This window comes from Schistosoma mansoni, chromosome 6 (assembly GCF_000237925.1).
Source record: "Schistosoma mansoni strain Puerto Rico chromosome 6, complete genome".
NCBI classification, from domain to species: domain Eukaryota; kingdom Metazoa; phylum Platyhelminthes; class Trematoda; order Strigeidida; family Schistosomatidae; genus Schistosoma; species Schistosoma mansoni.
Genome location: NC_031500.1, coordinates 980,569 through 1,052,657, shown reverse-complemented (window position 1 = coordinate 1,052,657; position 72,089 = coordinate 980,569). Strand labels below are relative to the sequence as shown.

The 72,089-nt window shown below is 37.5% G+C and overlaps 2 protein-coding genes and 3 non-coding genes across 5 annotated transcripts in view; 4 read left to right on the top strand and 1 right to left on the bottom strand.

Moving 5' to 3' along the window:
• Smp_074400 (ubiquitin-specific peptidase 22 (C19 family)) overlaps window positions 1-4,425 on the bottom strand; it is a 19,580-nt gene extending 15,155 nt beyond the window's left edge. Inside the window, exons 1-4 of the mRNA XM_018797882.1 lie at window positions 4,178-4,425; window positions 2,547-2,709; window positions 1,823-1,921; window positions 1-7 (exon numbers count right to left, since the gene is read on the bottom strand). The exon at window positions 1-7 is cut by the window's left edge and continues 92 nt beyond it. Coding sequence (XP_018652880.1) covers window positions 1-7; window positions 1,823-1,921; window positions 2,547-2,709; window positions 4,178-4,300 — 392 coding nt within the window. The 5' untranslated portion in view covers window positions 4,301-4,425. The remainder of the gene's footprint in view (window positions 8-1,822; window positions 1,922-2,546; window positions 2,710-4,177) is intronic.
• Window positions 4,426-21,746: 17,321 nt separating this feature from the next.
• Window positions 21,747-25,930, top strand: Smp_074390 (putative eukaryotic translation initiation factor 4e-binding protein). The gene is made up of 3 exons (XM_018797881.1): window positions 21,747-21,871; window positions 23,532-23,785; window positions 25,748-25,930. Exons 1-3 carry the CDS (start codon window positions 21,792-21,794, stop codon window positions 25,777-25,779), a joined length of 366 nt encoding a protein of 121 aa, XP_018652879.1. The 5' UTR covers window positions 21,747-21,791; the 3' UTR covers window positions 25,780-25,930.
• Window positions 25,931-40,614: 14,684 nt separating this feature from the next.
• Window positions 40,615-40,684, top strand: Smp_tRNA_02063_Pseudo_GTC.1.1. Its single transcript has one exon. It is a non-coding gene (tRNA).
• An 8,450-nt stretch (window positions 40,685-49,134) lies between these two features.
• Window positions 49,135-49,201, top strand: Smp_tRNA_02204_Gln_TTG.1.1. The gene has a single exon. It is a non-coding gene (tRNA).
• A 1,591-nt stretch (window positions 49,202-50,792) lies between these two features.
• On the top strand, window positions 50,793-50,863 carry Smp_tRNA_02322_Pseudo_TTG.1.1. The gene has a single exon. It is a non-coding gene (tRNA).
• The last annotated feature ends 21,226 nt before the right edge of the window (window positions 50,864-72,089 follow it).

Sequence of the window (72,089 nt, the reverse complement as noted above, 5' to 3'; positions counted from 1 at the left end):
GATAAACCTGAAAAATTAATCATAGAAGTAATGAGAATATTAAACACTACAGAGATTATTGATAAGAATATTAACTTAACTGTAACGAAACCTCTGAAGCAAGTTTGTAAAAGCTGACACAATGCAATGTTTTTGACTCCGGCACAATTCAAAACTTTCTAGTTGAGAACGAATATAATAATGTCATAAGACTATGTATATTTGATTTACATTTAATGAACAAGTGGAGCGATATAAATTTTACTCAAATAACACTAAAACTTTTCATACCAGCTGTACAAACGATAGCGTTTTTTTAGCGAGTTGATTTTCTACGGGATGGGGTCGCTAACCCCATGCCCAACCCTCCTCCTTTACCCGGGCTTGGGACCGGCAGTAGCCCCTGGAGGAGCTACAGGCGGAGATATTACCGAACTGTTTATAATTTTTGACGACTCTGTTTCTGTTTCTGATGGATCACTTACAATCAACCAGTCAGCTACAACGTAGGACCAGGCACATATGTGCATCAGTCCAAGGCCACAGGTAACGAACTGAGCCTCCTTAAGAAAATACTTATGGAAAACGGGTATACATCAATATTTTTTGACAAGAATATGGAGTTCAAACCACCTAAAGCATAAATAGCCTCTGAAGAAAAGAAAAAACTTTGTATGAACATCGATTTCGAGGGTGATATAGTTATAGACATCCTGAAGAGGAAAATTTCCGACTCTCAACAGAGAGTTCTTCGGAGCAACTTCGCGATTAGTGTTCTCCAGCCGACTAATGTTCGCCAATAATCTACAGGATAAATTATCTCATTCGACCAATTTCATGTGCGCTTATTAATCTACCTGTTTGGATGCAGTCAGGTATATAGGTCGTTCAATGCGTATTTTTTTCAAGAAAATGTGAGAACATTACCCGGCTTGTCTGAAAACAGGTGGAAATGATTCAATAAGCAAACACCCTGTGAACACGGGTCATTCAATCAAAACGGAATCGGAGTTTAAAGTCATTTACAAGGTAATTAGAAAGCTGTCAAAGACAGTTATCTTCCATCCCCTTAGCACTGCCGAAGCACCTGCTACACATCTAAAAAAACCAGAATAATGTGTACAAAAGAAACGTGTACAACTTCCTATTCTACGATGGTCTTAGTCATTCGGAGCTTTCTTTCCTATCACAAACATCTTCAATTCTATCTTCTTCTTTATAGACCTTTTACCTCCAACTGATTTGTTTCTGTTTCTATGATCCTCCTGATTACACATTATCTCAATTTCAACATTTTATCTGATCACACGGATCCTTCCCTCTCGAATCATAACTTCTTTATCTTCAATATTCAAGATCTCAACAACATTATTATCACTTCCCTTAATGATAATAGCATTTTCACTTCTTTATTTGCTTATATATTTTACCTCATTGTTACCATGTTTAGCAAAATTTTATTATCACTATTACAGTCATCGTTATCATCTGGAAAAAAATAAGTGTATATTTGTGATTGTACAGCTTTAGAAATGAACCCGCCGAAGAAAGGACTCAGCCGAACCAATCTTCCTTATTTGATTTTGTTTATGTAGGTCGAAATTGTCCATGAATACTGTTACTGTTAGGTAGAATGACTCTGGATATAATCTAGTTCTAGAAGAAAGCAAAAAGTGAATGCACCTGTTCCATTGCGAACGATTTTGAGTCATGTCGCCTAGTCATCAATCATTGGTTACGATAATCACACGGACCTTAACCAGAGTAAACATACGATCTTTATTTGTTGATTTAACAGATAATCAAAATATCACAGGAATATTTAGTAAGGAATGAGACTCACCAAATTGAGCTAAATAAGTGCGACATGCAGACTGATGAAAAGTTTCAGCCACAGAATGGTAAACAAAATCACCACAACCAGTACAAAATAATTCACCACGTTCTGTACAAACAGCTATATGAATATAACAAAAAAGGAATCTGAGTGAATAGTTTTCCATGAACAATAGACAAACATACAGAGAGAGTGTGAGTGATTAAAACCAAGTGTAGTTCTGTAATTAGCTTGCCAAGCAGAAAGTAGTTCATTTTAATTCGATTAATAATCATTCCTCACTAAAAATAATCAACTATAAGTTTGAAAAAAAAGAGATAAAAGGAAATGAAGAACATTTAGAGTAAAACTTTAAATCAGTCGAAACATTCATCATTTAGTCGATTCATAGCCGAAGAGTGACTCTGCTTATACTCTTACTACTTCCACCACTATGGGATTTGAATCGACAACTCCATCTCTGTGCTAATGTGGTATGGCAACTCGAACTGACGTACGTACGTACGAAGTCCTACGTTGTGACTGACTGGCTGACTGATTATACAATATCATAAAGTCTGTATTTTGGAGAAATCTCATGTAATGTAATAAAAAGCTTCGAATTACATTGAAATGAACAGTTTTCAACAAATAATGCAGTCTGAAATTTCTATAATTATTCATGAAAACTAAAAAAAGATTTACAGTTAACAACAATTATATAAAAACACAACAGACTTACAAAGATAATGATCAGGATGGTCTTCTCCGTGTAAATATATATGACGATAATCCCAACAAGCGAAATGAATACAATGAGCACATGCGAGTAAACATCCAGGTCTTATCAAATCTTTATTGCAAACGTCGAAATCTTCACCTCGTGTTTTGCATAAAGTACAACATAATGTAGCCTGATCAATAAAAAATGATGATAATTTCTGTAGTTTGAAGTGTAGTAATAACTGTTTTAAAAGTTGTTTGACGGCTACTTAATATATAATTTAAGTAATTGGAACTGAAGTGTTTAGATCTTTGTCCAACTATTTAGGAATCTCAAACTGTGTATACCGTTTGAGAATTACAGAAGACCGAATATGTTCAGGTTTGTAATGTTTAAATAAGTCTTTGGAAGGAAATACTACACGTAAATATATACTTGTTTGAAAATCAGATTGGAAAATATATGTTTCCTTTAGAAAAACTAGAAATCTTTAAATATAGTGTACAACTAAGATATTGCGTAAAAGTTTGAACTCGAAAGATGAATTTCAGCATGAGAGTCAATAGCTTAACGTCAACCATAAATCGAGTCTTCTCTGAAATTATATTTTAGTACATTTCAATTAATTAGCTAACCAATTCATTGTCACGGTATTTGTAACTTAGATTTACTTCGCATCATTAACAACTGATGAGCGTGAACTCACGGATATACACCTTGCATTAGTTTCACATCCATGTATTAAACCAGAGAGATTAAATAGTACTGCTCGAGATAGACTGGCTCAATAGTTGCATGCCAGTTTATCGGTTTATTCTTAGAGAAAGCTATGAATCAAGATCCGTTTATATATATCAAAGACCCAAAGATCATTCAAACTAGTGGCTTGAGACGTGACTAAGAATATAATTCAGCGGTGGCTGTGTTTTAGTTTTTTCTTATATGCATGATAAAAGTATGGCAAACCATAGTTAAAAGAAATTTATGTTGTATGTAATTTGACTCGATTGTATGTTTAGTGGCCTACTGAACCTAATCCCCTAGCAATCAAAATGGTAAAATAAAAATGGGTAGGATAGTAGTGAAAACAAAAGAGTTGAAAGTTCAGTCCCCATCTAAACAACTAATAGTTATACCTATAAACTTTTGTTTGCATAAAGCTATGAACACTTCTGAAAACCGAATAAACTTATATGTAGCAACTGAGATCTGGCTATTATTTTTCTGCTTATCCTAACAAAGAACATGTTAGGCAGACCAAGTTATGTGACAAGGTGTTTGTACCAACACATATTTAACACATCTCAAAACCAAGATACTACTGTTACAGAAAACAAGTTTGTTCCTAAATAGCCTCAATCACTACCAATCTTTTCAATCCAGTAACGAAAGTCCACGTCAAACGATTGGGATTTTATGTTATTTAGAAGCTTCAACTGAAAAATATTCTAACATGAAGGGATGACAGCGCATAAATAATGAATTCCCTACGGTAAGGCTAGGATTTAAGTTCATAGTGTGATGACTAACTGAGAGTATTTCGAACAAATAATAAGTCATTCGTAGTGTATGTAACGACGGAAAAACAGTATCCTAGATGAATGATCTGTAAAATCTCTAAATTTCTCAAAAGAGAATCCACCTTTTAGTGGACATACCTTATGAGTGAATCCACGCTGGGACTTTGGAAAAGCAATATGGTTAATGATATTTTTATATGCAATCTCATTTGTCTTCTGTGTGAAGAATTGATTCGCATGTTTGCAAGACATTTCAGGCATATTTGACCCCAAATGTCTATATTCTACCCTGATTACTAACTAGAACATAACTATGTTTTTTTGATCGATTTCATATCATTGATAAAAGCCTAAGAGACGGAAAACCTGAAATGTTTATAATTCGCGCCTGCGAGCGTGTGCTCTAAAACCGGTTCCATTGATCGGTTCCTTAAGGACCGAAATCTCTAGTGCTGAATGTCCCATTGACTAGCTAGCATCTCTCAGTCTTTTTCCTTATGGTCCAGTCTTCATGTTAAGGAACAACTTCCGATATTTTACAGAGATCAGTGGGATTAATCTAGCTACACGACACCAACAATTTCAGTAAACTCAATAATTAGTGGGCCATTACAATATCCAATCTCTTTGTGACGAGTGTAGTGATAAATAAATCCCCAAAATCAATAGCTTTGTAAGTTTTCGACATTGGATGCTGACCACATTAGTTTTAATGGACTCACCCATGGCTGGAGGCCCTCGGTCATGCATCCGCACCAGACCACGGGTGGGAACGCCATGCTCAACTTCTCCTGTGATCGCTGGCCAGTTTAGATCAGTCCCTTCTCGATATACTGATAATCTATCAAATATATCTCCCAACCTCCTCGCTTCTGACATCTTACTTCACCTGGTGGGTTGGATTCAGTTATAGAATGTGTTGCTGGTTAAAGTGTTGCCAAACTAGAATACCTGTGGCATCTACACGAGTTTGTATAAACTGATTGATTTCCTTGATCTCACTCATGACTGGTTCGGTACGGTTATATGTCTTTGGTGGTGTCCAGTGAGAAGTAGTCTAGTCATTTGACCGTACTAATGCTAGTCCTTGTGGTAGTTACATATGTGTTTGTGGATCTTGTTATCTGATTGAATGAATTTATCTCAGGGGAACAGGGATTGTCGAGGCAGCAGCTGCCGCATTACCACGTAGGAGGTGGGGCGGTTGAAATGTAAAAAATAATACGGAAACTTTCCAATGCAGAAGAGATGAAAGAAGATAGTTGTATGTAGAAGTAAATAAATAGATGAGTTAATTAGTTAGTAACACAGATAGTGTGGGTCGGCAAAAGTGTGAGGATAAGAGGAAAATATAGATTACAAGAAGCTAGACAAAAAAAATCAATGATTATCACAGCCACCACTGTGCCGTGTGCATCAGCTTGGCAGAAATACCACACTCCATCTCGGCTGGATCTCCGGGGCTTACTGGTTGTTATCTAGCGATCTGTGTTACAGACCACATTTTATCATGTTTAACTCTGATTCCAGAGGACCGTTTGAATGTCGGTCTCTGAGATATCATGAGAGTTTTCTGTGACATAGTTGTGTAGACCAGAATCACTCTTTGTAGAAAGTGTTTGCTTTTAATCCTGGTTCAGTTTCTTCATAAGCGTCACGGTTTCAGTTGAATATTAACCATGTAGAGCGCCGAATAGCATTGTCCCAATGTTATTTGTCAAAGGCTTCACTGTTTTCCTGTAGGATACCTTCTGACACTGAAAGCTAAAAGAGAATAGGGGAGTTTTGAATGTCAGTCAGTCAGTCAGTCACAACGTAGAACTTCGCACGTACGTACGTCAGTTCCAGTTTCCATACCACATTAGCACAGAGATGCAGTTGTCGATTTAAATCCCATAGTGGTAGAAGTAGTAAGAGTATAAGCATTATGTGAAAGATTAGGGTTTGAAGATGTTATCCAAGGAGTATAATCCAGTGAAATAAATTTGGAAAGAGAGAAAGGGTAGGGACATGAGGAATTCAGAAGATTAGAATTTGGGAGAACACAAAGAGGGGATGCATCTTCGTCATTGCAAACGATTTCGAGCCATGTCATTCGAGGTCTCTAACCATCGACTGCTATCATCTCGCGAATCCCAACCAGATAGTCTACACCTACCAACATGGTTCAGTCCACTTGTCAGTGGCTTCATGGATTTATGCCACGTTTTGGTCTGAACGCCTCTAGCTTTCTTCCAACCTACTCCTACACCATAAAACACTGCACATCGGGGCAGTCGGTGGTTGGACATACGTAACACGTGTCCCAGCTATCTCAACTGATGAAGTTTCACTACTTCATCAACCGATTTGCCATCCCTACCTAGTACCTGTTTCCTAACAACTGCATTACTTACCCGGTGGTCCCAGGATATACGAGCAATGCGTTGAAGACACCTATGATCAAATACTAGTAGCCTACGAATATCCTCTACTCTTATCGGCCACGTTTCACTGCCACAAAGTAGGACGGAACAAACTGCTGAACAGTAAACCCGTCCTTTGTTGCTAGATGGATATCTCGCCTACGCCATAAATGACGCAAGTTGGCGAAAGCTAGACGAGCCTTCTGTATCCGTGCTGAGATTTCGTCACACACCAGACCACAAGGGCTGATGAGACTCCCGAGATAAGTGAAGCAGTCAACACGCTCAACTACTTCACTCCCTATCATTAGTTCAGGTGTTTATGCAACCCAATCCTGAAGTAACATTTTGCACTTCGAGGGAGAGAATCGCATCCCGAACATGCCTGCATTGTTGCTTATAGTGGTCAGAAGACTCTGCATGTTGCCAGCGTCGTCACCAAGTAAAACTATGTCGTCGGCGTATTCTAAGTCAACAAGTGAGCCTCCTGGTAAAAGTTCAACTCCTGGAGGTTTAGCTGATGAAAGTGTTATCTCTAAAAGTATGTCAATGACAAAGTTAAACAAGAATGGGGAGAGTGGACAGCCCTGAGGAATACAACTTGAGGTAATCAATTCTGACGACAGTTCACCATAGGCTCTAACTCGACCAGTTGTGTTCGAGTAGAGAGCCTTTATGAGGTTAGTGTACTTCTTTGGCACTCCTTTCAGTGACAAACACTGCCATAGAACCCCACGATCAACGGAGTCAAATGCCGCCTTAATGCCAAGAAATACTACTGCTGTCACACCTCTGTACAGTCAGCAGTACGACTTCGCCTTCGCACCTTGGGATTGCTGCTTTTAGTCTCACCGCTCTTCAACCGACCTGTCTGGCATAGTAGAACCTTGAGGAACGATTGTTCCAGCCAGCATAGTTCGATTGGATCATCACAATAGGCAAGCCCGACCACCACGTCAAAGTAGCAGCAACGGTCGGGAGTTTTGAATGGGATCCATTTCACAAGTTTTGATGTGATGGGAACTACGTCGCTATCATCTCTTCTTCTAGCAGTCACCTACTGTTAACTCCTACTATCATTAAGTGAGGTGCATAATGCGGTGGATGACTTCTCGAGTGAACTTGCAATGCGTACTGTGGTTTGTCTGTCATCTCTCTAATGATCACTTCTTTTGCTATACCTGTCCTGGCAGTACTGGTGGAAGGCGTAAGGTTGTTTTCAATTTAAATGGAACTTTCCTGGGTGAGGTTGTCGTATTTTTTCCAGGTACACGCACAATAACCACGGAAGCGGATGGCGTAAGATGAACACATGGTACTACCTGGGTACTTCCTGTCATAGCCACAAAAGACCAGGCTACCAAACAATTTCATTCGAATTCTGCGTTTTCTATTCTAACGAGTAACGGACATATGACATGGTTGTCGCTTTAATATCCTCCTCCAGAATACAGCGGTTCCGAACATCTGGTTTGGGGGCGGTTTTGGCTTCCGTTTTTCCCACTTTTATAGGTATTATCAGAAATTGGAATCTCTATCAGAGTTTAATCTTTGGTGCCTGAACAGACTATCTGTACGCTTGTGTCGTGTGGACGGTACTTTATACGTCGCTCTGAGATGGTTAACTTCGTTTTATCTTAAGGCTTTTTTATGCATGTAGCTAAACAAAGAGTTTTACTTACTATCATCTCCTGCATTAAGATTTCCACTTGCCATCCTTCTAGTTATGGTGTATGTAGTGGTGGGAACTTTATTATTGTGAGCGCTACTCGATGAACGAAAGAAATAAATATGAGATGGTTTAAAAAGAATGAGTATAAATGAAGCCGTCGTGAGAATCCCAATGGTTAGTTTGATTGCATTGATAAATTTACCAAATAGTTGCGCACATTTAAAAAAAGCAGGGGTTTCGTACATGTGGTCAGTTAGCTTTGCATTTATGCATTTATCACATCAAAAGCATACTCGTCCTACTTTAACTTGAATCATTGCAGTTAAGGTTTGAATTTTTCTCCAAATCTTTTTTCGATACTCCTTTTCAGTCGGATCTCGCACGAGTGATCGTGTTTTGTACTTTTATCGATCTTCCCTTCATAAATCCGTTTAAAATGGTAGGCTGTATTTATAAATATGGACAGTTCAGTTGTTTTCCCTCTGGAGGAAAGAATGCAATATGATGAGTATGAAATGTGGTTCTAGAAAATGTGTAACCATTTAAAAATCACCGCACACAAAGGATCCTAAAAGCCCAACCCCGGTTAGCTCTGCATGTTTTGCTGTTTCAATTGTGGCATTCATCCATCCATTTTTCGTTGTCCATGTTCATTTAGCTTAACTTGCAGTCATCTTTAGTTTTGACGGATGGTGATATGGGTTGAGAAAGATAACTAGAAGTAATGTGGTTGCTATTTGTTAAAATTAACTGTAGATATTTCTATACACTTCATGCTAATCATACGTTATTACTCAATTATCATGGCTTTCAGCAGTTGTAATATATTCCGTACTGTGCAATTCATTTGTTTTCATATCAGAAGTTTTAAGGATCATATTACGTGCCACATTCACTGGCCATCTCTAATTCTCCTATTACGACAAGCAAGTACACAAGGTTAATATTTTCGAGGAGGTGAGTTGATAAAGACTCTGTAACAACACAGCCTCAAAGACACTTCAATTTGCAACTCCACATTTAACCCTACCAGCAAGTGCCTTTGCATTGTACTGGAATCTCTCCCACAAGTCTTGCGCTAGCCAGTGACTGACTATGCAAACATCACGGTTGAAACAACTAGGGAGAGAGCAGTTGACCAAACATCTACACCCGTAGAACAATTGTTTGGCTTTGGTTTGTTGCTGATAGTAAGCTGTGTTATTGGAGTTGTCTACTGGCAAATGGAGATGTAATTGCTCGGAAACCTGAAAAGTTACGTCACATTTGAGCATTAGGGCTGCAGAATTTGTCAAAATACAATTCAGTTGCTTACAACAAATAGTTATCAAGTCACATGGAAGTCGTTCTGGTTAGTCATGCTTCATCCAGAAGTGTAAGAGTTTAAATGAAAGTAGATTTTTTTCTCACAGGTGTAAGAAAACACAATAGTTGGTTAGAAAAATACAAGAATAGATATGAACAATAGAGGTGCTGCATGACATAAAGTAGACGAAAATTCGTTAGTCCAATGCTAGTCCACATCAATCTTTTTTCGAGTGCTCGATCTGAAACGATGTTATCTGTGCGTATTAACGTAAATGCTTAATATTCTGCGGAGAAAATCTACTAGTGAAGCTATAATTACATAGACTGATACAGCATTCCAGGAACTATAACTTCATGGTTCAAAAAATGAAGCTACACAAGAGAGTTCTCCTTCAGATTAACACTACTATAATTGTTGCTCGTGAACAGGCATGGTAACCCCAGGTAGAACTAGTTTGTTTCAGGGTCTTTTAGCATGCATTTTTGAGCATATGCATATGAAAGTGAAAAAATCCTTCCCAGATGCATACTATATGACATCTAGTTTTTGTTAATTACTAGTTTTCACGTTTCACTTATCTGCTTTTGTATGTTGTATTTAATCCTTGAATCAGGAAGAAATTGGTGCTGATACTGACTTAAAATCGTTTCTTTCTTACTTCTATTTATTATACCTCCTGGTTGGTAGTGATTCTGTTCCACTTATTGTTTGAGTGGGGTGGCCATCATGTTGATTCTCTGCCTCTGATTGAACTTGCTTGACCTAATTAGTTTGAATTACTCCTTTTTTGTTGAAGCATATTTACGATCTGATAAAAATACCCAGTGCTCTTGGTAAGTATCTGGCCTTTACGATTCTTAACGTTTTGTTCATCCGTTGCCTAACAGTTTTAGACACTGAGTAGGTTAAACTGAACTACCCATTAAGGTAAAGACATACCTTTTACCTGGCAAGACAGTGGTTATTATTCGCTCTGTCTGACTTCTTCCTACATAAATTTTGTTCCTTACCATCCAAAGTCCGTAAATAAAGACGCAATATCTGGCATTACACTTGCCTTTTCAGTTTCCCTTTATCTTAACCATGTATATATGACCCATATAAGTTGGTAATTGACGATTATGCTTTAGAACTAACTAGGGCTTTCATCGCATCATTCCACACTTTTACTACACAAAATGTTATTCTACCGCCATATCCAATTACATTGGTAATTAGCTTTTGAGTGCGTTTTGTAATACATAGGTTACCGTTTGCTCTTAATCTGTTTCGGAAACATAGTTATTAAATTCTTCATATGTTGCGCTTGTCTTCCCTTCATTTTTTCTATGAAATCAGCTCAGTATTTTTTTAGTGTTACAGAAGACATTTGTATATGGCAAATATTATGTAAGCAAAGACCGTTCAACTCTGTTCTGGACAATCCTTTCCAGTTCTTTCCGGTTTTCGTTCACCCCACTCATGTCCACTTTCATTTCTCGACATAGTGTATTCTTTGGTTTTCTTCTTTTCCGCTTCACTTCACAATTCCAAGTTGGGGCTTTCTTCTTGATGCAGCTTGGTAATTTCCGTGATGTATGTCTTATCCACTTCCAACATCCCTTCCTAATTTCCTACTCAGCTGGAAGTTGGTTTGCCCTCTCCCATAGTAGGCTGTTGCTGACTGTATCCGGCCAGTGAATGCTGAGTATTTTGCGTAGACAACTGTTTATAAATACTTGTACCACCTTAACGATGGTTGTAGTAATTCTTCACGTTTCAGCTCCATACAGTAGATTTAACTGTCTTGACATTCGTATTGAAGATTGTGACTTTGATATCGGTTGACAGTTGTTTTGAGTCTCACATGCTCTTCAATTGTAGAAATGCGGTCCTTGCTTCGCTAATCCTCGCCTTTACATCTGCATCAGATCCTCCTTTTTCATCAATGATACTTCCCAGGGACGTGAATATTTCCAATTATTCCAGTGCTTCTCCATCAAGTGAGATTGAGTTGGAGTTTTCAGGCCCACTAATGTAGAGTCTACTGCTACTCTTGTTGCCTTCATCTGCATTTGTTGGTATGTACGAGATAGAAGGACTAGGTCATCTATGAAGTCCATATCTTCTAATCGATTCTGAAATGTCCATTGTATTCCATGTTTCCCCTCAGATATGGAGCTCTTCATAATCCAATCGACCACCAGTAGAAAGAGGAAGGGGAGAGTAGACAATCCTGTCTGACTCCGGTCCCTACTTAGAAAACATCTGTCACTTGTCCTCTATAAACAACTGTGCAGTGTTGTCTTTCGTATGAATTCCAGATGACGAGTTTCTCAGGTGTCGAAGGATCTTTCTTAGGATTATCCTATCCACACTGTCAAACGCCTTCTCATAGTCAGTGAAGTCGATATATAGTGACGAGTTTCACTCAAATGATTGTTCAACGGTGGTCCGTAATGTCGTGATTTGGTCTGTAAACTACGGATCCTTACGGAGTCCAGCCTGTGGATTTCGAAGCTGGGCATCTGATATAAACATAGTACCATGAGACTTCACCGAACCACTACGTTTTGTCCAACTTGCCGAGTGTGTGTCAACGACTAGACAACTGAATAGTGTGGTTGCAGAAGGACTTTTTATCCAGATCTTGTAACAGCCGTTTCACTGCTGAGGAGTCCCACAATTGGACGAAACGACCGTCCAGTCCTTCCAGGTTTTTCATGGTGGTCCATCTTTAGTTGTTTCATGATCTCAACTATAAAAAACAGGTGTTTGCCAAAGTTATATTCCGTACGATGTACCATTTTTAAACAAATTATAAAAACTATGAACTCGTGCTACTGTACAGAACACAAAACTGTTTATTAACGTGCTGAATTATCCACATGAATATTCCATCAAAAAATTTCACTCTTCTTATCTACTTTATAACCTTACTTAAACAATATCTTATCTGTAAACCCGTGTTGTAAATTACTTGCGCTTGCTATATATTATGATTGATCATAACACTCATATTTTTGTGTATACAAACTTAACCCCTGTTTCTATGTCATATTTTGTATCAGCTTGAGTGGCTTACTACAGGAAAGCCTGTAATGTTTGTGACGTTTTGATTATGCCCGTAAAATGGGATGCCTCCTGTTACATATTGTCATATGGAAATAAATTACCCGAATTTTGTGCTGATGATGTCGTTCAAAAGGACGATGAATGCTCCACGACCAAACCATCCAGCTCAGAGAACAAACCTGCGTTCCGACGCAAAATGCTGAACAGGCGTTTCGGACGTTGGATTGAATTGGATGGTGTCTTAAAGGAGTTCCAAAAAGTACGGAAGAATAATTCTATCCCTTCTCAGACTACCCATACTCACTACATTCACGGCGAAGGTAAACTGCTAAAGGACATGAGATCCAAATACATGTTTGTGGTGTTTCATTGCACATTCGGTCATAGGCGTAAACCACTAGGTCTAACAGTGAATAAGAAATCCTAAGAACTTTAACTAACATGTGACGTTTAAGGTCTAAGTTTGTAAACTGCCAACAAAGGTTCCGTGCAAACTCGGATGGTGAGGAATTTGTCATAAAATCATACAACATGCCTCACAATCATCCTTGTAGTAGTTCATGGTTGGTTTGTAATCCATAGACCAGAAGATTGTCCTCAGAAGAAAAATAAAATCTGAAGCCAGTATTATCGTCAATTTGTAAATTGTTTCTCCACATAATCTTCCATATTCAGAAATTCGCCAAGTTGTTCACCTGCATAGACTTGAATATTAGAAAAGTTTGAGCCTTTTAATTAGTTGACAGAAGTCATAAGTTGTATTACAGGAAACGTATGGATAGCTTCCTAGCTTACTCAATGCAATTCTTAAAACAAAAAATCAATCGTGAAACAAACGATTAAACCTCGTTATCAGTATCAAATTCAATAAGTAAATGAAGTAGCAACTGATAGGATGTACCTATAAGTGTCTTACTTGCTGTAAACACTGCTCTTCATTTCCTAACCTTCCTAGAATTTCATCTAGTTACTTGGTATTAAAAACCAAACTTCAGGCACCAAATGAACGAACTCAAAATCTTTAATTAGTGATATGAAATCTGAGAAAAATCCAATTAGAACGTTAATAATACTGTTAGCAGTTCACTGTTTACATACAATAATGAAATAACTGGTAAGCACTATTTAGAGATTACCCGCCAACATGCGTTAAAACTTTGTTTATGATTTGGTCAGTGATTTCGGATTCTGTTGACAGAAGATTATTTTTAAGTCTTTACGAGAGTATTATCTACGACATGTTCTAGTTATCACGCTCATAATAAACACGCATCGCTTTACTTAAGAAGAGTATTCGGCTAACTTATGTGGCACTCACAGTAATGTTATACATAATTCCTGTATAAATTCAGAAAGCGGGTAGAAAAATCTATCAACGTCAATTGTTACTCATAATTTTTCTTTCTCAGATACCTTACGTAATAATATGTCAGCCCAGTCAAAAACGATATTTATAATGGGTAGAACTGTATATTCGCAAGTTATATAGTATTCATAAATAGTTTAACGCTCAATTGCCTCAACCTACATTTTATTGACAACTACCAACACCCATGTTCATCACTATCATAACTAGAGAGGTGAGTCATATGTGAATTATTTTGGAGCTAATTTTCGCTTGAAACTCTGAGTTCGGTCTATTTTCGACTTGATAGACGGTGAATTTTACTTGCCTGAGTTTGCATTGTTACAAACAACCAAATTAGGATTGCTAGACATTCATCCAGGTTGTGAACAACAAATATGGCAAGCTGCTAATAGACTGGAATAAAAGCTACGTAATAAGCACAGAGACTGCGAAAATCGACGTGTGATGGAAAAAATGCTGTGAATAGCTGATAAAGAACGACATTTAAAATCCTCGACAACATGTTAAATGTGAGCGAGAACCAGTGACATGACTTTTCGACCATGCCCCAATACTACGCAACAAAGTTTAAACAAACTATTATTATTATTATTATTCACAAACACCTTATGGGTACATAAGTGCTGTGAAGAAACCATTTCGGGACTCTACAAAAAAGCAATAAGGCACAACGACCAAAAAGGGAAAAAAAACAAACGCCACGCCCGAGAAAGGAAGGAAAAGGAAAACAAAACACGATTAATAGAATAGTAATAATAGTAATATAAATCAGGGTTCTGAGTAATTAGCAAGAATTTTGAATGATTTTTGAGAAAGGAAAGGAAGAAACTAAGGAAATAGAAATAAAGGAGACGAGGAATATGTAAATATCTTCACGCAGAACAAGAATAAACAACTATGTATGTATAGCAAAATGAGTAATAAAAATAAAATAAAACAGAATAAATCAATAAGTAAATAACTTATTAGTGAGGTAGGATATGACGTTAGAATAAATGTTTGTGCGTGTACAGTCATAGTTTTGGGTGATGCTATGAAAGTCTCAACTAAGTGCAAAAGATAATCTATATGTATGAGTCGTGTATATACATAGTGAAGATAAAACGGGTCTGATAAGTTGAATTCAACGTAACTCAAGTTATTGTCTCAATCCAAAGCTTCGTAATCTTAAGAATAATATTTATTTAGAAGGAAAAAAAGGAGAGAGAAAAGAAATGAACACATAGTGAAAGGGTCCAACCATGATCATAATAGTGTAATGGGTATAGACTTTTGAGATGAACGAATAATTTTAAAATAATAATAATAACAACAATAATAAACCCTTACGGATAAATACGTTTAGATTTATGTAACAGTATACAGAGTGAAACCGGGTATTAGTATAAACATTAGTGCAATAATAATAATTCAGAATGATGCTATCATAGTCACAATTAATTGCAAAGAATAATTAAATATAAATTTCTACATGTTATATATATGTTGTGAATATTTAAAAAAAAAATTATTTGTTCAAGTGGAACATAGGGTTTTTTGTTTTTAATTGTAGACTTTGGATGTTTAGGAGTAAAACATGTTTAGAAGGACAAGAAGAGATGAAAAGAATATCTAATGTGTCGAAAGACCAACAATGATATTAATAACAGTAATAATTATAAATACGAACATAAGCAGACTTTATATATTAAGATGAATAAAAGTGAAATAGAATAGACATGAAAAGTTTCAAAGGTTTCACTTTGTTTTTCAGTCAGTTAGATAGATGACGGACCTTTTTTGTATAAATCATTGTTAAGCACGTTAATATTCAATAGGTGACACAATCCACTTTCGGAAAGAAAATCATCAAGAAGACTTTGGAACCGGATCATAGTTTCACTGCATCGGAGGTTCATTGACAGTCTATTCCACATGGTTGAGTAGCGAATAACGAAAAAATTCTGGCGTAAATTTGTGTGGGTTTTTGGAATCGCTAGAATATTTTCCTTATTGCGTAGATTGTGGGACGGTATCATAGAGTATGAAGGGGTAGATAGCGAAGAGTAAGAAATACCGTTAAGAAGCCGGTAGAGAAAGATAAGGTTTAATTTGATACGCCTGATCCAGAGAGGTTCTAGTTTGAGTTGTTGACATCTTTGTTGTCAGAATACCCCAAAACAGCTTTGGTGAACCTTCTTTGAACACCTTCAATTTTAATCAGGTCATTATGCCTGCAATTACTGTAAACCAAAATACCATATTCAAGAATTGGTAAGATACATTTTCTGTATAATAATAATCTCGATTCGGTATTATTGAAATTAATCATTATAAATCCGATGAGCTTTCTAGCTTTGGATACTTGAGATGCAATGTGTTCAGAAAAGTTCAAACTGTCACTATATCTTAAACCCAAGTCACGAACAGTGTTGAGAGGTTTCAGTGTATGTCTTTGTATAGCCAGATTTAAGTTAAGGCAACGGCCGATGTTAATAAATCCACTTTTGTCAACATTAAGTGGCAAATTCCACGAAATAGTCCATTCGTACAACTTGTTTATTTCTTCTTGGATTACCGTTGAAATATAGCTTTCTTTTGTGGGAGATGAGAATGAACAAACCACTTTTAGATCATCGGCAAAAAGAAAAGGTTTACCATATTGAAAGAGGGAGCAAACGTCATTGATAAAAAGGAGAAATAGTAATGGACCAATTACACTTCCTTGTATAACCCCACTGGTTACATTCACAGGTTTGGAGTAGCAAGATCCAAAGCGGACAATTTGGCTACGTTCTTCTAAAAATGACTTGAGCCAAGATAAAGGGGGATTCTGTATACCATATGAAGAGAGTTTTAGAAGAAGAAGTTTGTGTGAGACGCTGTCGAAGGCCTTACTAAAGTCAAAGTACAGAATTATCACAGACTGACCAACATCTCTTCTCTGGGTAATTTGATCGAAAAATTCCAGGTGCGATGTGAAGCATGAGCGTTTGGTCATAAACCCGTGTTGGGATGGGCTGATCAGATTAGCCGAAAGCAAAAATGATAATAGTTGTTTGTGAATGATTTTTTCCATAATTCTTGACAGCACGGATGTCAAATTAATTGGTCTGTAGTTAACAATATCACTGCGTGATCCGGTTTTGAATCTGGGGGTGATAAGAGATGTCTTCCATACAGATGGATAGGCCCCATATTCCATAGATAGGTTGAAAAGTTTTAAACAAAATAATGGGAATTCTCTACTACCATATTTCACAAATGATGAGGGAATCCTGTCAGGTCCACCCTCATGGGACTTTTTCAAGGCAGCTATGGCCTGCTTGATGTTGGAGGGTACGAAATCAATTTTCGACAGGTGTCTGCACGTCAGCATTGGAAATGTATTGATACAGCTTTCAGTTCTAATGTTATAGCACTGCGAGAAATGCTGACTGAATTGTTCGCAAATAATGTCGGGGTCATCAATAATTCTTCCGTTAACTATGAAGAATTTGGTCACGCCAAGAGAATTTGACTTCACACGCGATTTAAAAAGCCGAAGTATTGATAATTCTGGGTTCTTATTATCTAGGGCTTTATTTTCTATATTCATAAAATACTTGCGTTTAGATGAAACACTCTTGTCAATTAACTTAAGTATACTCTGTAGTGTATACAAGTCATTATGCTTGTGGTAACGGTGTTTTAATTTCCTCAGTTTTCTTTTAAAAGTTTTAAAATTATTCTGGCCCCTATTGGCGTTATAAGCCATATGGCTAATAATTGGAGCAGTGCAGTCGACGCAGTGTATCAAGTTGCGGTATAGATCAGAGATCGCAATGTCAATATTATTTGTGGTAAAATAAGTTTCCCATGGTAAACAACGAATAAGACTTTCAGTCCGTTTCCAGGTTTGTTGATCAAAATGTCTACTCTTGTACATCATTCCAGCTTTAGAATTCAATTGTATGGCGTCGAAAGAATGAATGATACACAATATTACTCTGTGATCACTCTTAAAAAACTCTTGACCAATATGCACTGAGATAGAATCTATGTTGATTGTAAATAGTAAATCAAGTATATTATTCCTTCTAGTCGGTTGTCGAACCTGTTGGACCCATCCATAAAGTTCTAGTGTTTCAACTAACTTGTCATGTCGACCTGAAACCGGAGTCGAATCCCATGTGATGTTTGGCAGATTAAAATCACCTCCGATGATTTTAAAAGTATGCGGTTGGTGTGAAGCAATGGAAAAGATGTTTGTTAGTAATCTGTCAAACCTAGAGTCTGCATGTGGTGGTCTGTATATGCATCCCACCAGTAGATAATTCCGAGATCCACAGTTTACAGTAACCCAGGTGGAGTCGTCTATAGCATCAAGGGATTTATCCTCAAATTTGCAGGCCTGAATATCCAAACGGACATAGAAAAGTTTCTGTTAATATCAAAGAGAAAGACACTGCTGTTTTCACTAATATTATCCGCACTGATTCCCACTTTATGCTGTGTTATTGTTATCATGGTAGTAACTCCTATCATACTTTGTTTCTTATCATCACCATTTTACAGTCGTTTCTATATTCTTGTTCACATGTCTCTCTCGTCACAAGTTTAGTCGTTCGCTAAATTCATCTATTTGGTTTCAATTCTTGTCTTCCTTCTGTTAATTCACTCCATGTCTCTATAATTTTCTTCGTTACAAATGACCAGTTGACTACTATTTGACGTGATCGCTGCTGGTTCTATTAACCACAATATTTCAAAGCGAATACACTTGTTATGCTGAGGGCGACAATAAATGAACTTTCGGAACTTCGGGGTTTGCCAGATACAGGAAGGATTGAAAAAGTCAGACCTATTTTTTCTGTCTTACCGCAGATAAACATATGATCTAACTTTGTGCATAAAATACTAGGGGATGAATTTTGGGCTGATGTGTCCTTCCTTTTTTCTAATTAGACCGGAACCAATTGAAATACATAATAGGAGGGTTCTGAAACAAAGGATGGACAAATATGCCTGTATCAAACACATTCTCATGTGGAGCCATCAATTCTTGAATCCTATTGCTGTGAGCAGTAACCATACTTTCAACTGTACTGTCCACAAAAGACCAGACACTAATAGAAACTTACTAGATAAGGACTGACACAGGCTATCGGCTTTCTGTCCTCAATACACAAACCTGAATCTGAATCCTCTAAATAGGAGTCCAATTCATCTGGACTAATGCAGCTTAATAGATACATAAGAAAGTATCAAAGACTTAAAACACCATGTTGATGACGAGAACTGAGCACAGAGGAGTCAAGTGCTGACACCGAGTACGAAAATCGTATTCTGTAGGAATTATCCCGCTCTTCCCGTTTCGGATTAATTCATATCCTGATCCTAGAGGAATTCAATCTTTCTAAAGTCAATTTCGTGGAACATATGTATACTGTAGGTAAAAAATCTACTGAAGCTCGGTCATTCAACCTCAATGGAAATCTGGGATTGTTCGAAAATGTGAAGTTGGTAACTCGTTGGCGAAACAGTCTGACGCCGTCGCGCTTAGACTGGATATTTACGAATGAAGAATTCCTAATTGACAACCACTCAATCCTGGCTACCCTATAGAAAAGCGATCATGCCGTCATAGCATTTAGTTTTCTCAGTAAAACTAAGCTAAGCCATCCTACGGACAACAGGTGATGAAATTTCAAACGGTTGGATGTGTCAGCTTTACAAGATATACCACAACAGGTGGACTGGGAAGTTCACCCTCAACTTGATGTGGCTGCTCATTGGGATTTCTGACTTCACATGATCTTATGTGCTATAAGGCCGTCTGTTCCTCAAATGGTACCCAAAATCTACAAGTAACCTACAGTCATCGAGAACTTCACTCATCGTTTGCTAAGCCGTAAAGGGCACTTCTGGGCGGAATACAAACTAATTTGTAACAATGGCTCATACAGGCGATAAAAACAGATAAGGAACATATGCACAAAGACAATAAAAGAAGACAGGCTTCAGCACCAGATAAATCTAATCGATTAATTTGTCTCCAATCCGAAAAGCATATTTCATTTTGCAGCCTCTCTTAGTTAAGCCGAAATTGGGGGCCCCCGACCTCTAGGTCCTAATGGCCTGACCAACAACGACGGTAACGCCTCTTACCTTCTGGCTGAACAGTACTCTCAGACATTTCAACCGATCCATACTAACTATACTGATGAAGGCTCCATTTGCAAGTCAACAGGACTTTCATAACCGCTGACTTAGTGTACCGGAAACTGCAGCACCTAGAAAAAGGCACTTCCCTTAGTCCGAATATGGTTCATTCGCTTTTACTAAGGGAACAAGCCTCAATCTTAGCAGCAACACTTAGCTTGATATTCTCGAATTTTTAAGCTGAGGCTTATTATCAGAAAATCGGAAGCTGGCTCACATAACAGCAATTTTCAAAAGAGGTCGACGCAGTGAACCTCCAAGCTACCGACCGGTAGCACTACTCTCTATACCCTCAAAAATCATGGAGTCCCTGATATGTGATGGTATACACGATTATTTATTATTCATAAACATCTTTTTACCCCAACGGCACGGTCTGAGATAAGTTCACCCCTGCATGACGAACCTGCTGACTGTGGTGGACAGATGGACAACCATCCTTGATCGCAAGGGGAAAATTGACGTCATTTACCTTGATTTCTCAAAAGCCTTTGATAAATTCAACTATATATGTCTTATCAATAAACTCAAACAATTAAGTATCAAATCACCTCTAATTGACTGGCTCACTTCATATCTAAAAAATCGACATTTTAAGGTCAGGGTTGATTTCAGTTTGTCTCAGGCTATGAAATGTCCTAGTGGGGGTCCCACAGGGTTCAGCAGTAGGAACTCTTCTTTTCTTGATTTATGTAAACGATCGTTCGCAGCAGGTATCGACAGATTTTGTTACTTCTCGCTGATGATGTGAAACTTTGAGGAGAGGTACACAAGTAAGAGTATAAATTGGCACTTCAGAAGGATCTGACTCGACTTCAAAGTTGGGCAGATGAAAGCTGACTTACCCTTAACACTTCAAAGTGTGAAGTAGTCCATCTGAGACATCTTTCAGACTACAGCTACAACTTAGGCAACTACTCTCTAGAGACGTCTCAAATTAGAAAGATCTAGGGGTGTTGTTACCCACAGTTTGAAGTCTTACGCTGACTGTGACAAAAATGCCTTTCGAGTAAACCCTGAATTGGTAACATCGGAGCGCATTTTCGGCCAGTTCGACGAAAGAACTTTTCACATAATCTTCAACAGTTTTATCCAACTTCACTTACAGTACGTGAACATAGTATTTCCTCCCACACTCCAAAAGGACAAGGACACTCTGGAATGTATCCGACGGTGAGTCACGAAATCAGTTCGTGAACTCAAATTTAAGCCTTATTAAGAGCGCCTGCAATCACTAAACCTTTACCCATTAGAGTACAGGCGTCTTGAAGGTGACCTCCGAATGGCCTACAGCACCTTAAATACTTCCGGACATTTCCTTAAACACAAATCTTAGGGGTAGCACCTAGAAATTGAAGACACAACACAGAAGAACGGACTGTAGACAAACCTTCTACTCCTTCAGAGCGATCAAATGCCAAAATTCGCTACCGGCTGAGCTAGTTCAAGCTACTTCGCAGAAGTTCTTTGAGAGAAGACTTGACATATCCTTAAGGACCAAGGACAGTATCTTACAATGATTTACCAACTTTTATTTCTTTTTCCAATTTTATCGATAATGTACCTAGGTATCTACCTGGAGGTATTGGTAATCCACTGATACTAGATACGGAAGAATGGTAAGCAAAAGCTTCTTTTATTCCGTCCAAAACCCCTTAAATCACTTGAACTCCAGCTCATTATAAAGATATTGGCTATTGAACGCACACTGCCCTTGATGTTTACGGAGCTACCAACAAATTAACACGTTAATTGGTGGCATGGAACGTCAACCAACGGAACCAATTCCAGTGAAGAGAGTTACTGTTAAGGACTTATCTCAAATACCATCTAACCATGGGTATTTATTATGTGACTTCATTATTCCATTAATTGCCCGATTTCACATTAAAAAATTATACCACCTTTTATTGTCGTTTAACGTTGGATATTAATGTAAAGGAGGTTCAAACATTGCAAATATATAAATGCTCATTGACTGTCTTTAAGCCTATCCTATTTCTGTGACCAAGAAATATAACCTGAGCTCATAGGAGATAACCTTAATCCCTAAACGCTTCGAAGGTTTAAGAATTGGTATTTCACTTAGTCTTCATTCAGAGGATTTCTTTCGGATGTAGATAGGTATAACTTACTATGTTGATTTTTCCGCGATAGTAAATGATTTGGCAAAGAGTTAATGAAAGATCTTTCTTACATGTTCAGTTGTATTGTATGCTTTACATACATTTCCTTACAAGCTTCCAACTTTAAACCCATCATTTGTTTGATTTTACCACCTCAAACTAGCCGTCCTAAAGTATGGCTATGGTAAATGTATTGATTCGAAGTAACCTATTTTGTCTCGTTTAGCAGATTGAGATTTTATTGTTTCCTGGGAAACATCCTAATATATTCAAGTTTATTCCTAATTCCCTCCCCCCAACATTTCAATGAAAAACACCACTCTTACATCTCAGACAGTGAAAATTTCCAGACGAGGCCATGTTTGTTGACAGTTTTTCTATCTATCAAGTCTCAATATAAAGTAACAATCCCTGCGTACGTTCACTTAACTAACATTCTTATGTTCGCTTCTTGTAAGGCTTTCATCAAGCTCAAAGTTACGTTCTGCGTATGCGATAGAAAAAATTTGCCATTAACTCACTAAACAAGTCTATGATTTCCATCTTATTATGCAGGCGTGAGAACCACCTTTTTTTCCTAAAATATTCACCTCTTTTTCAGCAGTTGGACAAAATTTTCTTGTGGCAAATCAGTCAAAAAACGTAGTTGTGTGAGTAATAATCTACTTAAATGAATTGTAGCTGTTCATGAAGTTCGGTTATCAAACGATCGTGGTTTAACTGTCCTTAGTTTCTCGGACTATAAATAAACTATCATATGTATGCACTTAGTACTTATAATACTGAATAAAAACAATGTTAGTCCTATTTGTCCTACCTGCCTAGTTTTTTCTACTACCAATAATACTGTTACTGTTTATTCTCACAATGCTGATGTGATGTCGGAACTTAAATTAGCATACATATATTCCTGTACGTCTGTCAAACATCTGCCCTCAAGTTTTGAGTTTCAAGATTATTTTTATACACTTTATTTTTTGAATTCTTAAACCAAATTGTCTACCACTAATCGTTTCTATCATCAGTGATATCACTCCCACTATTCTAGTATTCGTTTTGATAATTTAACGTTTCTGTTATGATGTGATCTGGTAACGTAAGTCGATGTAGGTTTGCTTTAAGTACGTATGTCTGAGGTCCAAATTGGGTTTCATTACAACGTGGTCGTACATGGAACCAATAAAGAACATAAGCTTTTGTGTTTATTCTTTAGATTGATCATGATCTTAGTCAAATAACTTTATTTGGTAAGATTATTGTTCAAATTTAGTCAATGAACTATTCAGTAGTCGAGACTATTTACTCATTTTAACATATTTGTTTTACTCCATATCCGTTTAACTATCTTTCATATATATATATATTTTTACATAGTACAACTCCCGGTGGAACTTTGTTCAGTACTACTCCGGGTGGCACTCGTATAATATATGAACGCGATTTTATTCTCAGCTGTCGCAACTCACCAATTGCTCAAACCCCTCCATCTGACATGATATACTTACCAGAGTTAACTCCTTCCAGCTTGCATAATGACAAAACAATTCATCCGTGTAATGGTCACAAGGTGAAAGATTCTCTAAATGTGTCTGAGTCAACATCAAATGATCATAGCAAACTTAGCAAAGGTAACATTTGTTGTCGATGTATAATTTTATTAATACTGGATTTTTCAAATTTGATTGTGTAGTACTAATAGCAACACTGCAGAGTGTTCTTAAGATTATCACCCAATAAACAGTTAATCTATGCCATCCATTAATTCTATTTAGGTTAAGATCCATTATAATGTAGAGGTGGATTCTTGGTTTCATGCACCTAACCCCTTTCCGCAGTTTGGGCTACGCAGTGATGATAATGATTGCCGCATACTTAGGCTTTTACTTACTCATGTCAATAGGTCTTCTACCTATAGTTTAATATTTTACTTTGTCTTCATCGATCTTGGAAATCCGTATGTTTGAGCTGCCACAAATGAAGATGAATCAAGTGTATTAGGTAAATCAAATAATTTTGGAAGTGTGCGGATGATGTCTCTGTTTTAGCAGAATGTTCTATTAAAAATAGCAAGTTTATAGTTTTGTACACAGGACAGAGAGAGTAGAGATGTTCGGAACATTTCTAGACGTACTATTTATTTTCAAGTGTTCCACGCACAATCCAAATCGCAACAGCCCATAGAGTAATAACATTGAGAGAATATAAACCGAATAATTAAGGATGATTATTTCAGTAACTAAAGAGATATTGCAATCCAAACAAATAAACAAAGTCGAAAAATCATAGACCCAAGATTTTATGGGGAGATTAAATAGGACTACATCATGAACCATTCATCCACAACCTAAGAGTAACTTGCAAACCCCGACGCGAAAGTTTCCACTTTCCAACAAGGTTTGTAATAAAAGTGACTGGGTGTATGGAATAATGTCATCAGTCAGTTTCATCCTCCGTAGCATTTTGGTCACTTACGCAGAGTAACTAGCATTGCATGTCGCGGCAGATCTTAAGTGACCATGTGAGATATATATTTAAATCGCTTCACTCAGTGGAAATTTGCAACCGATGTAATATTTTCACTTCATGATTATTGCCTAGCCTTGCTTTCACGTAGTATAACTAAACACCATAAATGTACTCATGTGTTCTGTCTTTGAAAAGCATGTTTTACGCTTATAATTATTCAGAATAGATTATTTCCCAGTATATATCCTTTGATCGATTGGCAGATAGTTCAACGTATTTTCTCTTTATGCATCATGAGTTTAGTAAACGAGATCTTGTTAGTCACTTCCTTCCCATACCTGATAAAACTCCCAAGTAGATTAAGTGGCATGCTCAATCAATTTGCTCCTTATACTAAGCTTTTGAAACACAATTAGAGAAAATCTACCGTAATTTAGAATAAACATTCTAAAAATATTTCCGGTTGTGCATGTAGACAAAATTTCACTCTTTTCAGTTTGACTCAAAAACTGATCTGCGTTGAATTGTTATCAGCTTTTCTTACTGAATAATCTACTTCGACTATATAACATTAATAGTTATCCCATTCTTGGCTAAATCGAATACGTTAATATACATTTTAACACCCAAAGTATCTTATCTAAAGGTATCACATTTAGGCTCGTTTAACTCGTAGTTCGTATTTGTCGTAACTGATGGAGTTCGGATGTTTTGAGAGAGACGGTTGTCATCAATGACAGCTAATAGTCGTCTCTTTATATCGCAAATTGATTGAGGGTGTGGAATTGTGTCATTGGACTCTGATATAACTGTTTTAGTGGTCAATCATTCGTTGCAAGATTTGAAGGTTTTGCGTTCGATTCCTGTCGGGATTATGGATGCACACTACTGGGGAGTTCTAAACAAGGATGAAAGAGCTGTTTATTCGTCCCTGTTGTTCAATAGAGTACCCCAACTGGTATCAGTCTGTGACGAGCACAGCTTATAAGATTTGTTTATATAATTACTTAGATTATAAATAGTTGAGGCACAACTTTATTGTCCTTCGTCTGTTTCTTTTCATAACTCTGTCCTGTTTTACAGTGCAATTAACTTATTATCATGACTGTTTTTAATTATTTCAGGCGAAGATGCACCATTTGAAATGGATGTTTGAGGAAATAAACCTTAGTAAATGACGTTTATAAACATTTGTAATTCAGATATTCTCTATTCTTCCGTTTACGATCCATTATTGTTATTATTTTTGTTATGTTTTCAACCAACCTGAAAAACAAGTAAATAAATACATATCTCTTTTGCACCTTATATTACGTGTTCTTCACATGAGTGTTTGACTTTAACTAAGCGATACCATACGTAATTTTGTTCAGCAGACTTAAGTTTTGGACTATCCTTTAGGGCCCCCAAATGCCCTGTTATGGCCGAGAGTGGGGAGAGTCCGCTCTCCCTCTCGAAATACTCCCACATGGCCATGCGTAATATAGCCTCTGCAAGGGAAGTCCTGCTCACTGCCTTCTCGTGGCGGGGGTGTTGTTTACGAAATTGAGAGGACGAAAAGCGAATGTACGGCGCTTTAATCGGGTTGGTGGACATGGAAAGTGCACCTAGGGTAGTTGGAAAACCCTGATTCCAAACCAATGGTGCACATGGGCTCCAGTATCCTGAGGGAACAAATGGCGTACGAACCAATTATTGGTCACCGGCTACCATGGGACTGCATCTCCTCACGATGCTCCGCTGCCTTGTGAATCAGACTCGGGGTGTGGCCCCCTAAGAAAACTACCTGCTTCAGTTTGGGCACCCGAGCAGTATCACAGCCCTCACACAAATCTCATTTGATTAGTGTGGCGCATATATATCTGGTGCCCCTTTGTACCAATATTTATGTGTTTAAATAAAATAAAATAACTATCCTTTAGGAATCTAAATAACATACACAACTCGCTTATATTGTAAGTGTTTTCTCAGGTAGTGTAACTTAAATCGATTTGTGTTTAGTTGATGTGGGAAATTTATGTGATGCTGTCTCGTTAAAAGGAAGGAATAGTATGGAATAAGACCAATCTTAAGATTTCAAAGCGGGTGTTCTGCTTTTGTACTTGCGGTTTTCCCTTGATTTGTTCTTATCTATCTTACTGGTAGTAATATCTATCGAATGTAACGACTTTAATAAGTCAGTCAGTTATAGACGTAACGCGAAACCTGGTACATGCGCACATCGATTCAAGTTGCTATACCCAATTAGTAGAGTGAAATAAAATTATCACGGGAAATCCCAGAGTTGTAAAGGTAGTAACGGTATCAATGGTAATAGAAAATACTAGGTATCCAAGATACAAGTTGAGAAGTGACACAATGTTAAGTCGCACGGATTATGTGGTGGATAGTGATTCTATTCAGTGGTAGTTAAGAGAACCGACTCTCACCTACTGAGTAACAGGTCCGAACCCTCTTCAGTTTAATCAATTGCGTAATACAACTAAAGTGTGGCTCATAGACGACTTCATGAGCCTGTAAGAAGTGAGTGAGTCAACAATGAGGAGATACTATCAGGTTGTCGCACATGTGAACTATTGGTTAACGAAAAAAGTGCTATAGCCACTGTGAACCAAGGAGATGCCGGTATTGTACTCCATGACAACCTTTAGATTGTATACTGTTAGATACTTCATTGTTTTCACAGATGATAGACTTGTCCTATCATGAATATGACATATGTTAAGACCGATCTTTAGTTTGGCTACCTTTCGTAACCATAAATTGTAAACACTAATATTATATTAAGTGACTCAGTGTCACATAAAATTCAGTCACCTTGATTTGACAGTGAAATGCGATCTTGATAAGACTCAAAACTGTCGGCTTGAAACACTTGTTGAGTCTATAGGGACTGAACCTGGGCCGTTATTGATAAATAATTGGTTAGTTGTTGATGACCAAATATCACTGAGGTAGTGTACATATACGCTTTAGTTATCTGTGATCTCAACGGATAATTGTCCCTCCAGAACTAACTAGGGTTAGGAATACATAAGCACGAAGACAGTTAAAATGATGAGGACTGATGATCTGATCTCAAGTCTTTTAAAGGTATGGTTACTAGTTGACATGTAAATCAACCAAAATAATAGGTCGAAATATAAAAGTCAACAAAATGGTCTTTGGTGTTCATTATTCTAATTTGAAAGAACAAATCTTCCATTGTGTAAACCAAAAAGATTTCCAAATTAACTAACTTTGTTGCTAAAGTCTATGGAGATATAATCATTCAATATCTGACTCAAAAATCTGAGTTTATGTGCTTCTGTAGTGAATGAGAACTCAGGTGATGACAACTGACCATGTGTCTCAATGCAAAATTACGAAGCATCTTTTTGAAATTTGAGAACCAAACAGTAAATACTTGTAAGCAAAGATGGATAGTGACTAGCAGTGCAATCCAGGATGCGCGTTTCGTCAAAGGTGGGACTCGTCAGCTGGCTGCAGGTCGACTCTAGAGGATCCCATATCAGGACTCAGTAACTGAGTGGATAACGTGATGGCGTTTGAAGCGAAAGGTGCTGTGTTCGAGTCCCAGAGTGAACATCAATTCTGAGATGCAGGTACATCCAGTTGACGAGTCCCAAATAGGACGAAACGCGCATCCTGGATTCCACTGCTAGCCACTATTCATCTTTGCTTATCATGCTTGTGAATTAAGGCTATATCGAGGCAATACGCACAGTATGCACATATGTCAATTAGAGACTGACTAGTCGCAGTCCTAAACATCAATGGGAAGATTCAGACAACGCCAAGTGATGTAAATACTTGATTTGCAAAATATCAATCAAACTTGACTGTTCCTTTGCAAATGTCGATTGTTGTCTCAGACTTCGCCGTTTCTTTATCTCCATAGCAATTGTTTTCTATTTCTGTTCTTCCCTTCTCAATCTTCTGCTTCCAGCTATTCTACTCCTGACTCACGATATATGCTACTTATGTCGATATAAGTAGCACACACCACATTTCTACCTACTAGGTGTAAAATACTTACTCAGAATTGATTTTGGTGCGAGACCTGTTTTGAGCAAATAGAATAAAGTGTTCTCCGTTCGTGTAAACTACCTTAATAATTGCCTGTCCAACTACCCTGTTCTTGTCATCGATGAGATGTAAAATTAGTTAAAGTATGAAGATAATGAGCAGCAACCTTCTCTTTACTACTATAACCGTGGGATTAAAGTACCTCATTTTCTAATATGATTCTAAGTTCAGACTCTCTTTTGTCCTCTATCGCCTAGACTGACAATTTGTATCACTAGTTCTCACGTGAAATGTATAACTTGAAACAGAATTTGGGGGTCTATGTTTCACTACTGTCAAACGATAGTTAATGTCAGAAGGGGTTTTGTGGAGATTTAGCATTTTCATAGTTGAAAGCGTGAGTCAATTGAAGCTAGACCACCGTCGAAAACCTGGAAGCACTGGACGGCCGTTTCGTCCCATTGTGGGACTCCTCAGCAGTACGCATCCACGTTCCCGCACTCGTGAGATTCGAACCCAGGACCTACCATTCTCGCGCCAGAGCACTTAACCGATAGACCACTGAGCCGGCCGGCATCCAACGGTGTTAATGTCTAACTTCAACTGATCCACAAAGTTGAGCAACCGTTCACCAACTGTCTTCAGTGAGTTGTTATCTCACAACAGACGTGGTTTGAACTCCACTGGTCACTGCCTCTCACTAGAATTCCTGGATTTACCTCTCGAAATCAGTCACTAGTGAGCATAAGATTATAATCAGAAGGGGTTTTTGTGGAGATTTAGTATTTTCATAGTTGAAAGCGTGAGTCAATTGAAGCTAGTTAATGGCAAAGAATTGTATTGTACAGTACAGATATCAAACCACTTAATGTAAACGTGTATATTCTAAACGAAAAAAAGTTAAGTATAGATTAACCTACTCAATCCTTAGACTTTCAAATGTTATATGATGACCACCTATTTCACCTTATCAATTTTTCGATTTCTACATAGTTACTATGCTAATTATATAAAACTGATTACAAATCACGAAATAGAAACAAATCTATACTGACCTCCTTTGATTGTTGTTATCATTTAAGTGTTCATACATTCTTAAAACCAAACATTGGTCCAGTGATTAATCATCAATTGAGTAAGATTCACTAATGTTAAAATATTCACTTCGATTATAGACAATCAAAATCAATTCAGATATCTTAGTGGACTTTGGTAACAAAAAACTGTTGTAAGCAAAGATGGATAGTGACTAGCAGTGGAATCCAGGATGCGCGTTTCTCCCTATTTAGGACTCGTCAGCTGGATATACCTGCATCTCAGAATTAATGTTCACTCTGGGACTCGAACCCAGTACCTTTCGCTTCAAACGCCATCGTGTTATCCACTCGGCCACTGAGTCCTGATAGCCACTTGTTTGTGCAATGGGGTGAAGTTTAAATTCACTTGGTATTGTTTGTTTGAATCTTCCCATCGATGTGTTGCCAATGAGAATACGTATTGTGTGACTATAGTCTATATCCTTTCTGTAATTTTTGAAGTTAGATCTAAACCTAAAGGTTATCCCTGACAGTTTATTTTTATCGTTCTAACAAATACAATCAAACCATCAAGGTGAGAAGACGAAACTCCATCCATATATAGTCTACCTGAATAACAAATCTTCATTATCTCCAAATCTGGAGTTGATTATTGAATGGATTCATATCTAAATAAACTTCGATCTGAATTGAAAAGCTGACATTCTGTATTACCTCACGCCATTTAGTGATACAGAATCTCGTATCACTTCGGCCAAGACAGCATAGAGGTTCAGAAAAGCGTATATTTTAGACAATCAGTGGAACTATAGAGTAAAAGAGCAACCAGTTGAATACAAAATAGATCATTCTAAAGAAATTAATTTTGTAATAGTAAGCAAAGATGGATAGTGGCTAACAGTGGAATCCAGTTTGACGCGAGTTTCGTCCTATTTAGGACTCGTCAGCTGGATGTACCTGCATCTCAGAGTTGATGTTCATTTTGGGACTCGAACACATTACCTTTCGCTTCAAACGCCATCGCGTTGCAGTCCTAACACATCAATGGGAAGATTTAAACAAACAATACTAATTGAATTTAATTTTGTAGTAGTTTGAAATAAATTCATCTTTGCACAAGCTACTGACTTTCTAGACTCAATGACTTTGTGGATAATGCATTTGAAGTTAGAAGTGAAACATACACTATATTCTAGTTTCAATATGAACATCAATACTGAAATAAAGGCACATTGTAGATGGTGTCGAGTCCCGATTGACTATGATCATCACTACAATAAGATTACGCGCCAGATAACGACTTGGATGCCTCGAAAGGCCAAAAACCAGAAGGCTGTTATTGGTTCAGATAAGATATATTTATTGGCGATTTCGTGGTATCGAAAAAATACCGAGACGTGCCAAAGAGTACAGGCAAAATGGTAGAGCGTAAAAGAGTTCGCACGAACAATGTCAGAATGTGTAAAGCCGAAATAGCAGAATGAATTAATATAAACTATCATATTATTTAAGTCAATAGATTTCAAGTTTCTTTTCAAAATCAAACTCAGCTTGCAAGTAGTATTTGTCAGGGAATGATATCGTACACAGTACTACTGAAATTTTGAATACAATGGATGTCTCAGAATTAATTAGACGATTTGGACTTCTCAGATGACCTAGCTCTCTTATCCTATACTCACGAACAAATATAGATGATGACAACTAATGTAGCAGCAGCCTCTGCATTAAATAGGCCTCAACATACACAAGGGAGAAAGCAAGAATCTCAAATAGAACACGGAGAACGCCTAGCCAATCACACTTGATGGAGAAACTCTGGAAGAGGTGGAAACATTCACGTACCTAGAAAGCATCATTGATTAACAAGGAGGATCTGATGCATATGTAAAGGCGAATTATTGGCAAAGCAAGAAGCTCATACCTACAATTGAAGAACATATGGAACTCAAAACAACTGTCAACTAATTTGAAAGTGAGAATCTTCAATACGAACATCAAGACAGTCCTACTCTATGGAGCTGAAACGTGGAGAACTACTACATCCATCGTCAAGATGGTATGAGTATTTATAAACAGTTGTCTACGCAAAATACTCAACATTCACTGGCCGGATACCGTCAGCGTCAGACTTCTGTGTGAGAGAACAAACCAACTTCCAGCTGAAAAATAAATTAGGAAAAGACGTTGGAAGTGGATAGGACATACACTAAGGAAATCATCAAACTGAATCACGAGGCAATCCCTAACTTGGAATCGTCAAGGGAAGCGGAAAAGAGGAAGGCCAAAGAACACACTATTCTGGGAAATAGAAACAAATATGAAAAAGATGAATAGCAACTGGAAAGAACTGGAGAAGATTGCCCAGGACAGGGATGGATGGAGAATGCTGGTGGGCGGCCTACGCTCCTCTGCGAGGGGTAACAGGCGTAAGTTTGTAACTATTGAAATTCGCAAAATATTGGATAGCTGTTTTGTCCTATTACAGGACTCTTCATCAGCTCACTTCGATAACGGCGACAGGGATATCACTCAGGATCTATAAATTTTTTGGCAAAGGTATTACGTGTAGGCTATTTCATGGGAATCCGAAGGTTCACGTTTCTGCCTTCAATCAGTTACGTGATATAGCTCGAGAATTACTCAGTCCTATCAGAGATAGTTTCCTTGCCACCGGCACTGGTAAACTCCATCAGTCACTATTTTACATTAAAACTTTAAGAGCTTAACTAAAAGATAGTGAGGCATCTAGGTCCTTTATTCGGTGCCTAGTAGAACAATAGGTGTAGGCTGGTGAGAAATCTAAAACTGGTACAAAATATGTGCCAATATTCTCCGGTCTTTAACCGTTTACTAGGCCAAACTCAATCTATTCTGTGGAATATCGTCAAAATTATGGCAGTTATTGACAAAAACATGCAACGCAGTTTCAGTTTTCGGAAAATATACGAAGTAAATACAATGGAGAATTTAGCCGGGGATTCAATTGAAGTACTATGCCCTTTATATGGATGATATCATAGTAATGCATGGTGAAACTGAAGATATGAATTGTTTATCAAGGAAACTTAACACTTTTCAAAATCACACTAGTCTTTCGTGTAATAAAAAGAAGAACAATCTTTCTTTCTTAGATATAGTTATGAGGTGGAGGGAAGACAGTTTAGCCAGAGTATCTATTTCTAGAAAGTCTACTTGAATACGGACTTATAATAGTTTGATTGTGATTGTCTACTTCATAACAAATGAGGTTTGATGAAGGACCTATTCAATAAGATTGACATTATCTGCATATGTTACTACTAATGACTCCCCAAATGCCCTGGTACGGTCGAGAGTGGGGAGAGACCGCTCTCCCTCTCGAAATGCTCTCACATCGACACGCATATATAGCCTCTGTCAGGGAACTCCTACTCCCTGCATTCTCGCCACTGGGGTGTTGTTTACGAAATTGAGGGGACGAAAAGCGAATATCCAACGCTTAAACCGGGTTGGTGGACCCTCCGTGTCCACCTAGGGGAGTTGGAAAACCACAATTCCAAACCAATGGTGCACATGGGCTGGCTCCAGTATCCTGAGGAAACAAACGGCGTGTGAACCAATCGTCGATCACTGGCTACCATGAGACTGCATCTCTTCACGATGCTTTACTGTCTTGTGGATCAGACCTTTAGGTCAAAGGTTCCGAGTGTTGCCCCCTAAGAAAACCACCTGCTTCAGTTCGGGCACCTGAGCAGTATCATAGCCCTCACACAAATCAAATGAGATTTGTGTGGCGCATATATATCTGGTGCCCCTTTGTACCAATATTTATGTGTTTAAATGAATAAATAAATGACTAAGGAAGCTGCTAACTGGAACATAGACGCAGAATATATCTTCATTAAAGTTCATATCTAAATGTAAAAGTCATGGAATGTTTTTGTCAGTTACGCTTCCGACATCTAAAATACCTGCCTACATTACCATACAATTTATAGATGAGTTAAACAGCCTTGAGTTTAAAAATAAAATTTAATAATTGAGTTCATGAGTTGACTTAAGCTAGACCACCATGGAAAACCCGGAAGCTCTGGACGACTGCTTGAGACTCCTCAACAGTGAGCATCCACCAACCTGCATGCGGGACTCGAACTCAGGACCTTATGGTCTCATTCGCGAACACTTAACCTGTAGACTACTGAGCCGGCATCTAACTCCAACTAATCCAGAAATAAAAGCTTAAACTGGTTGTCAATAGAAGGTACTTTACAGTAAAGGTCATTTTATCATTATGGAAAATAAGTCGAGGTCAATACATTATCAAATATCTAAACAGTATATAAACAATTGCGCTATTATTCTATTATGTTTACGGAGTTATAGGGAGGGATAGTGAGTTGTATGTTAAAGTGGTAAAGGCTTCATCCAAATGGTTATGAAAATCATTAATGTCAAATGACCCCATATGAGTAGATTGTTATAACTTGTGGCAGAGTGGATGCCATGACGTGATGATTCCTACCAATTAGAAGGGGAGTGAATTATCGATCAGAGCAATGATACACAAAAGCAGTATGAGCAGTCTTGAGTACTTATCAGTCCTGCTATTTGTCTAACCCAGCAAGTTAAGTTCAAAACACTAATAACAGTCTTTGTGGTATGAATCATTGTATTTCAATTGACTCATGATTTGAACTATGAAAATACTGAAATCTTCACAAAAACCCCTTCTGATGTATAATCATATGCTCACTAGTGACTGACTATAAGGAATGTTTCCGTGAGTTCTAGTGAGACGCAGTGACCAGTGGAGTTCAAACCACGTCTGTTGTAGAGATATCAACTCACTGAAGACAATTGGTGAACGGTTGCTCAAACTTCGTGGATTGTTTGAAGTCAGACATTAACACCGTTGGATGCCGGCAGGCTCAGTGGTCTATCGGTTAAGTGCTCTGGCGCGAGACTGGTAGGTCCTAGGTCCGTCCGTCCAGTGCTTCCAGGTTTTCGATGGTGGTCTAGCTTCAATTGACTCATGATTTCAACTATGAAAATATTGAGTTTAGATACCAACCAGACAGACCACATCACACCATAAAATAGGAAACAACATTAGTACAAGATTTGGCCAAATGTGGCTGTGAATAGGGTGAACAGTAATTAATGGCCTGGGGATAACTCAAGAATGGTAAATCGTATAATAATAGTCTATAGGTCAAAATAAAGCTTATAATAAGAGGGATATGAATATGAATAGTTTAGTTACTTAACAATTATACAATAGGAAATATACGTATCATATTGGTCCATAAATAGTCCTCAGAGTTACCATTCATAAATCTCCACGGGATGTAACATAAATAATAAATCCCTATCTTCTTTCATTTCCGAGTACTCAGTCGGACACAAATCAGAATTTGTGATCATATATGTGTATAATAATTTAATAGTTGAATTCATGAGTCAATTGAAGCTCGACCACTATGGAAAACCTGGAAGCACTGGACAAAACCCCGCTGATATTTGCTAAAGTCTTAACAATATAAAACTTCACAATTGATTGATCATTGGGTGGTGATCAATGTCATATGTGTCAAGTTCTTCTTAGTACAGATCGAATGCTATCGATGAAGTAGCAATGTGGTCACTAGTCTAGGTGACTCGACACTGCGTGCACTATGTTGAGATAAGATGGTGGTTGGAGGTAGTCAACAGGAAACCCTAGACCCGGGTTTCGTGTTACTTGGCACTCGTCAGCAAGGTGTACCTGTAATCTTGAGGGAACTGGTGCTCCCTGATGGATTCGATTCCATGTCACCCAGCTTCGCAGTGAGAGACGTTAACACTGAGCTATCCGGGCCTTCAACTATAGTTTGTGTATTCAAAAACATTTTTTCCAGTTACATGACAACTATCCTGATAGTATTTACTTGTTATCTACAGTGGTATGATTCAATCGGTTTTTCCTGATCCAACTGTTATTCCCTAGTATTCTAATATGTTTAGTATAATGAGTTGGGTACCGACTCAGTGGTCTAGAAGTTAGGCGCTCGTGCGCGAGATTGATAAGTTCTCGGTTCGAATCTCGTGAGGCGGGATCGTGGATGAGCACTGCTGAGGAGTCCCACAATAGGACGAAACGGCCTCCAGTGCTTCCAGATTTTCCATGGTGGTCTAGCTTCAATTGACTCATGATCTCAACTGTTAAAATTACTATAATATTCACAAAACCCCTTCTGATAATAATAATAATCATATGCTCACTAGTGACTGGCCCCAAGAGGTATTTCCTGGAGTTCTAGTGAGAAGTAGTGACCAGTGAAGTTCAACCGGGTCTGTCGTGAAATATCAACTCACTGAAGACATTAGTGGATATGTCGCTCAATTTCACGTATCGGTTGAAGTTAGACATTAACACCGTTGGATGCCGGCCGGCTCAGTGGTCTAGTGGTTAGGCGTTCGCGCGCGTGACTGATAGGTCGTGGTTTGGAATCTCGCGTGGCGGAATCGTGGATGCACACTGCTGAGGAGCCTCACAATAGAACGAAACGGTCTTCTAGTGCTTCTAGACTTCCCATGATGGTCTATCTTCAATTGATTCATGATCTCAACTATTAAAATTACTATAATATCAACAAAACGCCTTCTGAGAATAAATGATAATTTTTAGCAGAGATTAACTAACGAACTGAGAGAAAAGTTGGTTCATAATATTGCTCAATTATTGATTAGTGACCGATTCTATGTTCGTCTGATTGTTTGATAATGAATTCTATCGATTATATTACAATGTACTGGCCTCTGGGGGAAGTGACCTGACTTCACTTGGATTATAATCTTGTAGCGGCAAATAAATCCCCAAAATCAATAGCCCTGTAAGCGTTCGACATTGGATGCTAACCACATTAGTTTTAATGGACTCACCCATAGCTGAAGGCTCTCAGTCATGCATCTGCACCAGATCACGAGTGGAAACGCTGCTCTCGACTTCTCCTGCGATCACTGATCAGTTTAGATCGGTCACTTCTCGATACATTGATAATCTATCAAATATATCTTCGAACCTCCTTGCTTCTGACTTTTGATTTCACTGGGTTGGCACGATTCAATTATAGAAGGTGTTACTGGTTAAAGTGCTGTCAAACTACAATACCTGTGGTATCTTCAATCTGACATTAGATGGCTGGAGATTGTCAACAGGAAATCCAGAACTTTAGTTTATTACTAGTTGACATTAGTTAACTTGACATATTTCCACTGTTGTAGGTGTACAATCTGTATCACCTAGTTTTATAGTCTGAAATGTTATTCCTGAGTTCTCAGTAAGAATCACTTGTATTACATGCCGATAGCCAATAGATTTGTAAATCTGATTGGAGGTGATGATTAAAATAATTGGATCTCCACCACTAGATGACATTTAAATGGTCTATTCATATCGTACTCAAAGGAATATATGAAGGGTCATATAAGGTTGTGGACACGTGTTGTTGTGGAGTTCTAAGCTACAATAAGACAGAACTAATTCACTTTGTATTGGTTGTTTGAATGTTCCCATTGATGTTTAGGACTACAATTAATCAGTCTCTTATTGGTATATATGCATACTGTGTAGATTACCTCTATATTGCTTTATATCACAAGACTTAGAAGCAGAGATGGGTGGTGGCTAGTAGTGGAATCCGCGTTTCGTCCAATTGGGAACTCATCAGCTGGATATACCTGAATCCCAGAGTTGATATATATGCATATATCGCGAGAGAGGGGAGATTCGTGGCTCAGACGGTTTTGTTGAATCCTCTTATCTCAGTCATTTACTTGCAGATTTTCATTCTCGGTCTTCAACAACATAATGCATTGTCACTGATATCCTCACGTGTAGACAACTATGTATGGGAATTCAATTGGAACAATGTCAAACTTCAGAAATGAAAATATTCAAGTTATACCAGAGAATTTCTAAGATTATAGTATACAGATTAAACCATATTCAACAGACCTACTTCACATAGACCATGTTTACTCATTTATACGGTAATGGTCAACTAATCACGTGACCAGAGGTCAACTAAACAAGACAGTCAACAGTAATACACAGTATACATTGAGTTAAGAACTTAATTTGTTTTCAATGACTATCTACTCAAGATTCTACACTAACCATAAAATCAATATATCAGATACTAAACCGTACTGGATTCATTTAACAACATATCACAATGTGATTATTGAAATCATGAGTCAATTGAAGATAGACCACCAGGAAAAACCTGGAAGCACTGGACGGCCGTTTCGTCCTATTATGGGACTCCTCAGCAGTGCGCATCCACGATCTCGCCTCTCGAGATCCGAACCTAGGACCTATGAGTCTCGCGCCATAGCATTTAACCGATAGATCACTGAGCTGGCCAGCATCCAACGGTGTTAATGTCTAACTTCAACCAATCCACGAAGTTAAGCAACCATTTCATCAATGTCTTCAGTGAGTTTATATCTCCCGACAGACCTGGTTGAATTCCACTGGTTACTGCTTCTCACTAGAACTCCAGGAAATACCTCATGGATCCAGTCACTAATGAGCATATGATTATAATCAGAAGGGGGTTTTGTAGAGATTTCAGTATTTTTCATCGTTGAAATCATGAGTCAACTGAAGCTGCTGAGGAGTCCCACAATAGGACGAAACGACCGTCCAGTGCTTCCAGGTTTTCCATGGTGGTCTAGCTTTAATTGACTCATGATTTGAACGATAAAAAAATACTAAAATCTCCACAAAAACTCCTGACAATAGGATATTCTTAAGTTACTGGTATTCAGTTATAAGTGTCTTTGAACCATTACTTATATATGTTGGAATTACCAGGTTGGCAATTTGAGGTTCTATGAAGAGTACTAAGTATCTAAAATCGGTTGACGAAGTAGTGAATCTTTCTCGGTTGAGATGATTGAGATGACGTATATTACGTATGTTTATCCGTCAACTAAATTGACACTCGACGATTAATGGTGTAGGAGTGAGTTGAAAGAAATCCAGAGGTGGGGTGACCAAACCAAGATATAGCATTTGTCTATGAAGACATTGATTATTAGACTGAACCAAGTGGGTAGATGTATACTACCTGGTTAGCATTCACGTGATTATCACAACCAATGGTTAGAGACTTTGAATGACATAACTCAAAATCGTTCAAGGTGGTACATATACATTCGCTATTTGCCTTGCTTTAGATCTTAAGTTTCCCAACTCCTCATGATTTTTTTATTATCCATTAATTTACATTTTCACTTTGAATTCTATCTCAAATGTCAAATATTCTTTATTGTCATTAATACTGTTGTGGTGTGTGCTACTGATATCGATAGATATAAGTAGTATGTATCATCAATCGAAAATGAAATACCTGGCAATGGAAGGTTCAGAAGATCGAAGAAGAGAGAATGATAATAGAGGTTGATTGGTGTGGAAACGAAGGAACAACGAAGTCTGAGACGACTGATTGATATTTTGTAAATAAAGTATTTTCAGAAGGGGTTTTTGTAGAGATTTAGTATTTTCATAGTTGAAAGCATGAGTCAATTGAAGCTAGACCACCACCAGGGAAAACCTGGAAGCACTGGATGGCCGTTTCGTCCTATTATGGGACTCCTCAGCAATGCGCATCCACGATCTCGCCTCGTGAGATTCGAACCCAGGACTTACCAGTCTCGCGCCAGATCACTTAACCGATAGACCACTCAGCCGGCAGGCATCTCACGAGGCGAGGTCGTGGATGTGCATTGCTTTCAACTATGAAAATAAAGTATTTACCGTGTGGTTCTCAGATTTTACTACGAAGTTCTGTATTTTTATGTTCAAATACATTCGATTGTCCCCACCTGTGTTCTCATTCACTACACTGTTACTACTTATATCACTATGGGATTTGCCCTGTTGATTTCATCTTTCTGTAGTTATGGAATATAGCAGCTTGAAATGATGTACACATGTGCCAGGTTCTACGTTACATTTGACTAACTAACTGAATAATTCAGTAAGTAAAAAAGTGAACAGCTTACATTTCACAACATAGTGACTATAAATTATAGACGAACCAATCAGATTTAGGATAGTAGATCTTGGAATATGGCGGGAAATTCATTCATCTATTTGGCTAAATAGCGTCTTGACATTTTAACTGATGTCAGTTTATAATGAAAACCCCAAATCTAAACCCTAATCTTAACCATTACTGGTAAATCATAATTCTAATTCCTCACATTGGTTTATAACCCTCATTTGGTCCTGGTTAATAGGTGGGCATTCTCAAGGTCATTGTAACGTCATTCAAAAATCGTCCATCAATTATAATCTCGCTTAGATCTTTACTTACTTACTTACGCCTGTTACTCCCAATGAAGCATATGCCGCCGACCAGCATTCTCCAACACACTCTGTCCTGGACCTTATTTTCTATTTCTATCCAGTTTTTGTTCATTCTTCTCATGTCTGTCTCTATTTTTCGGCGTAATGTGTTCTTTGGTCTTCCTCTTCTCCTTTGGCCTTCAGGATTCCATGTGACGGCTTGTCTTGTGACAACTTAGATCTTTAATAAAATACAAAACATGTCTGATCATGTTATATTATTGTGATCAAGGGTAATTGGGTATGAGACATGTTTCTTTTCGTTGTACTTACTTACTTACTTACGCTTGTTACTTCCAATAGAGCATAGGCCGCCTACCAGCATTCTCCAACCCACTTGGTGTAAATTCCCATATTAGTGAATATAGGTGAGAAATATCTTTCTGTAATGTAAACAAGCAGTTTAATTTGTATGAATGATCGTAGTATAAGAAGTAAACAAAGAAACGTAGTCCAGTTCAATTGAATAGGATTAAGAAATGTGTGAAAAACTAATGGACACCAGTTGGAAAGACATTTTTTTGAATTATTTAGATACCTCTGGGTGTCGGTGGTTCAATGGTAGGATACTCGCCTGTCACGATGATTGTCCGGGTTCAGTTCCCGGCCAACATTACAATGTTTTGCTTCTGAATGCCCTGGTACGGCTGAAAGGGAGGAGAGTCAACTCTCATATGACCATGTGCATACAACCACTGACACAGAAGTCCTATTCACTACCTTCTTGTGGTAGGGGTATTGCTTACGAAACTGAGAGGACGTAAAGCGAATAGCCAGAGCTTTAACCAGGTTGGTAGGTATGAAGTTTACATTGAGTATTACAGCATTCAACTATTAAGTTATATTTTACAAGTGATTGATCACTGAGTATCAGTCAAGTTGCAATGTTGCCACTAGCCTAAGTGACTTAGTATCTCATTCACTGTGTTAAAATGCTAGGTAGCTGGAAGTAGTCAACAGCAGACCCCCAACATAGGTTTCGTGCTATTCAGCTATTTGTGCTTAACATTGAATGTCATCATCAAGCAACTACATATGTTACATACATCATTTTACATTAACATTGTTGAATGCTGGCTCAGTTGTCTAGAGGTTAGGTGTTCGCATTTGAGGACGGACGACGTGGGTTTGATTCATACGTGCGGTATCGTGGATACGCACTGCTGAGGAGTCACATACTAGGATGAAACGGCCGTCCGGTGCTGCTAGATTACTAATGGTGGTCTAGATTAGATCAACTCGTGAATTCAACTTTCAAAAACTATGATTAATCTAAGAGAAGTTTGTAAAAAAACGAATAGTGAAATTCAAAACGTAGTCAATTTTAGTCATTAAAAATGTATTTATTTATTTGAATACCGAAACTTTGGTACAAGCAGGAACCAAATATATATGTACCACACTTTGTCATTCGATTTGTATGTAGGCTGGGATACCGCCTGGACGCCCAAACCGAAGCAGGTGGTTTCATTAAGGATCCAATTCTCCAGCTTTTGATCTAAAGGTCTTATCTACAAGACAGTGAAGCGACGTTAGTAAATGCAATCCCATAGAACCCGGTGACCAGCAATTTGTTCATACGCCATTTGTTCCTTCAAGATACTGGAGCCTATGAGCACCATTTATTTAGAATCAAGGTTTTCCAACTCTCCTAGATGGATCTTACATACTCACGAGCCTGGTTAAAGCTCTGGCTATTCGCTTTTCGTTTTTTCAATTTCGTAAGCAACACCCCTACTACAAGAAGCCAGTGAGTAGAACTTCCCTGTCAGTGACTGTATGCGCGTAGTCGTGTGAGAAAATTTCGAGAGAGAGAAAGAGAGTAGACTGTCCTCAATATCAGTCGTATCAGAGCATTTGAGGGCTTAAAAATGGTGACATTGAAATAAACCATTGTTTTCAACTGGTTCACCATAGATCTGTTTCGAACTGAATTGATACATTATGTAATGAAATGACAAAGTACAAATGGATCGAACATCAATTCCATAGTTCAGTAATGTAAAAAAATGTTTACAATGTCATAATAACAGTTTCATTTGTCTGAAAGTAGTAGATAAACAAAATTTCATTCTTAAAGTTTAAGTTAGTTTATATCATAGACAATCATTAGAAAACGGTTTCATCATGGTACGAAACTCTACCACATAGTATCCAAACATAACTAAGGGTTATAAGCAAAAATGGATAGTGACTAGCAGTGGAATCCAGTTTGACGAGCGTTTCGTCCTATTTGGGACTCGTCAGTTGGATGTACCTGCATCTTAGAGTTGATGTTCACTCTGAGACTCAAACCCAGTAACTTTCGCTTCAAACGCCATTGTGTTATCCACTCACGCATGAACACGTGCGGGATGGTGGGTGCGCACTTTTGAGGAGTCCTATACTTGGACGAAACGGCTGTTCAGTGCTTTCAAGTTTTCCATGGTGGTCTAGCTTTAATCCACTCATGAATTCAACTATTAAATCATCTTATGTTTCAAGAAATAACCTTTTAGGTGATTATTCTCTTTTACCATAAACGTCAAATTCACTTATGATATATGAGATAATGAAGGAGATTTGTAACTCAAGTGGATGATTTTGATGAAGTTTTGTTCTTTGAACTGGAATAAAACTTATGATAATATAATATAGTTTCATTTGATAAAAAAGCTGATGAAATATACTGTCGAATGAGGGTTTTCAGTGGAAATATATTTTAGAAACACAAGTTTTTCCTTTTAGAGTTAGAGTCAAAGTTAATTCATCAATGATGGAGATAGAAATCTTTGCACCTTGAAACTTTCATTATTATGAACCAGATGGTACCAGATAAAAATGACTTTAAGACTAATTGCTACTGGTTGCCTTACAGATAGTACACACGTAGTGATAAAGCTTGTGTACTTAATACCCTTTATTTCATTGTATCTTAACAGTTATGAGCCCCCAAATGCACTGGTACGGTCGAGAGTGGGGAGAGTCCGCTCTCCCTCTCGAAATGCTCTCACATGGATACGCGTATATAGCCTCTGACAGGGAACTCCTACTCACTGACTTCTCGCAACACGGGTGTTGTTTACGAAATTGAGAGGATGAAAAGCGAATATCTCGCGCTTTACCGGGCTGGTGGACACCAGAAATCCATCTAGGGGAGTTGGAAAACCACAATTCCAAACCAATGGTGCACATGGGCTGGCTCCAGTATCCTGAGGGAACAAATGGCGTATAAATCAATCGTTTGTGACTGGCTACCATGAGACTGCATCTCTTCACGATGCTTTACTGTCTTGTGGATCAGACCTTTAGGTCAAAGGTTCCGGGTGTTGCCCCATAAGAAAACCACCTGCTTCAGTTTGGGCACCTGGGCAGTATAACAGCCCTCACACAAATCAAATGAGATTTGTGTGGCGCATATTTATCTGGTGCCCGTTTGTACCAATATTTATGTGTTTAAATAAAAATAAAATAACAGTTATGAAATATGATTTTTAAAAGTAGAAGAAGATAAAGGTGAATGGTAAGTATTTGATTCTAGATATCTTTCGAATCATTACTTAATTATCATTTAATCTCATTAAGTAAGCAATACTAATGTTAATCATATGGTACTAAATGAAGCTAGTGAATCAACTGATGATGTTTAGAGCTTACAAATACCGATTCGAATGGTTAAATGGTGTTTTACACATGATTGACAAGCGTCTAACTAAACTCGCTATCATGTAAATCATAAACAAATGTGGGTCATTAAGATGTAGACATAGAATCAATTGATAAAGTCATTGGTTATTGTCTTGAATCATGTTGCAAGATACAAACGTTTTGATTGTAGTTCGTGAGATAATCGCAATCGTTGACTAGAGATGTTAAGTCCACAACTCAAGATACGTTTAGAACTGGGAAAACCTATTAAAATTTCTCTGCGAAACTATAATTCAAGGATGAACCAATCAGAAGCGTTTGAGGGATTTCAAGATCATGGTGCCAATTTCAGTACCTGATGCTCATGTACAATCGGTTCACAAAGGATTTTAGAGAAGACTTGACAATTAAGCGGCTACAATAAATGGGACTACTAAGAAGTTCCTTTATTTGTAACTGCGGTAATCAAATGTCTTGTAGACCTTGTGTAGACTACTATGATGTTGTCCTTCGATGTAATATAAGTTGAAGGAAGAAGTCTGCTAGAATAGGAATCTTTTTCTCTCGATCCAGACTGAGACATATTATAATAATTGCCGCAAACTGTATAATAAAAGTATCAGTAAAATTGGCTGCAATAATCGCAGATGTTACTAAAGCTTCGGCTGTTAAGTGGTATGAGTATTGTAGGGACATATCCATAATAAAAATGATAAACTTATACAACCGGAGTACACACAAACAATACTGAAGCTATGTAGTTGAGGCTGAGGGAGTTTTCGCGACCTTATCATGGCTCCAGAAACTGACTATTATGAAGCTATATGGATGAGTTCCTCTACCTTATGCATTACGACTTTAGAATCTTTGAACCTATTTCTAAACTTGACAAGTTTCTGGACCATATAAAAGGAGTGTATCCACTTTAATTCTTCGGTTTTGTATAATATATTTCTATTCTACACTGTCTTCTGATTGGTTTATTGTCTCAAGGTCACTTAAGATTTGTTCAAAGGTCGTTCATAAATGATAGTCTCGCCGATAGTTTTATATTCGAATAGGAACAATTTATTGATTTATTTGTATTATTATGATCACTATCATGTCTGTATAGGAGTGTATGCTTGATCATATGTGACATCTTATGCACGTATCTCTCTCCCTAGTTTAAATGTTAGTTGTTCAATGTCATTCTCTTTCCAATATATATATGTATGTGCTTGAATCTCATTAACTGCTTCTCTTCGCTTCGATTGGATTCGATTCGATTTGACGCTGAATCCGCCTCTGTATTCGCTTGCTCGTACAAATTAGCCTTTCTGCTAAAAATCGCTTGTTATGACTGTAACTTTGTTATCTACACTATCCAATAACAAACTTTGATTGGTGCTTCGTGTTGCCTTCTGAATTTATACACCGTGGGATTTATTGAATAACGGTTATCAGGGTGATTGAGGATACTACCCCTAACTCAGGGTCTGGAAAGTCGGAAGAATAAAAATTTCGCAAATGTGATAAAAATGATTTTGGTGGTCTTAGATTAGTATTCCGACACCAGATAATAGGTTTTAAGCGTTCTTTATGCCCTAACACTTCAGGTTGGACTATTTTGCTTACTACCCTACATATATGTTGTATGCGGTATAAGCCATGTAGAGCGGAAAGCCTTATGTAAGACTGGAGGTTCGCCATTGAAATTGTGGATGGTTCGTCATTACTTTGTCAAGCTTTGCTGACTGTTCATGTGAAAAGTTGGTTTGCTAGTTAACCGATTTCATTCATACTGATGGTTGTTTTTCAGTGTTCGCAACGGCCAATGCCATTGGGGCACTGTAAGGCATGTCTCCATTGTTAACAGTAATGAATTTGACTGTCGTGTAAGCGGAATGGGTCAACTTTGGCCTGTACATGCTGTGCATAATTGATTTACGCGACCACTGATCTAGATAATTATACATGTCATGTGAATGTGTATCTGAATGGTGAGAATGGTCCACCACGGTGCTTGGAACCTGTGTGGCTTCGCCACAGGATTGAGCTGTACTGTTCAGATTGTAGCGTTGAAGCACATATAGTGTCTGGTTCTCTTGTGGGGCTGGATTGAGCTATACTGCTCGGGTTAAGCCAGAGGGCGGTATCTGGCTCTCCTGTTTAAACGTGATTGAGCTGTACTGTTTGGGTTGTCACGTGAAAGTCTGGATGGTGTCTGGTTCTCTTGAAAACCAATGCAAAATTACCTTGGCCCACAAAGGTATATTATATAATAATAAATATCAGGGTGATTGATAAACGAAGCTTAAGGAATTATCTTAAAACCAAGCCACCACAAGTTCCAAGTACAAATGTGAAATTTATCTGAACATTATGTACAGATTAGGAATTCAGTTTTCGAACATGGAATTGTAAATTGTCTATCGCCAATGACCTCACCAAAAGTACTTTCAAAGGGAAGAGGGGATCCGACACTTTGAGATTAACACATCATCAAGGTGTAATATATAACCAAGAATAAAAAGTAAATATGAAACACAATTCCAAGTGGAAGAATAGGTTAAAACATTGAAATAGATAAATAAACAATTAGGATTACGAACCTGAAATATCACCTTGAACAATTTGTCGACGGAAAAAATGTTTTAATATAAATCAAACTACTAGCATTTTTAGTAAGTAGTATAAAATGCAAGAAACAATTAACAATGAAAGAGTTAAAATAGATTCGATAATTATATTTCAACTGAAGGAATTTTTTCTTTTTAACAATGCTATTTCCTAATGAGAATATATATGAAAGTGATTTTCTTTCTGAGTTTACTTGAATTTGGATAGAACTAGAAAGGAAGGCTCAGGATAGAGTGGGTTGAAGAATGCTGGTCGGTGGCCTATACTCCACTTGGAGTAACAGGCGTAAGTAAGTAAGTAAGTAAGAACCTTATATTGCGTGTTATAACAGTACAACTTTGATAGACTCTAATAAGATAAAAGATATTATGGTAATCATTTCTTGAGTTCGTACCTAAAGTGATATTTTTACTGACTATAGAATATGAAACCTTTCACTCTGAAATGTATGACATATCAAGATTTCAGCCCTAGAGTTGTTTAATTAATGACACTGTATTCTCTATAGTCGAAAAGCCAATTCAATTTTCGATGGTCAATATTCTTATAGGGTTATTTTCTACTGCCATATATACAAGCACTACACTTGTATATGGAATATACAAGTGAGGTCAACTGGAGATCATGTTTTAAATTCACATGTATTCTTTCGTAAAACTCAATACTCTAAAATAAACCAACGTTGGTGAAAACTTGCCTACCTTATCCTGTATATTAACACCGTAAATTGAGTGTTTGATGTCAGGTTCATTCTACATTGGTTTTCTATTTACTAAAGAATAGGGTAAATGGAGAATGTAAACTAAACTGACGATCTTGAGAGACTACACAAAGAACTTTGACTATGCCATGAATAACATCAAGTATGCTCAACGAGTAACGAAAGTTTCCGAATCAGGAGGAAAAGTTTGATGTAATTTATTCTTAACCCAATATTATGTTCACTACATGGTTGTATAGCAGACATGATTTTTCAATTTTAGGCACTTTAAGAATTAAGTATTGAGAATTTTCACTCAGCCCTAAATAACCTACTACTGGCGCGAGACTGGTAAGTCCTGGGTTCGAATCTCGTGAGGCGAGATCGTGGATGCACATTGCTGAGGAGTCCCACAATAGGACGAAACGGCCGTCCAGTGCTTCCAGGTTTTCCTTGATGGTCTAGCTTCAATTGACTCATGCTTTCAACTATGAAAATACTGAAATCTCCACACAAACCCCTTCTGATTATAACTTACTAGTTATTGCATTTTGGATTTGGCTCAAACTTCCAGGCTAGTTACTATCTTGAATGTGATTGGCTCAATGGTACGGATTAGTCTTACTGGAGTGTTATTTCAACCTTTAGCCTATTTCGCTATGTATCTTGATCCAGAGTGTTTTCCAGTTAAACTACAATTGATCAAAATCGTTTTGCAAACTTATCTTCTACATTAATGAAAATGAGAAAAATTATTTATAGACGATTATACTACTCATTTACCCATAAACGGTACGATTTATCAATAATATATATAGTAAATTCTTTGTTCTTTCTCTCTTTTTTTCTTCTTATGCCTCAATAACTACTAGAAATCCGCTAATTTGAATACAACAATGATTGATAGTCCATCTAAGATATCCTAAAACCGTTCTTCACTTTACTAGACCGAAAAGTCAAAAAAAATTAGACAAAAGTACTAAACTGTTCTACTCTATATTATTAGTCAGGCATTCAAAACTTATATATGATTATCATATAGATTATAACGCTCAACACATAAATCATTCATCTCAATATTGTATTTAAACTAGAACAGTTAGGCTATAAAACTGAATAACAGACTTACTAATTACACTTAATGGTAATTTATGGATGGGGGAAAAAGGGTTCTTACCGCAATGAATAAATCAAATGAATGTTAAGAATTAAGATAATCTAAAGGATAATGTAAATTAATTATTTAATAAATAAACAAAAAGAATGATTTACCCCCCCCACTTTTGACTCATTTGATTCTTCGTATTGTTGTTTAGGATTGTCATTGATCGGTCTCTCTCTCTGTCGTATTGACATATGTACATACGGTGTGACTATCAGTTATTCAGTAGCTAAGTGAACAACGTTATGGTATTTGAAGTGAACAGTATTGAGTTGAAGTTTCAGAGTGAAGATCAACTCTGAGATGTAGGTACACTGAGCTGACGAGTTCCATATAGAATTGATCACTGGGTGATGATCAATGTCATGTATGTCAGGTTCAGGGTTTAGTGTCGACTAACTCCAACCACCATCTGAATGAAGAGTTCTTTACAACGTCACTCACTGCACTCCTTACACTTGTCACTCAACAATATTAATCATTTTAGGAATGGCACAACCAGCTACTATTGCTTTGTGGTGGATATTTCGTGCAGTGATTACAATTTCAATAACAATAAGCTCTAGCAATCACGTTACTACTGGTTTAAAACCAAGTTCAAACTTGGTCACATCTACAGATAATCAATTACTCAACATTCCATACCTTAGTATATTTGGATGAAAAAAGGCTGTGCTCTTGAATTCACTTAGTATTGTTTGTTTGAATCTTCCCATTGATGTTAAGGACTGCAACTGGTCAGTCTCTAATTGGTATATGTGCATACTGTGCGTATTGCCTCGATATAGCCTTAATTCACAAGCATTGTAAGCAAAGATGGATAGTGGCTAGCAGTGGAATCCAGTTTGACGTGCGTTTCGTCCTATTCGGGGCTCGTCAGCTGGAAGATTCAAACAAACAATACTAATTGAATTTAAACTTCACCCCATTCACAAGCAAGTGTCTATCAGGACTCAGTAGGTGAGTGGGTAACGCGATGGCGTTTGAAGCGAAAGGTACTGGGTTTGAGTCCCAGAGTGAACATCAACTCTGAGATATAGGTACATCCAGTTGACGAGTCCCAAATAGGACGAAACGTGCGTCATGGATTTCACTGCTCGCCACTATTCATCTTTGCTTATATCAGCTGTTGTTTTTTTTATTTTGTTTCAAATGCATATATCATTTGGTTACAACTATGTTCATAGTATCTGTCTATCACTTCCGTTAGCCTAGATATTGCCATAAAAATATCTCAATAGTCATTGTTTTTCTATAAAAAAAAGAAAGTGTTTACTGAAAAAAATTATTAGAGAGGGGTTTTGTGAATGTTATAGTAATGAAATAGTTGAATTGATAAGTCACTTGAAGCTATACCATCATGGAATACTTGGAAAATCTGGAGGTTAAGCGTTTACACTCAAGACTGGGTTCGAATCTCTCGAGGTGGGATCATGGATGTGCAAGCCCTCACATTAAATCCTCAAGGCCGAAGGAGAAGAGGAAGAAAAAAGAACACATTAAGCTGAGAAATGGAGACAGATATGAGAAGAATGAACAAAAATTGGATAGAACTAGAAAGGAAGGCCCAGAACAGAGTGGGTTGAAGAATGCTGGTCGGCTACCTATCCTCCTTTGGAAGTATTAGGCGTAAGTAAGTGACAATTTGAAACATGAAAATGAGATTAGTTGAATAAGTGAAATATTAAAGAAAACGTTTTTTTGGAACATTTATATCTTTTGTTTTATTGTATGCGGATGTGCGCGCAAATTCAAAATATGACGTAACAATTTAGAAATAAACAACAATCCCAATCCAATGATACCTGACTTATTTTTGGGATAAAATGTTAAAGGACTGTTATAACTTATGGTCTTGTGCCCTTATCAATATATGACGTAATGATACCGTTAATTAGAGAGAATACTGACTTATCGATCGGACCAATGATACACGTAACCCGTAAGAGCAGTCTACAGTCTCTATCAATTCTTATTCCCGTCTAACCATTCCTGTTAGGTCTAGAACACCAATCTCAACCTCTGCAATATGAATCGTATATTTCAAACATACTGGATTCGTATACGAACTAAACAGACCACATCACACCATAAAATAGGAAACCACATTTGTACAAGATTCAGTCAAATGTGGCTGTGAATGTGGGGAACAGTAATTAATGGACTGGGGATAATTCAAGAATGGTAAATCGTATAGTAATAGTCTATAGATCAAAATGAAGCTTATAATAAGGGGGATATGAATATGAATATTTGAATTACTTAACAATTATACAATAGGGAATATACATATCATATTGATCCATAAATAGTTCTCAAAAGTTACCATTCATTATTTTTGTCGGGATATAACAGGATAGATTTTGTTTGAAATATATATTTTAAGATAAATAAATAGTGTTAACAATTGTATGACTATAGTGTGTGCTACTGATATCGACGGATATAAGTAGTATATATTATCAATTGAAGGTGAAATATGTTGTGGCAGAAGGATAAGAAGATTGATGAGAAGAGAATGAGAACTAAGAATTATTGGTGTGGAAACGAAAGAACAATGAAGTTCGGGACGATTGACTGACATTTTGCAAATGAACTTCTTACTGTATAAATTCACTTGCTGAATGGGTAACGCGATGGCGTTTGGAGCGAAAGGTGCTGGGTTCGAGTCCCACAGTGAACATCAGCTCCGAGATACAGGTACATCCAACTGACGAGTCCCGAATAGGACGAGAGGGATGTCCTGGATTCCACTGCTAGCCACTATCCATCTTTGCTTATAGCTACTATTCTATCTATCTATCTATCTATATATCATCCATCTTTTCGCTCAGTGACCTTTCCAAGGTCAATGCTCCTTCTTCTTACTAACCAGTGATCAAGCATTCTCTTAATATTCCATTGAACTTAATAGTAACAAAGATTTTCTTTGAATAAAGTAAGGGAGTATAAAGAAAGAAACTTAATTAATTGAACTCAAAATCATTTAATGTCTTCACATTACTAAAAACAGAATAGATGAATTAAGAGTGCATTGAGCGAACAAGTGAGAATAAATGGTATATTCATTAAGCTTGTTTGTTTATTTGTATGTATTTATACTCACTAGTGACTGGCTTCAAGATAGATTTCCTGGAGTTCTGGTTAGAAGCCACGATCAGTGGAGTCCAATCCATGTCGGTTAGAGACAGGTATCTACACCAGACAATGAATGAATGGTTGTGCAACCATTCATGGATCGATAGAAGTTAGACATTAACGCCGTTGAATTCTGTCTCAGTGGTTTAGAGGTTAGGTGTTCGCGCGTGAAACTGGAGGTCGTGGATGCGTACTGCTGAGGAGTCCTGTACTAGGATAAAACAGCTGTTCAGTTCTCTCAAGTTTTCCATAGTGATCTAACTTACATCAACTTATGAATTCAACTATTAAAATCAACAATCCTTTGAATGAAAAAGCGAGAATAAATGATATATTCATCGAGTTTGTTTGTTTATTTGTTTGTATGTATGTGTATATGTGAGAGGGAGGGAGAAGATGAGAGTGAATTAGCTCCATTTACATGATCTGAGATCAGTTTTCATTGATCTTTTTTTCTCTTATATCAATAATCCATTTCTTAATCAGAAGGGGTTTTGTGGAGATTTCAGTATTTTTTTATAGTTGAAATCATTAGTCAATTGAAACTAGACCACCGTCGAAAACCTGGAAGCATTAGACGGCTGTTTCGTCCCACTGTGGAACTCCTCAGTAGAGCGCACCCACGATTCCGCCTCGAGAGATTCAAACCCAGGACCAATCACTCTCACACTCGAGACGGGATCGCGTGGCAGGTTGAGGAGTCTCACAATAAGATGAAACAAAAATCAGGTGCTTCCAGGTTTTCCATGTTGGTCTAGCTTCAATTGACTCATGATTTCAACTATAAAAGTAAGATTAGTTTATGATGTGAACTATGTAAGCTGAACAATCTTTACAAATTCCCTATACAAGATGTGAAAAATAAATGGGGATATAAGTGGAAAACCATGGTACAGGGATTTATATTACATATATTTTCATAGTTGAAATCATGAGTCAGTTGAAGCTAAACCACCATGAAAAACCTGGAAGCACTGGACGTCTGTTTCGTCCTATTGTGGAACTCCTCAGCAGTGCGCATCCACGATCCCGACTCGCGAGATTCGAACACAGGACCTATCAGTCTCGCGCGTGAGCGCTTAAACTCTAGACCACTGATCCGGCATCCAATGGTGTTAATATCTAACTTCAACCAATCCACGAAATTGAGCAACCAATCACCAATGTCTTCAGTGAGTTACTATCTCCCAACAGACCTAGTTGAGCTCCACTGGTCACTGCTTCTCACTAGAACTCCAGGAAATACATGATTTTATAATTCCTTATTCACATATTGTACAACAATATACTTGGATACTTCCTCCTCTCCACCACCACCACCACCACCTCCCGAGAATAAAAAAAGAACACTTTCATTCGTTTTACAATGAAAACTGTGTTGTTTGTCATTTAATCAAATGGAAATTATTATTTCATATAAATCATGTCATATGAATGAATATAAGTAACCATCTCTTAATGACTATGTGTATGTTGTGTGTACGAACACACACACCCGCACACACACACACACGCATACATACACTGTATGATAATCGTACACAGTACACTGATTAAAATACAATTTCCCTTAGAAACATAATAACATTTATCCATCCATCCATTCATCCGTGTATCCATCTTTATATTCAATGTATTCATTACTATTTAAGTGTGATTTCCGTCCATGGATTCGTACATTTTCACTTATTATTAATCATTTGTCAAATGAAATGAACATGCATACATTGTAACATTTCCGTTTCCCTTTTTTGTTGTTGTTGGGAGGGGGGTGGGGTCGGGTTTCATAATTATTATAAATAATAATCTTACACTTATGGGTCTAATTAAAAGTAACGTTCTATTTAAATTCCCTCTTTCTTTTTTTCTTTCTCCTATTTTTTTTGTTTTTTTTTCAAATCATTTAATGTAACAAAATGTATTGGATATGTAAATAAGTAATATGTGAAGTAATAAATTTAAATTTAAAAGAAATCGATAAATTTCTAATTAAGCGCATTATAAGAAGTAAAGATGGATAGTGGCTATCAGTGGAAACTAGGACGTGGGTTTCGTCCTATTTGGGACTCGTCAACTGAATGTACCTATATCTCAGAGTTGATGTTCACTCTGGGACTCAAACCCAGTAACTTTCGCTTCAAACGCCATCGCATTATCCACTCGGCCACTGAGTCCTGATAGTCACTTGCTTGTGCAATGGAGTGAAGTTTAAATTAACTTGGTATTGTTTGGTTGAATCTTCACATTGATGTTAAGGGTTGCAAATGATCAGTCTCTTATTGGCATATGTGGATCCTGTGAGGAGTGCCTCGATACTGCTTTAATTCACTAGCATTACAAGCAAAGATGGATGGTGGCTAGCAGTGGAATCCAGGACGTGCGTCTTGTCCTATTTGGGACTCGTCGACTGGATGATCCTATATCCCAGAGTTGATATTCACTCTGGGACTCGAACCCAATACCACTCGCCATTACGTTATCCACTTAGCTACTGAGCCCTGATAGCCAACTACTTGTGCAATGGGATCCGAAATAAGACGAAACGAGCATCCTGGATTCCACTGTTAGCCAACATCCATCTTTTTAAATGTATTTTTGGATTATAATATGTGATCGTGAACAAAAGTATCATGATTTGTACATCATGTAGTTCACTCATTATAAATAACTGATTTATATTTAAGCCACTAAGAAATCTGATTATATACAAGATTTTAACAAACATTAATTAACAAACAACCATACATCCCTTCAAAATACTCTGACATTATTTTTCTCATTTAGATTTTTCTAGAATGAAATTATTTATATAACACACGCGGGACTCGAATCCAGGACTTTCGATCTCGCACACGAACGCTTAATCTCTAAACCACTGAGCCAGAATTCAACGGTGATAATGTCTGACTTCAACTAGCCCGCGATACTGAGCCGCCGTTCGCGCATGACACTCAAAGTCTTGGATTCGAGTCACGCGTGTGGCACCATGGATGTGCACTACTGACGAGTCCCATACTAGGATGTCCAGCGCTTCCAGGTATTCTAATCGAAATCTGTTTAACACTAATAACCTTGAGCCAACGGCTGAATTCTCATCAGCCCACGATTCTCTAACTTCTCTCTGCTGTGCCTTTGATTCTAGAAATCACTAACCAGCCTTTACTATATATGTATTTTAGGCATATGTAGTTTATATTACAAACAGACTTTTTATTTATTTATTTATTTATTTAAACACATAAATATTGGTACAAAAAAGCACCAGATATATATGCGCTACACAAATCTCATTTGATTTGTGTGATGGCTATGATACTGCTCAGGTGCACAAACTGAAGCAGGTGGTTTTCTTAAGGGACCACACCCGGAGCCTTTGACCTAAAGATCTGACTCACAAAGCAGTGGAGCATCGTGAGAAGATGCAGTCCTATGGTAGCCGGTGACCAACGATTGATTCGTACGCCATTTGTTCCATCAGGATCCTGGAGCCCATGTGCACCATTGGTTTGGAATGAGGGTTTTCCAACTACCCTAGGTGCACTTTCTGTGTCCACCAACCCGGTTAAAGCGCCTGACATTCGCTTTTCGTCCTCTCAATTTCGTAAACAACAGTAATGCGACGAGAAGGCAGTGAGTAGGACTTTCCTTGCAGAGGCTATATACGCGTGGCCTTGTGAGAGCATTTGGAGAGAGAGAGCGGACTCTTCCCACTCTCAACCGTACCAGGGCATTCGGGGGCATACAAACAGATTAGACGTTAATGAGTCAGTTCATGTGTATCAGTATCCTCATTATCTAATAATTCAATAAAAGTGACTGCATCTTTTCTCACTCCTGAAGCTCTTAATTGGTTGATTCTTTATAGATACTTTCTGGATTCAATTGTTGGAAAGTGGTTTGTTTTAATAGTCGATTCACTCTTTCAGATTATGTTATCAATGGTGTCATCAATTTAAAATTACATAGAATGTCTATCCAGAAATCACTGGGTAGAATACAGTCAATGATGATCTAACTTAATAAAGATTGAACATTCAACTCTCTGAATGTATATTCAACTATAACTAACTCCATCTTCTCAAGAAATTATGACTCATAATCTTGTTTACGATGAAATCTAAGCATGGAACTCTCTCTATTGAAAACCTTCAACTAATTAACATCAAAACATGTGCACTGTTATGTTGAGTTAGATTGTTTTGAAGATCATAGAATTAGACTAGCACTGGAACTGAACAGTATAATATTGGTTACTATCTTGTATGTAAATGTCTCAATTCTGAAGATCACTTAAAATCAGAAAACTTGTTTGTAACATTTATGACTATGATATAAGTACAATTCTCAAGAATAGATTTTCAAGATAAGATGGTGGTTGGAGGTGGTCAACAGAAAACCAGGGTTTCGTGCTACTTGGCACTCGTCAGCAAGGTGTACCTGTAATCTTGAGTGAACCGGTACTCCCTGATTGATTCGATCCCGTATCACTCAGCTTCACATTCAGAGACGTTACCACTGAGCTATTCAGGCCGTGACCGACTTCCTGTAGGACTGAGATGTAATCATAATTGATTGATCACTGGGTGGTGATCAATGTCATGTGTGTCAAATTCTTCTTAGTGCAGATCGAATGCTATTGTGATTACATCTCAATCCTATAAGAGGTCAGTCGCGGCCCAGATAGCTCGGTGGTAAAGTCTCTGACTGTGAAGCTGAGTGACACGAAGTCGAATCCATCAGGGAGCATCAGCTCCTTCAGGATTACAGGTACACCTTGCTAACGAGTATCAAGTAGCACGAAACCCGAGTCCAGGGTTCTTTGTCGACTACCTCCAACCAGCATCTTACCTAAACGTAGTGCACACAGTGTCGAGTCACCTAGACTAGTAGCCACATTACAACTTGATCGATAGCATTCGATCTATACTAAGAAGAACTTGACACATATGACATTGATCACCACCCAGTGATCAATCAATTATGATAGATTTTCAGCTTCTATTTTCAAAACACTTGAACTTATTAAGTTTTAAAACACTATCATACCATATCATCTTGAAAGGAATATCAAATATTCAGTTTGAGATCATCATTAATCATGTAGATTTCATACAAAGACAATGAATCAATATTCAGATCTTAGTAATAATCAAATAAATGTTAAATTCACTTAGTATTTGTTTGTTTAAATCTTCCCATTGATGTTTAAGACTGCAACTGGATTGGAGTCCCAAAGTGAACATCAACTCTGAGATGTGGCAGGTACATCCAGCTGACGAGTCCCAAATAGGACGAAACATGCGTCAAACTGAATTCCAATGCAAGCCACTATTCATCTTTGCTTACCATACTTGTGAAATAAGGCTATATCGAGGCAATACGCACAGTATGCACATATACCAATAAGAGACTGACCAGTTGCAGTCCTTAACATCAATGGGAAGATCCAAACAAACAATATTAAGTAAATTTCAACTTCATCCCATTGCACAAGTAAGTGGCTATCAGGACTCAGTGGCCGAGTGGATAATGCGATGGCGTTTGAAGCGAAATTTACTGGGTTTGAGTCCCAGAGTGAACATCAACTCTGAGATATAGGTACATCCAGTTGACGAGTCCCAAATAGGACGAAACCCACGTCCTAGTTTCCACTGATAGCCACTATCCATCTTTGCTTACTATCTATCTTTGCTTATAAATAAATAAATATTATTTAATTAGTTCAAGGTCAATGATAGATTTATGACGATTTTGTTTATTCATTCAACTGTTTAGTTAATTAAGTAATGGAGGGTGGGTAAGATGGAGATTAGAAGCCTAATTCCGCTTTGTTTGTCGATCTAGGTCATATCGGTAATAATGGATGGATGGATAGGGTATTTCTATGAATAATAAGATCTAACTATTTATCCCATTGTCTCTCTCTCTTTGTGTGTGTGTGTGTGCGTTTTGTTTATACATAATTTGCTTTGATTAATTCATTCGGTCAACAAATAGGTTGTAATCAGTAAGCTTATATACAGCTGATCATAAAACGACCTTCTTTTCCCTCATTATTTTTATTCATTTGAAATGAATAAAAATCGTTTTTTGATACATTCCTAGTGAAATAAATAAGGATAGTATACTAAACTAGAACTAATTAATGTTGAGCTAGATCACCAAGGAAAACCTGGAAGCACTAGACGGCTGTTTCGTTCTACTGTGGGATTCTCCAGCAGTGTGTACCCACGACCTCGCTTCAAGGGATTCGAACCCAGGACCTATCAGTCTTGCGCGTGAGTGCTTAACCTCTAGACCACTGAGCAGGCATTCGATGGTGTTAATGTTTAACTTCAACCAATTCACGAAGTTGAGCAATCGTCTAGCTTCAATTGACTTACACTTTCAACTATGAAAATACTAAATCTTCACAAAACCCTTTCTGATAATAATTAATGTGTGTTTAAGTACAAGTTACATCATTTCCAGTCATCTTAATGAGGGAATTATAATGGATCAACATATACCATCTTTATATACCTACCTTTCATATTATGATACCAATCGATCATAATGTCGGTAAATAATACTGAATGATATTCATCAAATGACATTCGTAAATTTGATCAACCCACCGAAATCTGTGTTTAAAGATGATGACATTGGGTGAACCACCATAACTCAGTCCAAATTGCATATTGTAGAACCTCAGTGTTATTAACAGGGTGTTCACTTTGGAAGTGTCAGATCCTTCAAACATAGTAATAACTGAACACTGATAGTCATGGGACATCCTCAGCTCGGTGGGTTCAGGTTTCAAAATTAAACAGTATAACTCCTTTCGCTGACGGACTATAAACCCAACATTTTACACTCAGACTGATTTCGTAACAATGATTGTTTGTTTTGAATCTTCCCATTCATGTTTAGGACTGCAATTGATCAGTCTCTCTCTTAATGGCATATGTGCATACTGTGCGCATTGCCTCGATATTCCCTTAATTCTCAAGCATTATAAGCAAAAATGGACAGTGGCTAGCAGTGGAATTCAGGACGTGGGTTTCGCCCTATTTGGGAAACATCAGTTGGAGGTACCTGTATTCCAGAGTTGATGTTCAATGTGGGGCTCGAACCCATTCCCTTCGCTTCGAACGCTATCGCGTTATCCACTCAGTCACTGTTCATCTTTGCTTATAATGCTTGTAAATTAAAGCGATATTGAGGCAATACTCAAAGTATGTACATATAGCAATGAGAGACTGATCAATTGAAGTTCTAAAAATCCATGGGAAGATTCAAACAAACAATACCAAGTGAACTTAAACTTCACCCTATTACACAAACAAGTGGCTATCAGGACTCAGTAGTTGAATGGATAACGTGATGGTGTTTGAAGCGATAGGTACTGTGTTCGAGTCCCCGAGTGAACATCAACTCTGAGACACAGGTACATCCAGCTGACGAGTCCCAAATAGGACGGGACGCGCGTCCAGCATTCCACTGCTAACCACCATCCATCTTTGCTTATAATAGTTGTCTTATATTTTTTGATAGTCTATCAATTCGACAACTGATATCAGTTTGTAGTGGGGAACTATCACAATTATACTTAGTGTGGCTGAACGTTGTTCACTATTTTTAAAGTCAATAATGTTTGATAGCTTTGCATGGAGATCCCTGAATTGTTACTCCAGAGTAATGTGATCAGTTGAGAACTTGTCTTGTAAATGTCAATAAAAAATTTTGTAATTTTAATATTTGAGATCATGAGTCAATTCAAAATAGACCACCATGAAAAATCTGGAAACGCTGCATGGCCGTTTCGTTCTATTATGGGACTCCTCAGCAGTGCGCATCCACAATCCCGCCTCGCGAGATTCGAAACCAGGACCTCTGGACCACTGAGAGTTCACCCAGGTCTGTTGTGAGATAATAACTCACTGAAAACTGTGGTGGATGTGTCTCTCAATTTCGTGGATTAGTTGAAATTAGACATTAACACCGTGAGGTGAGTGGTCTGGTGGTTAAGCGTTCGCGCGCGAGACTGATAAGTCTTGGGTTCGAATCTCGCGAGGCGAGATTGTGGATGCTCACTGCTGACGAGTCTCAAAAAGGACGAAATGCGCGTCCTGGATTCCATTGCTAGCCACCACCCATCTTTGCTTCAGAAATTAGTTATCTGAATTTTTAGTAATTTTAATTCATTATTTGATCAGTATGGATTGGTTTCTGACATAAGGAAGTTGATTAAAAAACATATGACATGTAACCAATGAATTAAATAATTTACTTTAATTCCATCTACATGGTTATAAATTGAAGTTAAGAGTACTTTGAGCTAACTTCGACGAGGCGAATGAATATCCAGATTTTTAAAGACTTCCAATGATAGTCTGAGAAATAGAAATAGGGATGAAATAAGTTTGTTCTATCCTCTAATAAGTAAGTAGTTCTTTGAATCGGAATTGATGTCTGGTAAACTTTAAATCATAAACAACCTTAACGACTTCATCACACCTAAAAGTATCTCACAAACGTAAATATAACTTCAAGGCTTGAACCAACCAATCAGTCAGTCAGTAATAGAAGCTGGTACATATGTACATCAATACACAGTGACATACTACATCAACACAATTAGATAGAATTATCCAAGCAAATGTTAGATTTGTAGAAATATCGATAAAATCAGTGGTAGTAAAAAACAATTAGTCATATCATTAATGCTCTCTAACTACTGATAAATAGGTAATCTCCATCTATCTAACAGTCAATAACTTCATAGATTACCTTCTTGTCCTAGTATGGTAATCCAGATTATACGAACTGATATTCAATCAGCGTGATGTATGCAGAATTTTACTTAATTAATTACTTATTCCTGTTACTCCTCTTCAAGGATCATAGGCCGCCCACCAACATTCTCCATCCAACTCTGTCCTGGGCATTTCTTCCCAGTTCTTTCCAGTTAACATTCATCCTTTTCATATCTGCTTCAATCTCCCTGAGTAATGTGTTCTTTGGTCTTCCACTTTTCCGCTTCCCTTCACGATTGCAAGTTGAGACTTGCCTCTTGATGCAGTTTGGTGATTTCCTCAATATATGTCCGATCCACGTCCAACGTCTTTTCCTAATTTCATCTTCAGCTGGAAGCTGGTTTGTTCTCTCCCATAAAACGCTGTTGCTGAGAGTATCCGGCCAGTGAATGTTAAGTATCTTGCGTAGACAACTGTTTATAAATACTCGTACCTTCTTGACGATGGATATGGTAGTTCTCCACGTTTCAGCTTTATACGGTAGAACTAACTGTCTTGATGTTCGTATTGAAGATTGTGACTTTGATATTGATTGACAGTTGTTTTGAGTTCCATATGTTCTCCAATTGTAGGAATGAGGTCCTTGTTTTGTCAATCCTCGTCTTTACATGTGCATCAGATCCTCCTTGTTCATTGACGATATGTAATATTAATGAAGGTATTTCTAAATAAAATGGTTTATTAGTTATCAGAGGATAAGCGTAAGAATGTTACTTTTGTACACAGGCATATACTTATTTACTTATGCCTGTTACCCTCCATGGAAGGAGATATGCCGATCACCAGCATTCTCCATCTAACTCTCTCCTAAGCAATCTTCTCCAGTTCTTTCCAGTTAACATTCATCCTTTTCATATCTGCTTCCAATTACCAACGCAGTGTATTCTTTGATCTCCCTCTTTTCCTTTTCCCTTAAGGATTCCATGTTAGCGCTTGTCTCATGATGTAGTTTGATGATTTCCTCAATGTATGTCCTATCCACTTCCAATATCTTTTCATAATTTCTTCTTTAGTTGATAGGTGATTTATTCTCTCCTATAGTAGGTTTGTTGCTAACAGTATCTATATATATACATAAGTTGTTGTTAGGTGATAAATTTAAATATAAACATCCTTGTATAGGTTGACATTAAATTATACAATTTAAAATCGATTTTAAATATGCCGCTTAGAAAAAAAACGAGAGTACAAACGGTATCTATGCATTTAAACAAAATTGAAAAAAAAGAACTTTATTCAATGACACTTGAATAACTACACATACATACACATAGAGACACACACATACAAACACACACACACACACTATAAATCAGATCTTTACGGGTTAACTTTCTTTTTTTTCTTTTTTCTTCTTTTTTTATTATTTTTATGATTATTATTATCTTTAATTCCATATTTTTATATGACGGGGTGGGTGGGGGGTAGGGGGAAAGTAAAGGAAAAACATTAAAATTTCTTTTTTTCATATTTCAGTTATATATATAGAATTTAAAACAAAACATACAATGAAAATTCAATTTTTAGAATATACAGTCAAAGTTAGTTTTGTAATGAAACCTTTTAAATGATAATATCTATGGAATCCTAGTGTAGTGAATAGAGAACATGGGTGGAGACAATCGAATGTAAGATGGTGGTTGAAGGTGGTCAACAGAAAACCTTGGAACCGGGTTTCGCGCCACTTGGCACTCGTCAGCAAGGTGTACCTATAATCTTGAGGGAACTGGTGCTCCCTGATGGATTCAATCCCATGTCACTCAGCTTCACAGTCAGAGACGTTACCACTGAGCTATTCGAGCCGCCACTGACCTCCTGTAGGACTGAGATGTAATCACAATTGATTGATCACTAGAAGGTAATCAATGTCATCTGTGTCAAGTCTTTCTTAATGCAGATCAAATGCTATCGATCAAATTGCAATGTGGTCACGCAGTGGTGCACGCAGCGTCCAGCCACCTAGACTAGTGGAAGCAATCAACAACGGTTATACTCCTTTGATGGATTCTATTGGTGATTACTGAGTCATGAACGCCCACTACTGACGAGCCATATACTTGGACAAAATATTCGCCCAATGCTACCTCATTCTCAATGATTGTCCAACTCAGACTGGTTTGTCATCTCAATCAAATTCAACTATCTTCACAACCCTATATTGATAATCATTCTCGATGTTACGTAAGCAGAGGCATTTGACTGAAAACTCTGATCGTCATAGGATTCATGCCAGTAGATACTCATCAACAAGATACATTTGTAATGTTCCACATAGAATTCAAACCTGTATCACTAGGCTTCACAACCCAAGATGTGATCACTAAACTATTTGAGTCACAACTAATCTCCTCTACGATTCAACTATTTACATGGATTGATCACTGAGTAGTACCCAATGTCACATTTGTCTAGTATCAATCGAATCCTATTGATCAGGTACACAAGATTGTAACTACTTAGGATTTTTTTTAGAAAAGAAAAGGGGGGAGGATTCATTGTAACAGATCAATTACATATAGGGATTAAGACCAAAAAGAAAGATCCCATTAGTTTAATTGGGTTGTTGTCATCAAAATGATTAATTACTTCTTTCTAATGTAATCAATCTATTCTATATACATATAGTATCCATTCAATAGAATAATAATGTAAGCATATCAATCATAGCTCTATTGAATGAAACCTATCCAAGCTCAACTTGATCATTGAACAATAGTGATAACAACTGAATGATGATTTCATCATACATTTATCCAGTTTTGTTTTTTCGTATAGACTTATTTAGGTAAATTAGAAACAAGTGGATAATTTTGATTAAGATCAATGTCAGACTACCATTTGAGAGATTGGAATCATTGAATGGTTGTTTCATCTTGGTACAGGACTCCTTAGAAGTGTGCATCCATGACCCTACACCTGAAAGCTTAGTCTTTAAGTCACTGAGCCGGCATTCAACAGTGTTAATGTCTAATGTCAACCAATTCACTATATAGCTGTGACTAGTGGAGCGAATCTGTGTTGGCCGTTAGGCAGTTGCTCACTGAAGACAATAGAACATGGTCGTGCAATATGGTGGATTGGTTGGAGTTAGACAATAACACCATTGAATACCGACTCAGTGGTCTAGGGGCTAGGCGTCCACTCGCGAGACCGAATGTGCTGGGTTCGAATCCAGCGTTTGGGATCGTGGATGTACACTGCTGAGAAGTCTCATATTAGGACGAGACGGCCGTCCAGTGATTACAGGTTTTCAATAGTGATCTAACATCGATCGATTCATGGTTTCAATCAAAACTCAACAACATCCACAACCCTATACTGGTAATTAAATAATTAGTAAGAAAAATTCGGGAAGATTTTTAAGCTTTATTGTTTATGAAATGGACAACCACTGGAAACTAGGAAGTCCACAATAGCTGTTTCCTCGGAGTTTAGGACTCTTCAGGAGTTCATATTTACCTTCGTGTCTCATGGAAAGTGCCTCACTTTTAGACCACCCACTTACGTCCCAATAATTTACATTTCTAACTCCAACCAGTTTTCAATATTGCGCAACCCTTTTCTAATATCAGTGGTGTAACTGTTATAAAAGATCAAATATCGGCGTTCTATGTGGTCAGACCTTTTCGGGTTTATTATCGTATGAGTTTTTAGTCATGATCGTAGTGAGTACAACAGAGAACTAATCTGTCTATTATCATCGTATTGTTATTGGCTACTGCATTGGAAAGGGCTCCAAGGACCAACAAGAGTTAAGTCTTAGGTTGTCATTTACTTATCAGTGCATAAATTCATGAAAATGGTCAACTAACAATATAGTATGCAATAACGATTAGGAATTTCCATACCTTTACTTATCTTCAGTAACCTTTTTTCTCGAGATACAACAGTAATCGCTTCATATTCAACTCCGGTGATTATTGATAGTTAGTAGAACTCATGGAATCACCTCTTCGAGTTAATGACTAGTGAAGATATAAATGTTCTGAGTAAAATAGAGTGAATAAATTTTCCAATACTTGAAGAATGTAAAGCTATAACTGTGTAATATCTAACAATATCCGAGCATGAGTCAATTAAAGCTAGACTACCATGGAAAACTTGGAATCACTCGATGACCGTTTCGTCCTTTTGTGGGACTCCTCAGCAGTGCGCATCCACAACCCCGCCCCGAGAAATACGAACCCCGGACCTATCAGTCTCACTCGTGAGTGATTAACCTCTAGACCACTGAGCTGGCCGGCATCCAACTGTGTTAATGTCTAACTTCAACCAATGTACGAAATTGAGCAACATATCCACCATTGTCTTCAATGAGTTACTATCTCACAACAGACCTAGTTGAACTCCACTGGTCACTACGTTTCACTAGAACTCCAGGAAGCACCTCTTGAAGCCAGTCACTAGTGAACATATGTTGATTAATATCAGAAGGGGTTTTTTGTGGATATTATAGTAATTTTAATAGTTGAAATCATGAATCAATTGAAGCTAGATCACCATAGAAAACTTAGAATCATTGGACAGCCGTTTCGTCCTTTTGTTGGACTCCTCAGCAGTGCACATCCATGATTTTTTTCTATTTATCGATTTTCTACCTGTTCCCATGTGAATCATTTTAATTTTTTACCGATATATTGAGTTTTTTCTTTTAAGTAGTTTTCTCGCTTTTTTTATTGTCATGATTAATTTCCTCTCTTTCTCTCTCTCTATGTATACAGTCAATAATTTAAGAGAGAAAATCTAAAAAAAAGAGATTGAAACCTAACCAAGTACCGGACTCAAGGAAAGTGAGCACACACACTCACACACATACTCTCACACGCACACATACACACACACGCACATAATTAATAGAATGGGCGAGAGAGAAGGAAAAACATTTAAAATGAAAAAAAAACAAAGAAATAAGTAAACAAAATGAAAAAAACACGAGCGCAACAAAAAAAGTGTGACTAGAGAACAAACATTTCAATCAACTTGATAAAAAAAATATAAAAAATTTTTCTTTTTTTTCTTTTTTTTCTTTAACAGAGCAGAGGTAATAAAGTTAACATGAAACGGAAAATAAATGACTGTAATAAGAGAAGGGGTGGGTGGGTGTATGTGTGTGTGTGTGTGTGTATACGGGAACAGGAAATGGAACTCATGCATTACATGTTATTTATTTGGATAAATTAAAAACAAAACAATCGAATACGAATTTGAAGACACAAAAAAAATAACTAAATTATATTCTATTTGCGTGAAACAAATAAGGATAACAAAATTGTTGTTTCTTTGTTCTACATCCATACTACTTGTATAGTGATGATCTATGGAACCTTTTTAAGTTTGTAGGTAGATAAGTTAAACAACCGATGATAATTTATGGATGACCTAGGAATGACGGTAAAATAACCTTCAGAACATTTAGTTAGAATGAGGATTATAAATGATTGTGAGAAATGAAGATTACTTACTTACTTACTTACTTACGCCTTTTTCTCCCAATGGAGCATCAGCCGCCGATCAGCATTCTACAATCCACTCTGTCCTGGACCTTCCTTTCTAGTTCTATCCAGTTGTTGTTCATTTTTCTCATATCTGTTTCGATTTCTCGACGTGATGTGTTCTTTGATCTTCCTCTTCTTCTTTGACATTCAAGATTTCATGTAAGGGCTTGTCTGGTGATGCAGTTGGCTGCTTTCCTTAATGTGTCCTATCCACTTCCAGCGCTTCTTTCTGATTTCTTTCTCCTCCGGAATCTGGTTTGTTCTCTCCCACAGTAGAATGTTTCTGATAGTGTCTGGCCAATGGATCCGAAGTATCTTGCGTATACAACTATTAATAAACACCTGTATCTTCTGGATGATGGCTTTGGTGGTTTTCTAAGTCTCCCTCTTAAACAGTAGAACTGTCTTGACATTTGTATTGAAAGTTCTGATCTTGGTGTTGGTTGACAGACAGTTGTTTTGAGTTCGAGATGTTCTGTAGTTGTAAATATGCTGCTCTTGCTTTGCCGATCCGCATCTTTCTATCTGCATCAGATCCACAGTTTTCATCGATGATGCTGCCCAGTTACGTAAAGGATTTACAATTGGATTTTAGGGTTAAGAATTAGAATAAAGATTTTCATCATGAACTGGCATCAGTTATATTACCCAAATGTTATTCAGTCAAATGGACGAATGAATTTCACAGCAAAACAAAGACTAAACTAAATGAATTCTGTGGAACGATATTCCGAAAAAACAGCTTCCTTTATCCATCATTGCTTCTTTATTTTTCACTCAACATTATAGTTACTGAGTTGTAACTATCTCAGTCTTACAGGAGCTAATCATGAGATGAATTGCTCTATGGAACCGTTTCAAACTGTTAAGTTGTGCAACCAAGGTTTGAGTCCTACGGCGAACATCCCTATCTGCAAGATTGTATGGTGATCAAACTGAGGAGTGTCAACTAACAGGAAACCTATGTCAAACAGAGTTTCTTGTTGACTAATTTCAACCTTTGAGATTGTTTACCATTGAGGCTAAATGTTTTGTAGTCATGGAATCCAGTAAACTGGTGATATTTTGCATTTAGTAATTATTGCCCCACTAGTAGCAATGAAACAGTTAACTACTAGTAGTATGTATTATAAGGGATAGAAATTATATTATGAGGTTCTATAATCTTGTATTCAAATACATTCTATTGTCCCCACTTGTGTTCTCCTTCACTTACTTTTACTTACTTACTTACGCTTGTTACCCCCAATAAAGCATAGGCCACCGACCAGCATTCTACAACCCACTCTGTCCTGGGCCTACCTTTATACTCTTATGCAATTCTTGTTCATTCTTCTCATTTCTGTCTCCATTCCTCGGCATAATGTGTTCTTTGGTCTTCCTCTTTTCCTTTAGCCTTAAAGATTCCATGTGAGAGCTTGTTTTGTGATGCAGTTTGATGCATTCCTCAATATGTGTCCTATGCACTTCTATCGCTTCTTCCTGATTTCTTCCTCCACTGGATGGAATTTAGTTTTTTCTCTCCCACAGTAGATTATTGTTGATAGTGTCTATTATTATAAATATGATGATTACTTGAATAGACTACCTGATTAAAAAAAAGAATCTTCTCTTCATAAAAACAACGGACAACAAGTTGTTGTTGTTGCTACTGCTGTTTATGTACTTATCAAACATAAAATTACAATCAAATTATAATTTATGACAAAAATTCACCTATGATATACTTTTATAAACAATGAATCTTTTAGGATTCTTTCCCCCTCCCCTCCCCCCTCGCCATTTATAACATTGACATTTAAACAAGAAACAAAACAAAAGAAGCCATTCAAATTTCAATCAATCAATTTTTTTGTTTTACACGCATGTGTGCGTACGTGTGTGTGCGTGTGCGCATAAAAAAAAACCCGGGAACAAAAACAAAAATGATTGAAGTATTTGTAACGAGGGTAACAATTGACAATTTGAAATTGTAAAACAAAGAGAAAAATATAAAAATCTAAAGGGAACATAGTAAATGGAATGCTACAGGAGAACAGTGAACGATCCATCCACCACTCGGTTACGCAATTCATTTACTTACTGTATCTATATTTGTATCTATGTATTTTGTTTAAATGTTACTTGGTCAGTAACAATTGTCATATGAATCTATGTCATACTTTCTTTCTTCACCTTATCACTAATCAAAGGAATTTGTTATCTCATGACCAAGTTTTAAAAATGGGATAATTCAAGGTATATGGATCACAAGTTGACATTGTTCTAAAAAAAGAAAACGCACTTTACAGCTTGTTAGTGATCCGTTTTTACATTTTGATGATATGATTGGCACAAATTTGTTTATTCTGGTTAGCGTTTTTCTGGTAAGGTTGTTTTATACGTGATGAGGTTGCTGACCCTCCGTACCTAACAATCCTCGTTTACCTAGGCTTGGAAAAGACAGAAGCCTTAGAAGAGCTACTGGCGGAGCAACAGCATACTATGGGAGAGAATAAATCACCTATGAGCTGAAGAGGAAATTACGAAAAGACGTTGGAAGTGAATAAAACATACATTGAGGAAATCATTAGACTGCATCATGAAGCAAGCGCTAACTTGGAATCCTGATGGTGAACAGAAAAGAGGAAGATCAAAGAAAGCAGACATGAAAAGGATGAATGACAACTGGAAAGGCTATATTGACGTCATTAAATGTAAACCAGGTAATGTAAATTCAATTAAGAAATGAAGGACCACCTCCTATATTGACAAAGAGGTATATTATTGACGTGTTCTAACTAGTAAGAAATCTTGTTCCAAGAATTCCTGCTGTTTATCTTTAACAAGATAAATATTTAAGATTCATATCTATTTTATATAGTTGAAATAATGAGTCAATCGAAGTTAGACTACCATGGAAAACCTGAAAGCACTGGACGACCGTTTCGTCCCATTGTAGGACTCCTCAGCAATGCGCACCCATGATCCCGCCTCGCGAGATTCGAAACCAGAACCTATCAGTCTCTCGCACGAGCGATTAATCACTCGACCACTGAGCCGGCATCTATTTGTAAAGTAAATATTTTTCGGTAATTATTTGGAAAAAATAAGTATTTCCATTCAATTGAATATACTTGAAAATATGTTGAGAAACAGTAGGTTATACATTTAAAACTAAGTAGCTGTGAGCAAAGATGGATGGTAGCTAACAGTGAAATCCAGGATGCGCGTTTCGTCCTACTTAAGACTCATCAGCTGGATGTACTTCCATCTCACAGTTGATGTTCACTATCCACCTTTGCTCATAAAGCTTGTGAATTAAGACAATGTCGAGGCAATCCGTACAGAAAGCACATATACCAATAAGAGAGAGACTGATAGATTGTAATGCTAAACTACAATAAGAAAATACAAGCAAACAATACCAAATGGATTTAAACTTTATCCCGTTGTATGAGCAAATGGCTATCAGGACTCAGTAGCTAAGTGGATAACACGATGATGTTTAAAGCGAATGGTATTGGGTTCGAGTCCCAGAGTGAACATCAACTCTGGGATACAGGTACCTCCTACTGTCGAGTCTCACATAGGATCGGACGCGCGTCCTGGATTCCAATGATGGCCACTAACCATCTTTGCTTATAAAGCTTGTGAATTAAGGCAATCTCGAGGCAATCCTCACAGTATGCCCATATGCCAATAAGAGAGACTAATCAATTGTAGTGCTTAACAACAATGAGAAGATACAAGCAAATAATTCCCTAGTAACTATATTTCCAAAATCAGACTAACTATTCAGTTCCATTCATCATCCTATATCATTTAAAATGTCCTAAATATATACATATATATCTTAGTCACATGTTATCCATTAATGAATTACTATTGTTCATTGTCATTCTATTAATATAATGAATATCTATAACTAATGTCGATTGTTTTTTTTGTTAAAGTGGAATTCCTATTTAGGTATCATTGACATTTGACTTTATCATGTAAATTACGTTAGTGATTACCTTAGTGATAATTAAGTAGAATCAGTAATAATGATAATATTCACTTATTATTGTTTGTTTGAATCTCCTCATTGATGTTTTAGGACTACAACTGGTCAGCCTCTAATTGGCATGTGTGCATACTGTGCGTATTGCCTCGATATAGCCTTATTTCACAAGCTTTGTAAGCAAAGATGGATAGTGGCTAACAGTGGAATCCAGTTTGACGTGCGTTTCGTTCTATTTGGGACTCGTCAGCTGGATGTACCTGCATCTCAGAATTGATGTTCACTCTGGGACTCGAACCCAGTACCTTTCGCTTCAAACACCATCGCTTTATCCACTCAGCTACTGATTCCTGATAGCCACTTACTTGTGCGATGGGGTGAAGTTTAAATTCACATGGTATTGTTTGAGTCCCAGAGTGAACATCAACTCTGAGATGCAGGTACATCCAGCTGACGAGACCAAAATAAGACAAAACGCGCATCCTGGATTTCACAGCTAGCTGCCATCTTTGTTTATAAACCTAAGAAATGGTTGAAAAACGTAAAATTTTGGAAAATTGTATATTGTATCTGATGAATTCCTTGGATACGTTGTGGCATATAGAGTCTAAGCAATGCTATTGTAGTGTGTGCTACATATCCCGACAGATATAGTAGTATGTAACATTAATCGAAAGTAGAAACTCTAGAAGCAGAAGGCCAAGAAGATCAAGTTGAAAAGAAAACAGAAACGGAAATAGAAATGAATTGTGAGTTGAAAGAATCATACAGAATGTGAAAGACAAATGATAAAATCTTGCAAATGAAGTATTCAGTGTATGGTACTCATAATTTAACAAAAGATTCTGTAACTTTATGTGAAATACATTTGGTCGTCCAACTTGAATCTTTGTTCATTACACCATCATCAAAGCACGTAACCTTCTAATATAGAATAACCAATCATACTTTCTTTCAAGTACATCAATGAATATAGTCGGTATCAAGACCCAAATAGGTCGGTCAATTACACAAGGAGCAATAAATAAACGCTCACCGAACAATGGAAGGAGCGAAACAAAAATGAATCCTTGGAAGAGTTAGTCGTGTTCATAAAAAAAAGAGTTTATTTATTTATTTAAACACATAAATATTGGTGCAAGGGGGCACCAGATAAATATGCGCCTCACAAATCTCATTCGATTTGTGTGAGGGCTGTGATACTGCCCAAGTGCCCAGACTGAAACAGGTGGTTTTCTTAAGGGACCACACCCGGAGCCTTTGACCTGAAGGCCTAGTCCACAAAGCAGTGGAGCATCGTGAAGAGATGCAGTCCCATGATAGCCTGTGACCAACGATTGGTTCATACACTATTTGTTCCTTCAGGATACTGAAGCCAGCCCATGTGCACCATTTATTTGGAATGTGGGTTTTTCAACTCCTCTAGGTGAACTTTCCGTGTCCACCAACCCGGTTAAAGCGCCGGACATTTGCTTTTCGTCCTCTCAATTTCGTAAACAACAGTGATGCCACGAGAAAATAGTGTGTAGGACTTCCCTGGCAGAGGCTGTATACGCGTGGCTATGTGAGAGCATTTGGAGAGGGAAGAAGGACTCTCCCCACTCTCGGCCGTATCAGATCATTTGGGGGCGATTTCATGATAGCCCGTCCTAGAATAACTAAATCTTAAGTGGTAAGTGCTTAATGAAAATATTATTGATTGATTGATTCAACCTTAACCATTGAGAATAATACTGTTTCATATCGATTTTACAGTCATTACTAGGGCATACTTAAAACCTGACATGGAATGGAGTCCTGGACAAATGATTCAATATCACCTGATTACTATTAAAGTGAGTCGGGCTGGTGAATAGCTTTCTCTAGGCTTGGTTAACTGCTCAGATCATTATTTCTCTGTAGATCTTTGACCAGTCTGGTCATAATGAGAAAATTAACAATTTATATGACTAACTAACCTTTGTTAGTTAACTATTTTAGAATAAAATAACTAGATAGTTGTCTCGCGAAAAAGCGAATGTCCGGCGCTTTAACCGGGTTGGTGGACACGGAAAGTTCACCTAGAGGAGTTGAAAAACCCACATTCCAAATAAATGGTGCACATGGGCTGGCTTCAGTATCCTGAAGGAACAAATAGTGTATGAACCAATCGTTGGTCACAGGCTATCATGGGACTGCATCTCTTCACGATGCTCCACTGCTTTGTGGACTAGGCCTTCAGGTCAAAGGCTCCGGGTGTGGTCCCTTAAGAAAACCACCTGTTTCAGTCTGGGCACTTGGGCAGTATCACAGCCCTCACACAAATCGAATGAGATTTGTGAGGCGCATATTTATCTGGTGCCCCCTTGCACCAATATTTATGTGTTTAAATAAATAAATAAATCTTGACTATGGTCGTAGCAGTTCTCCACGTTCCAGTTCCGTACAGTAGGACTGTCTTGACGTTCGTATTGAAGATTGTGACTTTGATATTGGTTGAAAGTTATTTTGAG

Coding starts and splice junctions, on each gene's coding strand:
- Smp_074390 (XM_018797881.1), top strand. CDS start 21,792: ATGGAACGTCAACCAACGGAACCAATTCCAGTGAAGAGAGTTACTGTT. Junction 21,872..23,531: donor CAAATACCATCTAACCATGG/GTATTTATTATG, acceptor ATTTTTACATAG/TACAACTCCCGGTGGAACTT. Junction 23,786..25,747: donor TCATAGCAAACTTAGCAAAG/GTAACATTTGTT, acceptor TAATTATTTCAG/GCGAAGATGCACCATTTGAA.